General features: G+C 45.0%; 4 protein-coding genes across 9 annotated transcripts in view; 2 read left to right on the top strand and 2 right to left on the bottom strand.

Annotated features, from left to right (window-relative positions):
- LOC129327160 (zinc finger protein OZF-like) overlaps positions 1 to 9745 on the top strand; it is a 9809-nt gene extending 64 nt beyond the window's left edge. Inside the window, exons 1-3 of one of the 4 annotated variants that reach the window (XM_054975637.1) lie at positions 1 to 55; positions 1597 to 1726; positions 4744 to 9745. The exon at positions 1 to 55 is cut by the window's left edge and continues 64 nt beyond it. In XM_054975637.1, coding sequence (XP_054831612.1) covers positions 53 to 55; positions 1597 to 1726; positions 4744 to 6062 — 1452 coding nt within the window. In that variant the 5' untranslated portion in view covers positions 1 to 52 and the 3' untranslated portion in view covers positions 6063 to 9745. Of the gene's footprint in view, positions 56 to 1596; positions 1727 to 3751; positions 3870 to 4740 lie in introns of those variants that run through there. The other 3 variants (XM_054975636.1, XM_054975638.1, XM_054975639.1) reach the window with 3 other exon arrangements.
- A 6487-nt stretch (positions 9746 to 16232) lies between these two features.
- LOC129327150 (zinc finger protein with KRAB and SCAN domains 7-like) lies at positions 16233 to 24657 on the top strand. 2 transcript variants are annotated; one of them, XM_054975622.1, is made up of 6 exons: positions 16233 to 16296; positions 18212 to 19087; positions 20217 to 20355; positions 21799 to 21966; positions 22283 to 22393; positions 23587 to 24657. In XM_054975622.1, the coding sequence occupies exons 2-6, from the start codon at positions 18332 to 18334 to the stop codon at positions 24135 to 24137; spliced, it is 1725 nt and encodes a 574-aa protein (XP_054831597.1). In that variant the 5' UTR covers positions 16233 to 16296; positions 18212 to 18331; the 3' UTR covers positions 24138 to 24657. The 2 variants fall into 2 exon arrangements, with proteins under 2 accessions (XP_054831597.1, XP_054831596.1); XM_054975621.1 differs by having other exon boundaries at positions 22283 to 22447.
- Positions 24658 to 29688: 5031 nt separating this feature from the next.
- LOC129327152 (zinc finger protein 397-like) lies at positions 29689 to 36483 on the bottom strand. The gene is made up of 4 exons (XM_054975624.1): positions 36396 to 36483; positions 33240 to 34067; positions 32859 to 32988; positions 29689 to 31124 (listed from the first exon to the last, which is right to left on the bottom strand). The coding sequence occupies exons 2-4, from the start codon at positions 33810 to 33812 to the stop codon at positions 30058 to 30060; spliced, it is 1770 nt and encodes a 589-aa protein (XP_054831599.1). The 5' UTR covers positions 33813 to 34067; positions 36396 to 36483; the 3' UTR covers positions 29689 to 30057.
- Positions 36484 to 48060: 11577 nt separating this feature from the next.
- Positions 48061 to 64594, bottom strand: LOC129327145 (zinc finger and SCAN domain-containing protein 31-like). Of its 2 annotated transcripts, none has more exons than XM_054975615.1 (4): positions 64508 to 64594; positions 58122 to 59176; positions 55304 to 55430; positions 48061 to 54425 (listed from the first exon to the last, which is right to left on the bottom strand). In XM_054975615.1, exons 2-4 carry the CDS (start codon positions 58938 to 58940, stop codon positions 53467 to 53469), a joined length of 1905 nt encoding a protein of 634 aa, XP_054831590.1. In that variant the 5' UTR covers positions 58941 to 59176; positions 64508 to 64594; the 3' UTR covers positions 48061 to 53466. The 2 variants fall into 2 exon arrangements, with proteins under 2 accessions (XP_054831590.1, XP_054831591.1); XM_054975616.1 differs by lacking the exon at positions 64508 to 64594 and adding an exon at positions 59712 to 59800.
- Positions 64595 to 69743: the final 5149 nt, after the last annotated feature.

Below are 69743 nucleotides of genomic sequence, written 5' to 3'. Positions count from 1 at the left end.
CTCTCCTTTTCACTGTTTGGGAGACGACTTTAGCATTTGCACGTCTGTAGGAATGGTGAGTTTAACAGTTCCTAAAGAGATCTGGGGCAAGAATGGGCGGAGGGATGAGAGAAGAAAAAAATAACATACGATGTGTCGGGCTTCATGCTTTACCAATGGCGCAGAGAGATTTGTCAGCATTTGGGGACCTGGTAAGAAAAATACACAAAAACTTAATGCAGACCCTCAAATCCCAGAACCCTAGCCTATAAATGAAATGCATTCGAGTTTTGCATATTGTTATGCAAATTGTAATTAACAAATGTGAATGTGATGCTTTGCTTCTAGTGAATATATAACGGAACGATTTAGTATTTTATCCTTGTCTTTACAACTATTATATCTTTGATATAATATTTAACCGAGTAATCGTGGTTCACAATCGTTATTTTTGTTGGTGTGCCAAGTTTCTCTTGTGGGGGAGAGTGTAAACTCAATGGGTTTGGTCCTTTGTTTGAGTTTGGGGGAAAGATTATTTTGCCCTGAGATGTTTCTGAAGGGAAAGAACTTTTGGAAGAGAAAAGGGAGATGAAACCCCCAAAACACCACCACTGACAGCCCACCCAGCTGCAACAAAGAGGGAGTGGGAGAGACAAGCAGGAGGCCTCAGAGAGACAGCTTTGGATCTCACTTGAAGTTGTGTGGTGCAGGTTGGAGTTGTGTAAATGTGCGACTGAAACACTAACTCTTTCCTTCCCTGTTTCTGATGAGATCTGACTGACAGGATTAAACAGGGACTCTTCTTTTCAGTGGGTAGACAGAGAGTTTGGCTTTTTTATGTCTGTGGGAAAGATTTCCTAAAGAGATCTTGGGTGAGAACAGGTGGAGAGATGAGAGAGAGAAAAAATGCCTGTAATGAATTAAGGAAAAGTTTTCTGGGTTGCTTGTTCCTTAAACATCCTTGAATTAGTTTCATACAGGCAGTTTGAGTTTATTCCTGTTACTAAATAATAAGAATAATTCCCCCTTTAGTCCTTTAAACTCGAAATCCAGCATCCCTCATAATATAGTTTGTCACTCTTAAGATCCTAATTATTGTTTTCCATTTCAAGAGTTCACTTTGTAAATCCTAAAACTTTTGAGATTCTGAAGCTTCCTTGTGGTTCATGCACAAATGTCTAAAACATCCAAATATAAGCTTGTTTGCACTTGGTATTTCACATACAGCATCACTCACCCCACTCACTCCCCTATGGGATCAAGATCTGGTCCAAAGAGGCCTTCGGTTTGTCAGGAAAAAATAAGAACAAAAGAATGGAGTTAACCTAACTAATATTTGCTGGAAAGGAAGCATGCTTCAGAGTAGCGCAGAACTCGCCTTTAGGCAAAGACATTTAAATCAGGAGCTTTGCATGAAAGTGTCGCCTCCCTGTATTTAAAAAGTGAAGCATAAAAGACAATATTTGCAGGGTGTGAAAAAAAATACATTTAATTTTTAGTGCTCTTCGTTGGTCCATTCTGTTTTCTTCAAACTACTAGCCTGTGGAATTTGTGTCTTCTGTAAATGCTCAGGGATAGAAAAGTCACAATCAATTGAGAAATGTTTTCCTCTTTCAGGGGCCATCGATATCCTTTGAGGAGGTGGCCGTGTTCTTCACAGAGGAGGAATGGGCTCTGCTGGATCCAGGCCAAAGAGCTCTCTACTGGGAAGTCATGCAGGAAAATTACGAGACTGTGGCCTCTCTGGGTAATAATCTTTGCTCTTTTATCATGAATAAGGAAGAGAAGGGAGGAGGGAACATCTTCCCAGGCCCCTCTTTGATTTCTGGTCAGGCTTTCATCTATCACAGAGGAAGTAACGTAACTTCTCCATCTCCAGATATTTCCATGACTCAAAATGAACACACTAAAAAAGCTAAATAAACTTATGCTCTAAGGAGAAATCTGTCAATGGAGAAGAGATGGGCCACAGCCTAAGTGAACGTGTACTATTAGATTCTTTTTAAGGTGTTACGTTAGGTGAAGTACAATTAACATCTGAAAATTATTTGCATGATCTTAGTTGTGAACTCTTTATATACAAATATCCCACAAAATGAAGTCTTAGAGCTTTTACAGGACATTATTGACAACAGAGAGCATTCTTCAAACCAACCTACTTCTTTGTTATGTCGAATTGCTGAATTTTGCCTGAAAAAAACTTTGTTTTCAATTTCAGAATCATTTTTTCTGGCATATCTCTCACCCAGCAGAGATTTGTAAATTTGCTCCTGAATTGGCCAACCTATTTATGGACAGATTTAAAAAATAATTATATTTTGGGCAATAGTGATAACATCTATAAAATATAAGAGATTCCTAGATGACTTCTTTAAGATTTGAGACAGATCAGAAGAACTAATTCAGTTTGGTCAGTTCATTAATATCATATACACAACTATCAAGTTTGATATGTCTTGTGTTGTGTCTAAGGCTACTTTTCTAGATGTAGTTATTAAAAAGGAGAGCAATAAAATTAATACTGATATTTACAGGAAACCTACAGATGCTAATTCTTTTTTGTTTGGAGACAGCTTTTACTCTTACTATCTTAAATAGAATTTGCCATACTCCCAAATGTTGTTTAGAAGAAATTTCACATCTAACTTTCACAGGCAGGCATATTAATGTAAAATTTGTAAGAGAGGCATTATTCCTTCAGAATTTTAAAATAGGCCTTTTTAAAGCAAAAAATACACCAACGGCATCCCTATTAACTCCTCGCAACAGGGATAAGAATGGTGATCTCTGTAAAATATGACCACACATATGCCAGTATCAGAGGAATAATTGAAAACCATTGGCATGTTCTGTCTGGTATTCCTAGGTGTAAACCACACCCCAAAACACCAAGAACTTCAAAGATTTGCTGGTTAGAAGTAAATTGAAAAAATCAACAACAGGTAAAGTTCCAACAATCAGTAAGGAGAGTCCAAAAGGAAATTTTCCACACGGAAGGTGTTCACTTTGTTGCCTATGTTTGAAAACTAAATGCATTGGTGGGTTAATGTATATAGAATGTACCACAAGATCTGTAAAAAAAACCTGATCTGTGAACACACAAATTGTATTAGATTACAGAGAATGCAGACTCTGCTGGCCAGGGACTTTGTGGCCTTGAAACAGTCTGATAAGCAGCTGAAGTTTTGGATTATTGAGGGTATGCAAGCATTTGATCTTCAGCTACATTGACTTCTGAAGAAGACAGAGGCATTCTGGAACTATACATTGAATACTCTGGCACCCCAGGGGTTAAATGAAGAACTGGACTGACTGTGTCCTGTTTGAAAGGACAACTTAGCTATTAGAATAGGCTGTATGTATTCTGAGGACTCTTTCTTGCCAATTGGAGGTTCGGGATGATGCAACTTCTGTGCAGTTCTGGCTGTCATCTTCTGACACATTGCATCATCTCCCCCCTCCCCACTACATACAGTGCAAAGCAGAGTTACACCTATCTAAGCCCATTGATTTCAATGGGCTTAGACTGGAGTAACTCTGTTGAGGATTGCACTGTTTATGTATGTATGTATAGAACAGAAATGGATCTGATGCATTTTGATTTCTGTGTGCGGCTCTACCCACTAGTTGGACAATATTTTTCATGACCTGACACATAAAGGTAAAATTTTCAGTTTTGGTTTATAATTTTTTTCACATTTTGTTTACAAATTTTAAATTGACTGTTTATTTCATTGGCAGTAATTGACAGTATATATTTATTAATTTTCAGAAATGTGGACCATCAGCAACTATTATTTGAAAATTTATTTCTCATGGTACCTGTTAATTAGAGCAACAAAGTGGGATTCCCTCATTCCATGAATACATTTCTCTTGTACTGTGTTGGTGTGAGTAACTTAAACATACTACACTATTTTAAAGTTATGTCTTAGTTTTATAAGTGACTCACACAATAACTAATCTAAAAAAATTCTCTTTTACAGGTTATATCTTGATCAGGCATGTTGTAATTTCAATTAATATATGGTATGGTGTGTAATATAAAAAACGTTTTAACCACTGAGGAAGGTCTTGCGACCAAAACACTTTTGGTTTGGGTATACATGTATTTTAATCCATAAACAATTGTACCTATTCATACAAAAGATTCCTGTAAAATGTTACATCCCCATTTGAATAGGAGCCAGTTTGGTGTAGTAAAGAGTGGTGGGACTCTAATCTGGAGAACTGGGTTTGATTCCCCACTCCTCTGCTTGACCTTGGGTCAGTCACAGCTGGGTGACCTTGGGTCAGTCACAGCTTCCTGGAGCTCTCTCAGATCCACCCACCTCACAGGCTGATTGTTGTGGGGATAATAATGACATACATTGTAAACCGCTCTGAGTATATAAATTGAATGTTATTATTATTATTTTAAAGAAAATTTTATACTAGGGGATATATGCATCCAAAATTGTTGTATTTTTGATACATAGTTTTAAAAGTTTTATATCAATTAAAGAATCTGGGATTTAATTTTTGTTTTTAGATTTTTTTGGCTATGTATTTTGTTATTTCCCCACAATAGTTTTTTCTTGCTTTAACATTTATGGTTTCCAGAGTATCATATGAGTTGGATACAAGCCCTGTCTACCCTCCAACACACACATTGGCCTAGTTCTCCTCACAGAAAGTGCCGTTTGCTAATGACTCTCTCTGCTCCATAGTACTTGTTCTCTGTGTGGGGCTCTTACTTGATTTCTATCTATTTTTTTCCAGCAGGAGATGAGTGGATGATGGAGAATGAGAGGGATCCAGAAGTGGTGTCTGCAGAAAGGGATGAGGATCTAGAGGCAGAAGAGGAAGCTAAGAAACTAGAAGGAGCCAAGAGGCAGTGGAGAAGGATATCAGAAGCCGAGCAGCAGAAAAGGATGGAATTGGTTGCTTGTCAGGACAGGAACCTGCATGAGATCCCAATACAAGACAAAACACAGAAGGGAAGGAGCAGGAATAAGAGTCTTGTGAACGGGAAAGATTTCTGCTGTAGAGCCAGTGATAAGAAAAATCAAAAAATCCAAAGAGGCGAGAAACCGTATGTATGTATGGAGTGTGGAAAAACCTTCAGTCATAGTAAAAGCCTTACCAAACATAAAAGAATTCACACAGGGGAAAAACCCTATCAGTGCTTAGAATGTGGGAAGAGCTTCTGTTGGAGAGACAGTCTTAATTCACATCGACACATTCACACTGGGGCTAAGCCATTTAAATGCTTTCATTGCAGCAAGAGCTTTTCTGATAAATCAAGACTTAATACACATAATAGGATTCATACTGGGGAAAAGCCGTACAAATGCACCGTTTGTAACAAGAACTTTATTGCAAGTAGCAGCCTTATTTCACATCAAAGAATTCACACAGGGGAAAAACCATATGCATGCTCTGATTGTAACAAGAGGTTTTCTGATAAAACAAGTCTTACTCATCATAATAGGGTTCACACTGGGGAGAAGCCATACCAATGCTTGGAGTGTGAAAAGAGCTTTAGTCGGAGAAGCAACCTTACTTCACATCAACGAGTTCACACTGGGGAGAAGCCATTTAAATGCTTGGAGTGTGGAAAGAGCTTCTCTTGGAGTGGCCAACTAACTGTACATCAGTGGATTCACACAGGGGAGAAGCCATATAAATGTTCGGAATGTGGAAAGAGCTTTTCTTGGAATGACCAGCTAACTGCGCATCAAAGGATTCACACAGGGGAGAAGCCATATAAATGCTTAGAGTGTGGAAAGAGCTTCTCTTGGAATGGCCAACTCACTGTGCATCAAAGGATTCACACGGGGGAGAAGCCATATAAATGTATGGAGTGTGGAAAGAGCTTCATTCGGCGAGATCACCTTAGTTCACATGAACGAATTCACACTGGGGAAAAGCCATTTAAATGCCCTGAATGTACCAAGAGCTTTTCTGCCAAATCAAGCCTTAATAAACATATGGGGATTCACACAAGTAAGAAGATATATAAATTCTTAGAGTGTGGAAAGAGCTTTCCTAGTCAGTCAAGCCTTATTAAACATCAGAGGCTTCACACAGGAGAGAAGTGATAAAGACACTTAGAGTGTAGAAAAAGCTTTCTTGGTCAGTCAAGACTTTTTAAACATTGAGAATCACAGAGGGGAGAAACCATATATATGTTTGGAGTGTGGAAAGATCTGTAGTAGAGATTGGCTTACTTCACAACAAAGAATTCACAGAGTGGAGAAGCCATTTAAAAGCTCAGATTGTAGCAAGAGCTTTATGATAAAACAAGCCTTATTAAACATAAGAGTCACACTGGGGGAAGACATATAAATGCACAGTAGGGGTATGCAAAAACTAAACAAATGAGCTGGGAAAACACCTGGAAATTACTGTTTCATTTTGTTAAAATAGCTTCCAGAAGAATGAACCAAATCCAGGAAACCAAGTTATAATGGCACACTTCCACCCAAAAGTTTGAGTGGTTCAGTTCATTCCTTGCAGCAGCAGCACCACCACAAGACACTGGGCACGCATGGCAGTATCGTTTTCTTTAACAGCATTCACCGATCCGATTCCAAGGGGAGAGAGACCTTACATTATTAATTATTAATTAACTCTGTGGGCGGGAAAGAGGAATGAGCACAATGCACACAAGTGCATCTTTTCCTCCTGTTGCTACCCAGGCAATGGCACTGTCTCCCTGCGAATTGGTTCCTTGCAAGGGGAGATCCCTCTCTGACTATCAGCTTTGGAAACTTTTGGAAGGAGGAATGTACAGACTTCAATCGTGAGCTGCCATCTGGGAGTAAGCACTATTAAATAACATGGGACCCACATCTGAGTAGACCTGCAAGAATGTACCTTGGGTTGTTTCACAGCACTCCCTAGGCACTGATCTGTCTCCCCTTCCCCCTCAAAATCAAGGCACTTGGATTGTCACTGTGAGGAAAAGTGCTGTGGGGTGTGTGAGCGTGCAAATGGTCTGTTCAATCAATCCAACTTGATAAAAGCCCTGGAAGACTTCAATCATAGGCTGCAATTCTAAAGACACTTCATTGGGAGTAAGCACAAGGAAACATGGTACCAAAGGTAATCATTTATTGACACTATAGAAAAAGTGTGAACATAAAGCAGGATTCTTTTTAATGCCACTACCTTCACCCAACTATCACTTAGCCAGCCAGTTTCTCATCATGGTGAGCGCTGGCCAACACTCACCTTCAGGGTGCGTTGTGTGCGTAGTGTAACGGGAAAAACTAGGTGGGTTGATGGTTTAGAGGGAGGATTGTGTTCTGTACGATTTTGGTGCCATTAAGTGCAAAAACAGCTGCCCCAAAGAGCCTTGAATCCTGCATTGCAAAGAATGGGGCCAAAACTCACAATAACAAAAAAAAAAACCCCAAATGGATTAGATCCAAGTTGGCAATGACCCAGCTGGGGAAAAAAAAAAACAGTAACAGTGCTTAGTTTGGATCCCCCAGATCCGCAACTGAAACAGTTTTTTTCAGTGCACGCCTCTAATGCACAGTTTGTAGAGACAACTTCAGTGGAAGTAACAGCATCAAAGAATTCACATGGTAGAGAAAACATACAGGCTCTGAGTGTAACAACAGGTTTTCTGATAAAATATAGGAGTGTTCACACACGGGAGAAACCATACAAATACTTGGTGTGGATCAGAACCAGACACCTTAACTCCCATCTCTTGCTTCACAGAAGTGAGAAAGCACACCAGTGTTTAGAATGTGGGAAGAGCTTCATTCAGAGAGAGAGTGTTAGGTCATATTGACATTGGTGAGAAGACATATAAATGCTCGACTGTGTAGCAAGAGGTTTTCTAATTAACCAAGCCTTAATAAACACACGGATCCATGCAAGTAAAAAAGGCCTAGTGAGTGAAAAGGGCTTTTTTCAGAATACCCACCAAATTACACATCGAAGTGTTCACCTAGGGGAGAAGCCACATAAATACTTGCAATGCAAGAAGACCTTTATCCGGAGGGACTGTTTCTTTACACAAAAGCATTCACACAAGAAAAGCTATAGGGAAGCTAAAATTGTAGTAAGCGTTTTCTCAGAAATTGACACTACATCTGAGGGTTCTCCCAGAGAAACTATATACATGTCTTCAATGTGGAAAAGGCACCTGTTGGAATGCAAGCCTCAGTCAACATAAAGAAAAGCAAGCAAAAACACTTCCCATTGTCCAATCTAAGTTTTGCATTCTGATTAAATCACTAAATTTTCTATCCTCAAAATCTTGTAAACCGTGTGGAATAGGGCTGGGAAGTAAGATGTAGTACCACACTCTTACCGTTTTTTATTTGAATAATAAACAGTGCAATCCTAAGGGGAGTTACCCCTGTCTAAGCCCATTGAAGTCAATGGGCTCACACTAGAGTAACTCTCTTTAGGATTGCACTGAAGATCTGTTTTCTTTCGGTGTATTGGAATTGGCAGGTTTCTAATTCTTGTAATAACACTAGTATCAGGAAAGCCGTATATCTGCTGAATTGGAATTCTGGGTTGGCTTTTCTTTTCTGCATTGATAAATTGTAATGTAAAGTTGGGGAGAGTTTCTTCTGGCTTTTGCAGATCTTAAGGAGGTGTTTTTATTCTTGTGGCAAGCTGCTTTGTGAGATGTTTCAACTAAGAAAATGGGCCATGCATATTTCTGAAATTTATTTTCTTTAAGTAAAGAGTCCCATTATTCCAGCGATGTCATGTTATATTTATTTTTCTTGTACAATTGCATGCTTTTCCTGTATAATAGCTGATTGCTATTCAGAAACAGAAGATTACTCTGAGCCCAACCAGAAACTGCACAGATCTACATATGGCAGATTCTGTTGGTAACATGAGTTTATTAAATAATAGGTTTTGGAATCAACTCTCACACCCTTCCCTGTTCCTTCTTCCTCTGGGAAGTCAGAAAAAAATCTATGGCTATCCCAATCCTCTGTCTGGCAACAACAACCCTTCCACTTGTTCCCGGGGGTACCAAAAACTAACTAAATAACTGCCGGCTGCCACCAATTGCTCTGAAAATATTTCCTGCTAAACGGAGTCCTACATCTCACGTTCTGCAGCTGTGTTGCTATTCAGGGGCCGACTATGCCCCAGCAGCACCGGAGACCACTCTGCCAGAGCCTGCAAGCAATTCCTTGCTGTCTGCCTCAGCGATCACCACTAGGCCCCTGCCAGGCAGGACGCAAACCTGGGCCCATACCCCTTAGGATCACCTCCCACGCTGCAGGAACGGTGGTGGTGAAATGCCCAGGCAGAAGTGGCACAAAGCAGGCAAAGTGTGAGTCTGGTTGGCATACCTCTTCCCTGCAGACTCCCAACACAGCACTGAGTGTGATACTTCCGCACAGGATCCTGGTCAGACCACAGTGTAGCCTCCTAGCTCCACAGATCAGCAAATGCAGCTGAGCCGGTTCACTCCTCAGCCTATTTAGGCTGAGGCTTGAGAGCAGTGTGTTGGTGGCTCAATTGTTCCACTAGCTGCAAGCGTTGTACGCCAGGCACCAGCGAGTCTGTGCCTCTGAGGCCAGCCAAGTGAATGAATGGCTCTTGAGGAGTTCAGCTGATCAGGCACAGGACAGACAGCGTCTTCTTTACACGGGCACCCATTTGAGTCTCCCAGTGGGGAGGGGAGATCAGATGCTCAACATTGGTAAATTCCCAGTAGGCTAGCAATGTTTCCATTTCATTTATTTTATTAATCTACACCCTTGTCCTGTAATCTGTATTTTATCTAGAATGTTGCCAGTAGAATAAAAGTGTATTAGTTAAAAGAAAATGGTTGCCTTGATTCCTTCCTATGTGCCTTGCTGTGGCTTATATAATGAAATCAGCTCCCTTTGGATGCACCTCCTAGCAACCAAATTGATGCAGGGGGGGCAGCGATCAGGAGGTGGTGGAAGGAACGGCTCTGAAACTCTCTTAAGAGGGGGTTGAAGAGCACTGAGGGATTCCTGCTGGCCCAAGTGGGTTCCCTCTCCCAAATGGCTTCCACCCTAGCTTCTGGGCTGGGCCTTGACTGCTTGGCTATTTGCCAGAGCATGGCACAAGAGTGGCATGTTGGGCACTGGAGCAGAAGTGTCACAGGGGTTTCTTGACATTGTCCCTTCTGCTGTGGACAAGTTGGGGCTCCTAGGTAAAAGCTTAGTCCATACATAAAGGTTGGTTTCTTAAATGATGTTGAAACAGAGGTAGTGTGATGTAAAGCTCCACTGGGGTGCTCTCTACCCCAGCCATCCACCTGACAGACTTAACCCAACAGGCTTCTGAATGAAACAAGAACAACAGAAGCTTTTATTTACTCCCAGGGATTACAGGAATAAGGGGTTCTGAAAAGAAGACAGAAATTATTTATAGGTGTAACACAGTTTTACTTGGGCCATTCATTAATAAAGCTACAGTTAATAAGTTAGGAGCACAGAGAGCAGTTAGCACCCAAGTTTTCCCCAGAGATTAGTTGCCAAGACACCAAAGACTGCTAGCAAAGGATTTCTTTCAGCTCCCTCTTCTGGAGAGACAGTTCTCACCACACCTTTACAGTTGTTACCTGTTCTCACTCAGGATTTATATTCATAAAAAGGGCTGGAAGCGATTATGTCCTGAGTTTAAATAACCTCTGTCTTTCCTACTTTCCCTTCCCTTCCAGAGTTCTCCTGCAGTGGTGTGACCGAAAATCCTAATATGGCACAAGTGCGCCACCCAGAGTATCTTGGGCCATTGGGGCTTACACTAGGTGGCTATTTTCTTGCTCTCTGTTTCTTGATCTTTGACACCACTAGCACCAATACATTCTGGTATCTTAAGTGATGATATTTTGCTCACCTGTTCATTCCATTCCCTTCCCTTCAGAGTTGTCATCTTCCCTGTTGCCTCTTCCAGAGACTCCTGAATTTATTAAAAATGTACAGGTCTTGAAGGAGTTTCCTCCTCCCCCTACAGCCAGATCTCAGTAACAAGGTGTACCTAGGTAGACTTTTAAAGAAATGCACTAAACACAGTCCCTTCATTAGAAGGTCCAGACAGGCATCATACGTAGTACCTTGGGTTTTTTTTAAAGAAAATTTGCACCCAACGGTCTCTGACATCTGCAACATTTCCCTAACTCCTTTGTACAATTGCTGCAGTCTACACGCTACTGGCTTTCGTATCCTGCCTTAGTTTCTCATACATATCATTTGGCTCTCAACAAATACACCCCCATCTTTGAACTATATCTTCACTTCTCTGTAGTTGGACATTCTTGCCATTCTTTGATGCTTTTGCACCTGGGCCTCAACACATAATATCTATTGATACAGGTTAGACTAGGAGTGTTGAACTCATTTGTTATGCATGCCAGATCTGACATAATTGTCACTTTGTCCAACAAGATCATACATGCCATAAAATTTAATGCCAGGTACCAGCAATATAAACTTTATAAAGGACACAGGCAAACCCAATTAATGATATTATTCTTTACTCGAAATACAAACATGCTTAAAACAAGCATGTTTGTACTTTATACAATAATGCAAACATGCTTATAGTATTTCCTTTATTTAACGTCTTTGATGACTGACACCTCTTGCTCTGAACTATCAAAATCTGGCGTTAAAGTCTGTGCTGTAGCAATTTTGAGTTCTTACATTGTTCAGGTATGTCTTTGTAAGCATGTACTTTTTATTTATAGACATTCATTACAGAAAAGAGCTGTTCAAACACATACATTGTCCCAAACATAAACAGATTTTTAGGGGAAAAAAGCTGTAGGTTAGGGGTAATTTGGACCTCCAAATTGATAAAATTTGCTAATGCCAACGTCAGAAAGCTTATCCTCGAGCACAGGATCACACTGCAGATCAATTACTTCCATCTGGAGCTCCTCTGGAATCTCAGGGACGTCCACAGAAAATGGATTACAGAAAATTCCAAAAATCTGTATAGGTTTCTGAAGGCAGAAAATCTTTCTTGGAATTCAGTTTTGACTTGTACTTTACTGTGGATGTATGATCACTAGACAGACATTTCATCCTGGGAAAGCACTCCAAGAAAGGCAGCCTTCCCTTTCTTATCCATATATACCTGTATATCACTTTGTAGTTCATAGAAGCATTTCATGACAGCTCCACAACTTAACCACAGAAAGCTGAGGGAGGGGGCTTGTGGCTTCTACAAGTAAGAACGAATAGCTTGGGGCACCAAGGAGACTCAGATACCTGCTGGATTGTGTCTGAATTGTGTGGGTCATTGCAGGTGTGGGGTAGCTGAGGCAGCAGCAGGGAGGAGGCTGCTTATGCCACACTGGGTGTGTGAGTCTGTGATGTGGTTCCCATCACTGAAAAGAGTGCATTGCTCAATGGCTCTAGCCTCTTGAAGCAGCAACCTTCATGAGCAAGAGCAGGTCGGGAAGACAGTTTGCAGCTGCCACAGATGTTCTTCTGGAGACAGTGAAGGAGGCCTGGGGATTATGGGTCTGCCTGCTTGTGAGCTCAGCATGACTGCCTGCTCCCTCAAGATGCACAGAGAGGATCGGTGCTTGCTATCCTCTGCAGGCACGACACAGGCGTTGGGGGGCATCCTTGCTCCCTCAGAGTTCAGCAATGGAACAGGCTGCTTCATCTTAGTGGGGTCTTTTCAACAAGGCTGAAAAAGTTGCCCTGCAAAGATGCTGTGGGGGCAGCCTGGGGTCTACCCTCACCATTCTGCTGCCTCTCAGGGCCAAGCTACACATGACGAATGACACTTGAATGGCAAGTGTATTTCTCCCTGTTCACTTGCCCTCCACTCAATCCACTTGCCATTCAAGTGTCATTCGTCATGTGTAGCTTGGCCCTCAGGCAGTTCTCAGTGCCTGTGGGTTTCCTGTGAGTTACCTCAAGCAGGCTTTGGGGTGTGTGTGTGTGGGGGGGGGAGGTTCCAAACAAAATGATGTGGGCAGGGGTGAGTGACATTTTTAATGCATACGGGACCTGAAGGCAAGCCCAGCCACACTACAACTTCATGAGGAAGGGTGTCTTCAGGACCTTGCCCCAGAATTTGTTGCTTTGCCCTGCAAATAACCCTGTGGAGGCAAGCAGGGGGAACATGGACAGAAAAGGGTTTATGATCCAGCCTCTGCAGAGAACCCTTGCCCTTGGGGCCATCCCCATCATTTTTACCCAAGGATGCCCAGATAAGCCCCTGCCCCTCCCGACCTCTGGCGCCAGCTCCTAGAATTCTGCCTAGGGCAGCCGCTGATAGGAAGGGGACCCATGAGAGACACCAGTGACCTTCAGTAGTATCCAATATCTGCCAAATGGATAGCTGCTGGCGGGAGAAATGCACGTGGCTCTTTGCAGCAGTTTTACCCTTTCAACCTTCACAACTCCCTTCCCGCAATGCAGCCAGCTGCCCCTTTCCCAACAAGCATTGGGTGGCAAGCGGTCTGTAGCGAATTCTCTGCCCAAAGCAGGCCTGGGTGCTTTCTGGGGAGCAGGCCTCGAGTCTCTGCCACAGATCTATTGCAGGGCCTTGGGGCAGAAGCCCCTCCAAGCTCTTGCGGGGTTCAAAAAGCAAACCAGAGAAGGGCAAAGCGCATTTTCTCTTGGCCTCTCTCCACCAAATGGTTGAGAATCACAGGAGAGAAACTCTGGCTTTCCCAGGCAAGCAGCTCTCTAAGAAAAAGTGCGGTCTAAGCTAGAGTTCCCAGTTGCCTGGAGTGGCAGGTAATCTCCCTGGGATTTCCCCATTGCCTGCCAAATGGAAGTGATCAGCAGAAGATGGCATAAGCTGGTTTCTTCCACACAGCGCATAGTGCTGGTTGGGGAGACCATGTGCTGCGCCGGCTCAGAGGCCCCCATCTTTGTCCCGATCACTGGCTCACCTGTTCCTGCCTTTCAAAATCTGCACGCTGGGGGCAGGGAAAAGATTCAGCCACTCCATAGACTCTTCTCCCTCCAGTGCCCAGAACTAAACTGCCCCCCACTGCTAGTTCCCCTGCTCAGATGGGATGGTCCTCCCTGCAGAAGGGGTGGAGTTTTCAGCACTCAAGCACAGCAGTATTTTTAGAAGCCACCAGTCTTAGTTAAGGTCTCCAGGCAACGTGACTAATTACCCACGCAGCCGCTCCCTGCATCGTCTGGAGACCCAGAAAGTTTCTGCCCCCTCCCCACATTTGCCTGAAGGTTCACCCTTCTGTTTGTGAATGTGCTGAGGATAAAAAGCACAAAATTCTGGACAAGACAGAAAAGTTCCTCTGTAAAATTCAGAAAGTAAACTGTGACAGGATCTTGTTTTCTGCCCTCCTCTCCTCAGAAGGCTAATGTTTTCTCAGACCCAAAGGTAGTTCCTAAGGAAAATTGCTGGGCAGGTTGTGGGATTAAAGGTTTCACACCTGAAGGTCAGAGTGGCCGGGACCAGATAAAATGTCCGATTTTCTATTCACTTTCTGTTAGAGAAGGGTATTATGGCAGCAGAACCCAGATGAATTTCAAAACCTGGTTTCGGATGCCAGGCAAGATGCTCACTAGCTTTTGCTTCGGGATCAAATCCAGCCTGATTCCACATCCCTCGAAGTTGCAAAAAGCTTGAGTGCTGGAGGAAAATTGCTGGGTGTTTTTATCACACAGATAGAAGTTCAGATCAGATCTTTCCTGGAGCTGCTAGAGTTCCTGTCACTTTAGTAATAATATCAGTTTGATCTGCATCTCTTCAGTAGGTGATTCCCCTCTACATGCCTTGAAAAACTTTGCCCATTTGTATATATTTAGCCTCTGTTAAAGGGATAAAATATTTTTCTCCTGGCCAGTTGGCAACCCTACTCCTTCCTTGACCAGGTATTCGTTCTCTAGCAAGAAAATCTTTATTTTTCTGGCCAAACTAGACATGGCACCATCATTGTATCCACCATGGAGACATAACCATCTTTTAAAAATGATTTTAAAATTCCCCAAGTGCATTTTAACTGTTTTGAGGATAATTATGAGCTATCCTCATGTATATGTTCCCTTGAGGTCATGTCAGAGGGTAGCATTCAATATGCTAGATAATATATTCCAAAAAGTGAGAGTTGGTCCTGAAAAGGCTGTAGGGGGGATGTGGAAAAGATCATAGAAGATTGTGTCAGTTGGGGAAGTCCTGAGAGCTCTGAATGCCGTTCTCCAACGGCAGTTGGAGAAAAATGACAGTTGGAGAGACAGCTGAGTTTTTACTGAGGGTGGGCGAGGAAAACATTACCTAAACCTTTTGAAAATATTTCATTTACTATCACAATGCATGTGCCATTTTCCCTGTATCAGTGGCTCCTGCGTTGTGAAAAGGTCTACTGGAGGCTATTAGGAAGGTCCCCATGCACCCATCATTTCATAAAATGTGAAAAACAGAATTATGCAGGAAGGATTCTTATAGAGAGAGCAGAGCTGGTGAGAATGGGGGTAATGAATGCACTCAGGAGGTGATTTTTGTTAGGGATAAAGACTTTCCTACCCTCATTGTCTTGAAAAATATAACCGGTGCATCCATTTCTCCCACCTGGAGCAGTAATACTCAGTGGCTTAGGAGCCACAGGTGGCTCTTTGACATGTCACTCGTGGGTCCTCTGAGCACCATTTCTCAATGTGGCATCTGCCAAGTGTTTCAGAAAAATGAAGAAAGCCATTGCCTGGTGGGATTGTAGTTGGTAGACGGTTCCTAACCTAAAACAGCGGTTGATGCTTCTGCAGTGGGAAGCCTGAACACACACCTTGGCTTTCTTGTTCTCTTCCACTGCAGATTCACAAGGACTAGCTAAGGTTTGGTATTGGTGGGAAAAGAAAAACAATCCTACATGCGTAGAGGTACTCTCAATGGTTCATAATTACATTTAATGTATGTCAAGATGGATGGCCGTGTTAGTCTGTTTGTAACAGTAGAAAAGCGCAAGAATCCAGTAGCACCTAGAAGACTAACAAAATCTGTGGTAGGGTGTGAGCTTCCGTGAGTCACAGCGCAGCCCTTGTTTGGGGTGTGTGATCTAATAACATTTCGTTCTCCTCTTTCATGGATGAAATTCCTCTCGCTGCTCTGGATGATCAGCCAGCCATCTGCCGAACGAAGGGGAGCAATAGGTCAAGCCATTAATGCTCCTCCCCGCTGGGCGCGCTAAACTCTCTTCCGCCTCCTCTTTGCTTTTCCAGGCACAGACCTCGGCGCGACAAGGGTTAATCTGAGCGAGTCCCGCCGTCGCTGCCTAGAGCGGCTGCCTGGAAAAGAGCCACTTCCTGCCTCGCCTTTGATGGGAAAGTTGCCTTTGAATCGCACAAGCGCCAGAGCAAGGCCGGGTGGCTCCTGTGGGTAAGTGGGGAGCAGGAGGGGTGCGGGGCAGGGAGGGCCCAGGGAGCTTAGAAAGCGAGGAAGAGAGAGGTGCTGATCCACACGTTACGTGACTCCAGACTCGGATCTACTACTGTACCTCTCCCGCAGCTATTATTAGGAGAGCCAGCAGCGGAATCTCTCATGTTCAAACGCAGGGGATGCTTAAATACCACGTTGCCGGAAGCTGTTACCTTCATGTGCTTCTTGTGGGAGATGGCTCGTTGATCACAGTTGGAAAGAGGTACCGGCCTATATGGACCGGAGGTAGCACGGATCTTGTTTCTAGTTAGTTTCGAAAGGGGCTATGGCTACCTTTCTTGTGACACTTTAAGCACAACCTCTTGACCTCCCATGTATCCCCACATATATGGCAACTTCCCTCCACGTTTTATTTACTTACTTACTTTTCAGTTCACCTTTTTAAACTGAGAATCAACATGGATTATAGGATATAAAACAGTACAATCAGACAGCATATTTACAATTTATTTAGTTTAACATGAGATTAGATGTGTAGGAAAATGAAACTGTGGGTTACTATCTTATTCCATTATAAATGCCCCTTCCTGAACTGTTTCATTTTCCTACACATCTAATCTCATGATAAACTAAACAGAACTTTCTGTTTCAGAGGCAGAATAACCTAAATAAATCAGTAGAGTAAACAACAGGGGAGGATGGTTGTCTCTGGCAACCTGCCTGCAAGCTTCTTGGAAGCATTTATTAGCAATGGAATTCTGGGCTTTATTAGCAATCACATTCTGAGCCCAGAATTCGATTGCTAATAAATGCTTGGTTCCACAAGACTCATCTTGTATTTTTTATCAAAACCCTGCTTGTTTTTTTCTTGTCCATATATTTTATTTCTTCTGATTCCTTCATCTTTCTGACTGCTCTTCCAACAATAAATACATAACGTTTCTAAAACATGGTGTGATTTTTTTAAAAAAAGTATAATATATGAAGACATATATGAGGACTGCAGTGTGACTGCATGTAAGAAATGAATTCTTTTTTCTCTAGGCTCCATATCAGAAACCCTGTTAATGTATTTCAAACATTATTTTGCTTTCTTACATTAACTGATTTCTAAGAAATCTTGTGATGAATAAACAAAATTTAAACAGCATCTATTATGTGACCACTTGGGAGACAAGTCATGAGACAGAGTTCAGCACTTTGAAATTTCACTGTGAGAGTTAGGAGCATGCTCAAATTTATTCCACTGAAATTAGTGGGCGTTGAAAAAGTATATAACATCGTCATGCGCAAAATGTGTAAATTAGCCCTGAGAGGTTCCACTCTTTCCTGATGAAGCCAGTGCAGCAAATATACATACATATACATGTATGTATAAAAGGGGGTCTGGAAACAGCTTATAAGTCCCTAGTTTGAATTTTGCTGAAGCTGTGAGGTCCCCAGGTGACTTTGGGGGAAAGCTGCACTCTCTCAGCCTCATCTCACCCATCTGCAGTGGGGGGAGGGGATATAGTAGTGGCCTGCCTTAGACCATTATAGTTCACAAGATATTGTGTGTGAAGTGCTTTGAATAGTCAAACATTCATAAATAGCATTAATTACATGAACTCAAGTGCTTAATCCACCTCTGATGAATATTCCCCCACCCCGGATCTCTCCTTGTTTCTTTGCTTGTAGTTATGCCACAAAGAAGGGTGAGGTTGTTGGAAAGTGAAACAATAGTTAGGGTAGATCTTTTTGGTTTGGGGTGTTTCAAGGAGGATTAAGGGAAGTTTGAGGGCAGGGCAGGCTACAGTAGAGTCTCAGACTTGTGGTAGTCGAGTCTCCAAATATTTCAGAAGCCCGCTCTTCCTCCTTGGATCCTTCAGCTATATCTGGCTCATTAATCTTCTCAATTTCTGGACAATGGTTTCAGGCAGGGAGAAGCGTGTTTTGCTAGGAAGAAGCCCCAGCAAAACTCGTCCTGAGCTGCATCACAGTGAAGCGGGTACCGGCATTGAAAGTGTGTTCAGTAGTGCCAGGCGAGCTGAGGAAAATGGCAACGGGGCATGGAGATGCATCTGCACAGCGTGTCAGCTTGGACTGTGTACAAGAGCAGCGTGCAAAGAGGCCCAGAGTGGACCCAGATGGAACAGGTCATCTTGTTGCCCAAGCTGAGAGCATGAGGGGATTCAGGGAAGGGATTGTCCCAGAACATGTGAAACAAGAACCAGAAGAAGGGCTGCAGCAGCAGTGGGAAGCCCAGTGGCAGCCGTTCCTGAAGGTAGGGGAGACCATCAGCTCAGGAGAGGGACACCTGGAACTGCAGGAACAAGCAGGCTGTTCTCAGTCCTCCCTTAATGCAAGTCAACAGCTTAAGGGACGTGAAGGCCCCCAGCTCCTTTTGGGCTCCACCAAGACACTTCAACAGCAGGGAGACACCACGTTAGTCATGGACAAGATGGGCCGCAAGACGGTGAAGGATGAGTTCCCAGATGAGGTGGTACATGAGGAAGTGATCCGAGGCGAGGATGCTGCTGGCTGGGATGCAGAGCGCCAAAGATTCCGGCAGTTCTGCTACTATGAGGCCATGGGACCCAGGTTGGTCTCCCACAGGCTCTGGACTCTTTGCCGTCAGTGGCTGCAGCCTGAGAGACGCACCAAGGAGCAGATCCTGGAGCTGGTGATCCTGGAGCAGTTTCTGGCTATCCTTCCCCAAGAAATGCAGAGCTGGGTGAAGCAGCATCAGCCAGACAGCTGTCCGCGGGCGGTGGCCCTAGCAGAGGGTTTTCTGCTGATCCAGAAGCAAGAGGTGAGACCGTGTGGTGGTTAATTGTATATGGAATAGTGTTTTTATGTTTATTTATAATGTTTTTATTGTTTTTAAACTGTATGTTATTAACTGTAGGTCGTCACACCGCCCTGAGCCCGACTGACGGGGAGGGCGGTCTAGAAATGCAATAAATAAATAAATAATGGTGTGAAAGAGCAAGCAGATTTTGCCCCACTCGGTACAGAGAAAGAAGATAGCTGCAGCCTATCAGGAAAGGTTGCTTACTGAGTCACTTCCTGCCTACGATCAATCCTTCCTTCCGTGTACCCCCTCCCACAAACCTGAGGAATAGCCGTGGCTTAGAAGCAGAGCACCAGCATTGCATGTTGAAGGTCCAGTCCCTGGCAGTGCCAAATAACAGAGGTTATGATGGCCCCAAATCCTGTCTGGCTACCAATACGAGCCACTGTTTGTTGTAGGAATTAGCTCGATGCAAGTATTAGGAGGGTACAGAAGGCAAGGCTGGATCAGGCCCTTGCCTGTGGCATCTGGGGCAGAGCGACCCCTGTCCTTGGCCAATATGTATCTCCCAAATAGTGTTGGGGTGGGTGGGTGCAATGGTAAAAGGAAGGATTTGGGGTGAAGCAATTAGCTGGGGATGATTCATGTGTGTTAGCCCCACCCTTCCAAACTCTCCTCAGAAGCCATTTCTCCCTGTTGGGTTTATTTCTGGGCTTGGAGCTTGGCTGTTTAAGATAATGGGAGAAAAATAGCAGGGAGATGTTAGGGGAGGAATGGGAGAGTTGGGGTAGGGTTAGGAACAAGAACATTGAACATCCCTCCGAGATCAGACCAGTGCAGCAATCTATATTTTTGCTGACCAGCCAGAAGTCCCACAACAAAGGCTCAGGGAACACCCCTGCTTGTTGTTGCCTCTGCAAGTAACTGATACCCTGTCAAAGGTGAATTGCCTCCAAACTTGGGGTTTCCTTTTTGAGATGGGGACAACCAGAACTGGGGAGGAGGAGGAGGAATTAAGTCCCCTCTCCTCTCTCCCTTGCCAGCGTTCTATGGGTGTGCAGCCCTCACGTTTGCTCCTTTGCACCTAATTCCAGTCTTGTTTGTTATTCTTCTGTCCTAAATGGAGATCTCTTGTTGTTTGCTTCAGGTTCCAGGGCTGTTCCAGGAGAAGGCAGCCAATTTCCCCAAGGCAGAAAAGCCTCTGTTAGACTCCTGCCAGTGGCTGGGGCTCAAGAAAGAGATCAAGCAGGAGGACGACAGCAATCCCGTCATGCCAGTGTTGTGTGGTAAGGCCAGTGTTGTGTTTGCATGTGTCCCGATGCGGACTGGGACCGGCGTATCTGCGGGACTGCCTCTCCCCATATGAACCCCAGGGGACTCTTTGCTCTAATGGTACACATTTGTTAAAGGTCCCTGGTCCCAGGGAGGCCCATCAGGCATGGAACAGGGCCAGGGCTTTCTCGGTCCCGGCCCCCACCTGGTGGAACGCTCTGCCTAGTGAGACCAGGGCCCGGCAGGACTTGTTATCTTTCTGCTGGGCCTGTAAGACCGAGCTGTTCTGCCAGGTGTATGGTTGGTGTTAGGCGGAGCCCCCCTGTCCAGTTGAGCATGAGTTGTGCCCTCCCCACTAGCGACATCCTCCATCTGTTGAATATTCCCTGTTAATGCTCTGGGGATGGCTAAAGGGTGGTGCCCCTGTGTATGTGTATAGTGTATTTTATTGTGCCGCTCTGCATATACATATGTATTTTTAATCTTTGAAACCATAGATGTTTTATAATTTTAAATTGTATGAATTGTCAAATGTACTTTAAACTGTGTGTAAATTGTAATCCGCCCTGAGCCTGCTGGTGTGGGGAGGGTGGAATATAAATCTAATAAATTAAATTAAATTACTCATGCCATGGAGGTGGCAGAGCAGACAGTACCTTTGCAGGCTGCCAGTGGGAGGGTCACATCCTAAGACATAAAAGGCAAACTATGTTGCCAATGACTCACTTCTTATCCACATGCAGGCGCAGTACGCAGGGATAAGAAGCGAGTTGGGGGCAAAATCGTTTGCCTTTCCTCCACCTTCTCAGAGCCTCCAGAGGCCTGCAAAGCTCTGGCCCAGTGACAGGAAGGCCTAGTGCTGGGCCTTCCCACTGCCTCAGGGCTTTTGGAGGCCTGGGAAGCCCCGGCCCAGTGACGAGAAGATCTGGTGCTGCAGTTCCAAGCCTTTCTGCTGCCTTGGGGCTTCCAAGGAGCCCATTGCTGTGGAGGAACCCATTGTCCTGGCGGCCTGAGGAGCTCCAGTGTTGTGGAGCAGCCCTCTGCCGTGGAGCTGCGGGAAGGCTCAGCACGGCGGCGATGCCCTCCCAAGGTCCCACAGCAGCCGGAGGACGGGGCTCCCTGCTGTCTCTACAGGACCCTCCGAAGGCCTCACTGCTAGAGCACAATCCGAGCGGCAGCCGAGGGGCCAGATGAGGAGGAAGCCCCCCCCAATCGCTTCTCCAATCCCCCCCCTCAATTGCTGCTGTGGGGAGATGCGCAGAATGAGGAAGCCCTGCTAGGGCCCATTGTATTTTCCCAAACAATGGACCTTATTGCTAGTTTTTTAAGAAGCCCCAAACCGGCGCAGCAGGAAAAAGAAACATTCTGGTCCTACTTTCTTTTTCAAGTGAAATTCTTGTGAGACTAATACAAATAGTTTTTTCCCTCTTGCATTCTCTTTTTGTCCACCCCAAAAGGTGGTCCGACCGTGAGTGAGATCAAAGAGGAGACTTTAAGCCCAGAAGACTCTCCTATGAAAGCACCTGCGAGAGCAGCAGAAAGAGGTCAGCAAAATATTGGCTTTCCAGGCAAGTCCGCATTCGTTGTACTTCCAAAAGAAGAATCAGGAACAATCTCTAAACCAGGTAGGCAGAATATGGAAAATGTAGGTTATAGTTTATATGATGTCTTACAGAGAATCAACCATAACAATTTTCAAGAGAAACTGTGAGCCCCCGTGTCACCCTCTTCCGTGCAAAGGGAGGCTGCAACCCCTCCCTGTCACAGGCAGAGAAGAGGGCCATGTTTCGGAATGCTACCCTGAGCAGAAACCCCCCCCCCTCAAACTGGCCCAATGGGAGAAAGCTTGAGCCCATTCTGATGTTACTTTTTTTTAAAAAATAAGAGGTGCTTCTGGGACCAGCACAGGCATTTTTCCTCTTGGGTTTTCTTCCTCCAAAGGTGGCGGGACCATGAGTAAGATCAAAGAGGAGAATCTAAGCCCAGGAAACTCCCTCATGGAAGCGCCTGAGACAGCTGAAGGACCATCCCAGCAGACTATTTCCTCTTCAAGTGAGTTTGTGTTAGTCAGACTTCCTGAAGAACTAGGAAAAATCTCTAAACCAGGTAGGTAATCCATCTCCTCTCTAGGGTTTATTTTATTCATTATTTATTTTATTTAGAACATCTAGGGCTTCCTCCTATCTCCTGCTCTGTTTCCAGGCATCATCACCAGCACTGCCTTCTTGCCTGGTCTGGCTCCTGAGCACAGGCTCAATAACAAGCACCAACCTGTTATGGGATGTGCCACAGGAGGGTGGGTCTGTTGCCAGAGTCACTCCTGACTCCTCCTCCCATTCCGTCATTCTGTAGTGCTGGCTATAGGAAGCTGCAGCTTGGGGTTTAAGGGTCCTGGCCCTGTTGCTGCCTAGACAACTGATCAGTGGCTTGGCAGAGCTCAGCCTGACGGTGGCTGGACTCAGTCATTTCCTTATCCTGGGGCTCCATGCCATCCCTGGATCAGCCTGCCATCTGGCAGATAAGTCTGAGACAGGTTTAGGGACCAGACAAAAATGAAATAGCTTTATGTAGCAATCTGGGTCAAACCAAAATGGTCCTGTCTCCCCGCTCAATGTCATCGCTGTACAGAGATTGGGACAGACTGGGAAGCCAACCCAGCCGTCCCTATCCCCCACTATGCTCCTTCATGAAGGAAGGAATCCCTGGACCCAGTGGTGGCCGTCATGCAGCATGCTGAGATATGGTCACCATGCAGCTGGCTCAGCAGCAACCACCACACAAATAGCTTAAGCTGGGCCCTAGAGCAGCTTGCCTGATGGCCTCCTGCTGGACTTTGGGCCTTAGCACATGCCAGATTGTGAGGGTCCTTGACACTGGCCCCAGAAGAGACAATTAGGGAGCAAATGGGAGCACATGCATTTGTCTGTTCTTAGACTTCATTCTTTTCCTTTAAAGAGCTCTGCCCCTTCCCCCTTCTGCCCTGAACTGCCTTCCCTAACCCCTGCATGCTGCTCCCTCTCTTCATTCCATTTGTTTGCATACTTTGGTTCAGTTGGGGATTAGGCTTGATGGTTAAGCCAAAGGGGATCCTCCGAAGAAGAGGGATTTGGAGACAGGTGGCACCAACAAGCTGTTTTGCAGAGGTGTAAAAAGCAGGGGGTGAATACAGCCAAGTCCTTCAAAGGAGGACTTTCGTGGACAGAAATATCTTTGTAGAATTTATCATGTGACTCTCCTACCTGCAGGGACTGATTTCTGTTCAGATTCTCTCTCCTCTGCAATTGACAAGAGGGCAGCTGAGAGGGTGGAAGAGAAACAGGGAAGATCAGGAGGACTGAAAGTGAGTGGGCTGGTGCCGGGAAGAGAGGAAGAGACCAGAGGGGCCTCTAGACAAGTGCTCACAGAGGAAAGAGAAGAGGTCTGGACTGGCTATGGGAAAACCTTCCGCTGTAAATCTTTCCTTACGCCAAATGTAGAAACTCCTGCCACCAGCAAGATCTACCAGGGCAAACACTGTGACTCGAGATCCATTCTTGATCATCAGAAGATACACACAGGAGAAAAGCTGTATGAATGCATATATTGCGGGAAAACCTTCAGTCAGCGCATTCACTTTGACAACCATGAGAAGATCCACACAGGAGTGAAGAAGATCCCCATAAGTGAGAATCTATACATATGCTCGACGTGTGGGAAGAGCTTTGCTCACTATTCAACCTTGGTGGCCCATAAAAGGAGCCATGGGATAGAAGAGCCCGATCCTGCAAGTGCTAGAGAAGCTTCAATGACGGATTGAGCAGGATTTACCTTCCCAAGCGTTGGTCGAGCCTGAGGAAACATAAAACAACCCATACAGGAGAGGGGCCGATTGGCAGGGAACTCATTGCACAGCCATTGGGGCAAGTCCTTGGAGGACTCTCTGCAGCCTGTAGATGTTTGAGCCCAAAGACAACAGAGATCATAAACTTACTTCCAAATTACATATTCTTGAACTGAAATTTCCATGCTAGCCATTTAGTCTGTAACTAGACACGATCCCTTCACTCTGTTTTTCTACATAATGTTTTTGCCAACCTGTTTGCATTCCAGTGTTCCCCCCCCCATCGTTTTTTTAGGCCTGGCTTTTGGCAAGTTTTTGAAACTTAAACCACAGTTGCAGTACCAGCCAGTGTGTATCAATCAAGCACTGCTGGAATTTCCTGGAGTTACTGTCCCTTTTATGGTTTCCTCTATATTTGGTCAGACATACTGTGTATGTTGTATATAGTTTTGTGTGTGTGTGTGTGTGTGCCTGTGTGTAGTTTTGTTTTGGTTTCTTTTGCACAGTAGTAATTGACTAAAATAAGACTACTTCAGAAAATTGAGTGTGATACATCAAGTGGTTTTGTGTTCAGTGCCCACTCTTAGGAGCGTGATTCCCAGTGGATTAATGATACTTCTGTAACGTCCGGTCCTAAAAAGGTGCTTTGTGAGGAGGGTTGGCCACTGGCCACAGTTACCTGTGTGAGAGCTTACATTCATGTGTTTGTGCTTAGATCTACCACACTCCAGACTGTTGCTGTGACTAGTCCTCATGATCTTTCTGCCTCTCAGCCCACCACTGTTGTACTACATCCCTTCCTTTGGGGTGCTGTCAGGGAGCTGCAATGGCAAGCAAAAGGAACGGGCATGTTGCTTTTCAGCATGTGTGCCAAGAGTCGCCGACCACAGCTTCACAGTATTGTGATTTGAACCCATCTCCCTGGTCCAGCTGACACACGCATAGTCTGCAGAGGGGAATACTTGAAACACCGATCACCTGCCTTGTTGACTCTGTCCATGCTTTTGAAATGTTGAGAACAGATGGTGGCAGGCAGGCAGCTGCCACAAGACAGCGGCTATGGGGCTGGTGGTCAGTCACAAGGTGGAGGCCGGGACCAGTTGCAAAAATATGGGACCTGGGGCCAATTGCAAAACATTTGGGAAGCTGTAAGCCAAGCTATGTGTGGGCTGACTGATTCCAAAGGGATACTCCCTGCCTCAAAGGTGATCCCTCCTGGGCTCATTTAAAGCACCCCCACCCCACCCCCAGTGAGATGGAGGAAAGCCAGGGCTGGCACTTTGCTTTGGGGGAAAAGCAAGCAGGGCTGAGAAACAGAGGGGCAAGCATCACAGTGCCCTCGAGCATCACATTGGGGATCTCTGTTACTGGAACTGCTCTTTTATTTGGATGGGGAACTAGCTTAGCAGTCCAGAACTAAATTTAGCGCGGATCTAACCAATGTATACCAAGGTCCTGTTTTTCGGAAATTCACGTGATAAAGAGGCAGACTACAATTATTCAATCAATAAGGTGTATTTTCTAATAGTGTGGCGTATGCCTGAACTTACACACACATGCAAGATTACGTACAAGAGCTGGGAAATAGAGTAGGAAAATTAGAGACGGCTGCATGAGCGGGAGACCCACGATGACAAGGGCATACTTACAATCCTGAAGCAGAGCAGAGATCTTAGCAGCGAAGGGGTCTAGTGCCAGCACTAGTACCACGGGTAGAAAGGCAGCAGGGAAGTTAGGATAGGAATGGCGCACGCCCTCAGGTTCGAGGGGCTAGCTTATATACCTTCAAGGTACCCAGGGACTGGCGCCCCATTCAGTGGTTCTCATGACTTAAAGGATTTGGGGCCATCAGAACAGCCTTGATTGGACAATGTTTGAAGTCTGATTGATATATCATGACACCTTTTTGGGAGAGGGGATGGGGGAAGGAAGGGGATCCGGGCAGTTTGCACTTTCCCAGCGCTCTTCCTGGTGCCATCAAGTCCAGCTTACGGGGGCTGATTTGATGTGTGCTTGTTGATTGCTCTGGCTGACTGGCACTCAATCTTCATTCTGGGGAGGTGTTAAGATATGTAAAGGAGAGCGGAATTCTCTCGCTGTGTACGTGGTCAGCTCGCTTCTTCAAAATGGCTTCCCAAAGCAGACAGTTCCCCTCGGTTTCCTGGCTGCCTGAGAACATGGCTTTCGTCTGGGCACAGCTAGAGCTTACCAGCAGACTGCCTGGCAGTGAGGGCACGCTTGGTAACCAGCCCGCGGGAGGCTCCCAGCAGGAGCTGGCCAGGGGTCGCCTGGTCAGCTCGCTGAAGGTCTCCCTGGCTGGTATCTGTCTGCTGGCAGCGTGGCTGGGGCCCAGGGTGAGGCAAGCTCTCATGGCAGGCGATGGAGCAGCGTTTAAGACACAGTCCATGGTTGGTAACAGGGCAACATCCCACAGGGGAGTCCAGGTATAAGCTTGAGCAGGGCAGTGCCACGCAAGGGTCCTGAAAGCAATTGTCCAGGAAACTGACAGTCTGTTGCAGCATCAGATATGAAACTGACATGTGTATTAGCGGCACACGCGCAGGGCAATCTTTTAGTGTAAAACTCAGGCACAGTTCCTGACTGGCCTCCAGCAGGAGGGGGGGGCTGCTCGGTAACATCTCTGCATTCCAGCCTTGCCTTGTCCCTCGTGGACTACATGCCACACTTGAGAAGAAATCCCCCCCCGCCCTCATTTACTCACTTGCAGCTGTGGCACAGCCATGCTTTTGACAGAGTGCCTCCCTCTCCTTCCCGAGGGTCTTCAACTGCATCCCGGGAACTACATTTCTCTGGGAGTCAGGAATGAGGCTGACTGGTGTTCAAAACACCGAGATTGAGAGACCAATGCAGATGCCTCCATCTTTCCTGTTACCCTGGGAGCTGCAGCATTCACGGCTGCAGTCTGTGCTGCAGCCCCCCAAAAGTATGCTTTGAGGGGATTGCAGTCCACAAGGGAGGTTTGGGTTTTTTAAAAAACCAAATGGGGAAAATCTTGGTGATCCTGGAGAGGTGCAGTTGGGGACATTCCCTCTTAGTCTTCCCACAGTGTCAACCAAGTATATCCTCCTCTCGCCCAATTCATACTGAATTCTGCTTTGAACAACAGATTGCCAGTGAACTCAAAAAGACCCAAAAGCTGCATTGTTCCTTTTATTAGGACCAACCAGGGTGACACAAAACAGTGTGGCCTTCAGAACTCTTCCATCAGGCTAAATGTACTAAAAGAACCCACAAGACATGGGGCGCAAGTGGCAGGTTGCGCCTTTGGCCTTCTGTGAAGAAGTAGGAAAAAAGGAGCCCTTCCATTCACAACAGAAAGCTTTGCAATAGGCTCAGCGTTTCTCTGACAGCAGGCGAGAGAGATCCCTGGAAGGGTGGAAAGCAAAGGTCCTTGCAGTCACAGTGCTGGAGCTGAACTTTAATTGGGGCAGCAGGTAAAAAGGTTAATGGGGCACTAAACCAAGTTGCGCTGGTGGTGTGGGGGGAAACCCAGAAGCGCATCCTCTTCCCAGGTTCATCCTCTCCAGTTGACAAACCCGTTCCTATCTTCTGGCTTCCCTTTACACCTTGAGGGGGCCTATTAGCTAACTTCAAGAAGTGCCTTAATAAAGGTCTCCCAGCTCTGCTCCCCCTGTCCCAATGGCCATGGTGGTTGAGAGAAAACTCCCGAGGAGCTGCCCACCCTCTCTTGTGATGCTTAATTGCAGAGGCCAGTGTTGGAAGGAGACCAAACATCCTGTGCCAGGACTGAAACCCTCCATAATAGATGAGCATTTCCCCTTCTGGGCTTCCTGAGCTGCTCTATTGCTTTCATTTATTCTCTTTGATACTCCTTTTTCTTTCTAACTGTGACAGTAATTTTGGAGTAGATCAAGAGGAGTCTGGAGTCAAACTTCCATGAAGCCCACTGGGTGACCTTGGGCTGTCATGCTGTCCTTTTTTGAGGGAGTAGATGTTGCTGGGTTGGCCAGTTTGAGAAGAGAATTATACTGGAACTAAACAGTTTGTGAAGATTTTGTGATTTTGTTTAACTGCAAACATTGGATAACACACTGTCAAATCCACTTGAGCAACTGCTTGCAACTGGATTTCCCTGTTGTGATCCAGTTACAAATGATCGCAAATGTGCATTGACAGTGCATTATCCAATGTGTGTGAAAGCAATCTCTGCTGACATTTGTAGAAAGAACCGGTTCTCCTTCCTACGCCCCATGGGCTGGTGCAGGGGAAGGCCTTGGCATCTAGGCCATGCTTGTAAGCCTTTTAGAGACAGAAATATTTAAGAACAGCCTTGCAGGATCAGACCAGTATCCATCTAGTCAGGCATCCTGGTTCACACAGTGGCCAACTAGTTACTGTGGAGAGCCAACAACGGGACGTCGAAGCCCAGGCCTTTCCATGTTGTTACCTCTTGACACTGGTATTCAGAGGTTTGACTACCTCTGAATGTGGGGGTTCCTTTTAGTCACCATGGCTAGTAGCCACTGATGGACCTTGCCTCCATGAATCTGTCTGATACCCTTCTAAAGCCATCTATCCCTGTGGCCATCACTACATCTTCTGACAGCAAGTTCGCCTGTGTGAGAAACAGAATGCTGAACTAGAGGAGACCACTTTGATTGAGAATGACTGGTCTTATGCCAGTGGTGTTAAATTTCCAAAATCTTGTTTTGCATGGGTATATTCCCCCTTTAGGCAACTTGGACCTGTCCTCCATTAACTTGCTTTGTAAAGCCATCGAGATGAGTGGCTGCCATGATGTGTCGTAACGGAGAGTTTTGCCTTGTCATCCATTTCATTTGGTGATCCCCAAGCTTTAGTGTTCTGTGGGGAGGAAGAAAATAGCTTTCTTTATTCACACCATGCAACTGAAACTAAAAGTGCGGACCCAGCTTTGTGTTCTCTCTTAAGCGTCCAATCAGGCAAGGAGGTATGTTACATAGTTGCCATGGAATGAAGCCCTGCCTTGTTTCAGAAGAACCCCAATGTCTCCCTCCAAGTAACTTCTTACAAAGCAGTCTTTCCTCCTAGGAGTGCAAGATACGAATCCAGTAACACCTTACAGAGCTGTTGTAGCACAGTGGTGGGCTCTGAGCCAGCACTCTGCTGGTTTAATTCTCACTAGTGCCATGAGCTCTACAGGTGGCCTTGGGTAAGCCACTCCTCTCAGCCCCAGCTCCCCAGCAGTATAAGCGCTCACTGTTGTTATTATTAATAAACGAGCTTTCCAGGGTATGCACTTTCGACAGTCAAAGCTCCCTTTGTTAGATGCTTTGTATATTTAAGGGACTACTGGACTTGAATCTTACTGCAGACGAACACTTCCAGGGACACTAGTCAGGGAATAACTGTGCTCTCAGCTATCGAATGTTAGAGGAAATCTGTGTGTGATGCATAGCATACTATGACTGAAACATCTATCTATTTATATTTTCTTTATTAAAAGCTTCTGCATGGAATCCACCAGGCAGTAGAGAAAATGCTAAAATCCCATTAAAAGGAAGAAGAACCACAGCGGTAAAAGCCAAAACAAGTCAGCAGAAATCCCATAAAAGTCCAGCAATGGTAGCTAACTAATTAGATTTACCTTCCATACACTGCAAAAAAGCTCTACCTGTCACCCAAACGCCGGTAGTGAGGGAGCAAAATGCACTTCCCAAGAAAAGCAGGTCTGCAGTTATGTTATGGGGCCACTAACAGAAAGGCCCTGTCTGCATCAGGCCCACCATATCTTCTCAGGTGGAAGCATGTGGAACATCAGGATTTGTGCTCCAGCTTTCTCTCTTCACAGGGTCAAGCACTGATATGATTCTCATCTGGTAAGGCTGGGTTACTTGTGCAAACTCCAGTAGAATCCTCTGCTCAGTCTGACTGTTCATATGCTTTGCCTCCTGTGAGAATGTTTTTGATGCCGAATTAAATACTGGCTCTGACTGAATCGTTTCCCACAGTCTGAGCATTCATAGAGTTTCTCTGCTGTGTGTCTCCTCTGATGCCTGGTGAGATATTGGCACACACTGAAGCTTTTCCCACAGTCTAAACATTCATAGGGCTTCTCCCCAGAGTGGATTCTCTGATGGCTAAGGAGATTGGATTTATTGGAAAAGGCTTTGGTACAGTCTGAACAGGTATATGGTTTCTGGCCGGTGTGGATTCTCAGGTGGCTAAGAAGGTTGGACCTATCAGAAAAGGTTTTGGAACAATCTGAGCATTTATATGGTTTCTGTCCAGTGTGAATTCTTTTGTGAGTGTTCAGATGTGAGCTTCGACGAAAGCATTTCTCACAGTCTGGGCATTCGTACGGTTTCTCTCCAGTGTGGGTTCTTTTGTGGCTGATAAGGTTTGAACTCAGACGGAAGCTTTTCCCGCAATCTGAGCACTCATACGGTTTCTCTCCAGTGTGCGTCCGCTTATGGCTAATCAGGCTAGAGCTGCAACGAAAACTTTTCCCACAGTCAGCACACTCATAGGATTTCTCTCCAGTGTGGGTTCGCTGATGCCTATGAAGGTTTGAACTCCGACGAAAGCTTTTTCCACAGTCCATGCATTTATATGGTTTTTCTCCAGTGTGGGTTCTGTAATGCCGGTGAAGGTCTGAGCTCCAACGGAAGCTCTTTCCGCAGTCCATGCACTCATATGGTTTCTCTCCCGTGTGGGTTCTTTGATGCTTATGAAGGTAAGTTTCATCTCGGAAGACTTTCCCACACACAGTACACTTATTCCTTCGTTTCCTGTTGTGCAATCTTGGATGCGCTGTGATTTTGGGTAAATCATCATCTTGATAAGCACTGGATTTTTTCTTTCTTTCCTTGGTGACATTTCCCTCCTTCCGTTTTTGCCCACTTTGATTCACTCCATCATTTTCTTCTACCCCATGTTGCTTGGCACCTTCTGATAACGATACACATGGCTGTTTTTCACTTTCACCCTGCCGCTCACTGCCTGTTGGAATCGAGACAGAAGTCTATGTTAATTGTAGGGAAAGGACCGATCAGAACTGAAGATGGACCCTGTCAGTCCTATGTACTGCTGTGGAGATGGACAGGGTAGAAACACAATGGACTGAATTTAGCAGAGGATTTTCATGGACATGGGGGGGGGGTGATTCCCCCCATCCTGTGGCAGCTCTCCAATCCCCCCCCTTATGTTGTTTGGGGGGAATGTCCCTCAGGAGCAGCATTTCATGGGGAATTTCATTCTGCAGTGGAAAGGAGGAGGCGCTCTGTAGACATAACCCTTTTAATCTGTGAATGTAAAGAACATAAGAGCTCTGCCGGACCATACCAGTGTTCCATCTAGTCCAGCATACAGTTTCACACAGCGGCCAATCAAATGCCCTGCAGGGCCCAAAAGAACAGGGTATAGAAGATGCAGCTTACCCCTAATGTTGCCTCCTAGCTCTGTAGATGGAAGCTCCTTTCAGTCACAATGGCTAGAAGCCATTGATGAACCTCCTCTGTAGGATTAAAACCACTGTCTACATATTTCATTGAAGATTTTAGCAATTTGGCATAGTGGTTAAGAGCAGTGGGACTCTTAAGCTGGAGAACCAGGTTTGATTCCCCACTCTTCCACTTGAAGCCAGCTGGGTGACCTTGGGGTCAGTCACAGCTCTCTGGAGCTCTCTCAGCCCCACCCACCTCACAGGGTGTTTTGTTGTGGTGATAATAACAACATACTTTGTAAACCACTCTGAGTGGGTGTTAAGTTGTCCTGAAGGACGGTATATAAATCAAATGTTATTATTATAATAATCAGGAAGATCTCCTTGTTATAGCCAGAACTGATTTAATTGTCTATGAAAATTCTTAAATTGTCATGTTTGGGAAGAGGCATACACCAAAAAGAAATGAGAGCACCTTCCCCCTTTAAAGAAACACCAAGAAGTGGGGCTTTTCAGAAAAGATGCCTAAGGGGGATGTGACAAATGTTGATACACCATGCATAATTTTAGACAGAAAGGAGAAAGATTTCTTTCCCAATACTGGAACCCCAAGTCACCCTACTGGATTGGCTGGCAGATTCAGGACAGACAAAAAATTTTTTCACACAATGCTTAATTAGTTTATAGAACTCTCTCCCATGATTTATGGTGATAGCCAAAGTGGCTTTGATAATATGTTGGATAAATTTATGGAGGAATAATGGCCCAACAATGGCTATCAGCCCTGACGACTAAACAGAACCTCCAATTTCAAGGCAGTATACCTCTGAATAGAAATTGCTAGACTGAGGGAGAGCTGATGCCTTGGTGGGCTTCCAAGAAACATCTGATTGCCAATTGCTGGAAAACAGAATGCTGGATACCTCCTTTAGCCTGACCCAGCAGGGCTATTCTTGCATTAAGCTCCTTTATTTTGGTGATTAATACCCTACTTTTCTACTAAATTCACATTCAAAACAGGATACAGATAAAAATTTTAAAACTTGGAAGATGCTGCCAAGCATTAAAAAAAACCCTCCAAAACAACAAAAACAAACAAAACAACCATCAGCAGTAACAGTCAGAAAGATGGACAGAAGAAACGTATCATAATTTATTCTGACTCCTCCTCTGGAATCGGATACAATGCACTTGAACCTCTAGCTCCTGCAGACAGAAAGTATACAAGTTGGAATCCCGCCCCCTTTAGCCACCCAACCTGTAAATAAGTTATGGGTACAGCCAATCCTTACCTAATAAGGTGACATCCCCTTGACTCTCTTGTTTGACTTCCCCACACAGATCTCTCTGTGGGATTTCCAGCCAATGCCCCTCTTCTACTGGGAGACTGACAACCACCTCTTGGAATAGCCCTGCTTGCTCCTAGAAATGGGAAATCAAACATTCTCATCAAGGAAAGATGAAACACTCAGTGGGTGGCAACAGATTTTGTCCCATTCATTGTGCCCCATTACCATGGGAAAGGAATGTAAGGTTTTTTGTCTTCCTCTGGGCATAGAGCAGCGGTCACCGGGGGAGGGAGCTGTGAATTCCCTGCATTGTGCAGGAGGTTAGATTAGATGACCTTTGGAGTCCCTTCCAGCTCTATGATTCTGTGAAAATGTTCTCATCACCTTTTCCAGGCTCTCTCCTTTCTGCTGTCTTAGGAGGAAATCCTCTGCCAGGGCCACTGCCTGGGAGCAGCTCTCACATCCACGTTCCTTCACCCAGCTCTGCATTTCTGGGGGCAGGACGGTCAGGAACTGCTCCAGGATCACCATATCCAGGATCTGCTCCTTGGCGTGTCTCTCTGGCTTCAGCCACTGATGGCAAAGCTCCCGTAGGCAGCTGTAAACCTCCCGTGGACCTGCGGCTTCCGGATAGCAGAACTTCCTGAAGTTTTGACGCTGTTCCTCTGAGCTGATTGTACCACTGGTGGGGTCCAGAGAAGTCTTTGTATCGTTCCGTGGCACATCTAGAATATGAGGGTTCTGCCATCCAGGTGGAGGGAACTGAACTGTCTTGAGGAAGTCCTGCCACTGGGCTTCCCACCGCTGAGACGACAGTCCATCTTGCGGCTCCTTTTTGACATGCTGCAGTCCTGTCCCTCTGAAACAGGGCCTGATGGTCACCATTTGACCTTCTCTTGCTCGCCCTGATTCTATCTCTAGTCTGAGGCCGGTCGACTCTGCTTTCTCCATTTTCATACCTGAATTCACACCTTGGAGTAGCCCATAAATGGGGAAGAGGGAGAGGAATTCAGCTTCTTCTTTGCAGGTAACGATTTCCGCTCAGGCCCACTTTTTGTGGAAACGAGAGAAATTTTCTACCTTTTGTTCATAGTTACCTCGCCTCAAAAGGACTACTGGGGCGTCTTAAACCCTTTTCTTACAATTAGGGTCTCTGGAGAAATGGTTCATCCATGCAGAGACTTTATCTAACAAATCTGTGAATGTTCAGCACTGTGGAAAGAGATAAGTCAATAATTAAACTTACAGCTTTTGTGCAGGGAAGTCTGAACTTGCTCTTTTCCCATTTCATTTGATTTTCATTGTTGGCCACGAACCTTTTTGATTCACCCATTTTTCTGCCACTGGTGTCCCTGATTTCTCTCTTTCTTTTATGGCACTTCATGCTGTATTTTTGCCATTTATATGTAACTCCTTTAAAAGGGCCAGGTTAGTGGTCACAGTGTTGTGGATGCCCTACTCAAAACGACACGTGCTTAAGCAGTCTTTATTGAAAGGCGGGGAAAACAAAGATGAATAGAACAGGGAGTTTTCAACAAAGCAACATGAATAATAAAATACCTCTCTCTCAGAAGCCCTGGGTGGAAGACCTTTCCTTGCCTACAGACAGCCCCCCAACGTTAAACGACTTCTCACTTACAATCATGAATCGGCCAGCAGAGTCACCAGCACAGGTACCAGGCCCTGCAACAGACCCAGATGCCAGCTCTGCCCCTATATCTACCCAGGGAATACAATTACAGGACCCAATGGCATCAACTACACTGTCTCTGGCTCTTACAGCTGCTCATCCTCCAATCTGATATATGCCCTCATATGCCAACAATGTCCTTCTGCTCTGTACATCGGACAAACCAGCCAACCTCTATGCAAAAGAATAAATGGACACAAATCTGACATTAGAAATGGAAACGTCCAGAAACCAGTGGGAGAACACTTCAATCTACCAGGACATTCCATCAAAGACTTAAAGGTCGCTGCAGTTCAACAGAAACCTTTCAAAAACAAAATCCAATGGGAGGCTGCTGAACTGGAATTCATATGCAAATTTGACTCTGTCAAGCTGGGACTGAATAGGGACTATGAATGGTTATCACATTATCACAGGTAACATATTTCCTTTACAGAGGAGGGGGTCTGGGGGAGCCCAGTGGCACCTGGCGTGGGCTTTCGGGAACCACAGATCTCTTTGTCAGATGCATCTGGCAGGGAGAGCTGTGGTTATCGAAGGCTCATACTGCATTGGAATTGGATGGTCTAGCTGTTTGGCTGCTACAAACTAGCAGGGCAAACTCCTTTGAAGCCAACTGATACACACACTAAAAGGAGATGTTTACATATACTAGCAAAGGAATGTTTTGATTGCTCCCTCCCCCCCTAATTGCCTCTTCCCTCTCCTCCCCTTCTCTCCCTCCTCTTCTGTATTTGACCAGTCTCTGTATCATGCATCTGACGAAGAGAACTTGATTCTCGAAAGCTTATGCTACAATAAAATTGGTTAGTCTTAAAGGTGCTACTGGACTCTTTTTGATTTTGCTACCACAGACTAACACGGCTAACTCCTCTGCATCTATGACCTTAAAGACTAACTCACTTTATTGTAGCATAAGCTTTCGAGAGCCACAGCTCTCTTTGTCAGATGCTGTGGCTCTAGAAAGCTTATGCTCCAATAAAGTGGGTTAGTTTTTAAGGTGCTACTTGGACTCTTACTATTTTGCTACTACAGACTAACTTGGCTAACTCCTCTGGATCTCTTCCTCAGATGGAATCCAGCTTTGGGCATTCCTTTCATATATACAGGAAAAACTGGCACAGCAGAAATAAAAATAGATCCTCTTTCCCCCTTTGCTTGCTGAACTAGATTTCTACATGCTGGGAGTTTTAGCATAAGAGGGCATTTCAAAACAACGATTTCCCAAGCACCACGCATTCTAAAGTGGTGGTGCCCATTCTACAGGGCATACCATTTACTCCCTGCCCGTTAAGAAAAACTCCCTACATGTTAAATACAAAAACACAGCGCATCAGGAATACAATCCCAGCCAGTCCCCCTTCTGTGCTTAGTTTTCTATTTGCAATAAGCCTTTTTTTAAATGCCGAAAATCATTACCAAAAAAACCTCCCTCCTGCAGTTTGAAATGGTACTACCTCAGGACTCTAACCCCCTTCATCGGCGGCAGGTTTAGACCAACCGTAGAGCGGGGGAGGGGGGAGCGGAGGACGTCAGTTCTTACCATTTCAGAGACCGAACGAACGCTCTGATGTAAAAGAACGCAAAATGAATTCTTTCTCTCCTTCCCGTCAACCTCGACCTGAGAAAACGTGGGCAGGATCTGATCTCTAAGGATGCCGCTGACCTCGAAGGTTTTATTTGGGGAGGGGCGCTTCTGTTTTTCCCCAGTGCATCCCCTTCGTTTCTCGCCTAAGCCTCCCCCTCGCAGAATCTTGCACCAACCTAACGGGGCAGTGACTGGCTGGCGTGCTTCCCACACAATTCTACCTTCGAGCCCCCGTGCACACAAAGAAGCCCTTTTAACTCACCTCCGCTTGAAAGCTGCAAAAGCAAAGCCTTCTGAAAGTCTGTAGCAAAATCTCTGGAGGACATAAACCGGAACAGTTCCGAAGGCAGCTGTTTCCAGGCTTGGGGGGGGGGCAGGTTTAGAGCCAGAGACTTTACAAAAATTTACATTGCCTCCCCCTTTTGCAAACGCATTTGATCCTCTCTGGGAATCAGAGTTCTTTTGGTTTTAACTCTTGCAGGGCTTGTGCAAAATAATAATAATAATCCCAGACGTAACACGGATCCCAATCAGTCTTGCGTCTCCTGAAAGACAGTCAGAAGCTGTGAAGCTTCTAATCGTGAACTGGGCCGTCATCTTCCCAGTTCTTTACAATGCCACAGGACTCCTCGTAATCTTTTTTCATTTTTTATAACCTGAGAAATCGGTCAGCATTGTCTACTCTTCTTGACTAGCAGTGGCTCTCCAGGGTCTCACGTGGAAGTCTGAAACTTTTAAAACTGGAGACACTGACAGTAATTGAAACAGGGACCTTGTGTGTGTAAGCGATTGCTCTACCACTGTACCATGGTTCCTTAGATGAGCAGGCCTTGGAAGAAAGGTGGAATTAAAATGCCAGTGTGGTGTAGTGGTTAGAGACTAGGATCTGGGAGACCCAGGTTTGAATCCCCACTCCGCTGTGGAAACATGTTGGGGGGACTAGACTTGTTATCCCCCAGGTGGGGGCTGGAGGTCTTCTGGAACAGATCTCCAGACTACAGAGATAAGATCCTCTGAAGAAAATGGATCCTTTAGAATGTGGAATCTATGGCATTATGCCCCATTGAGCTTCCTACCTCCCCCAAATTTCACCCTCCCCAGTCTCCACCCCCCCCCCCCCAATCTCTAGGAATTTCTCAACCGAGAGTTGGCAGCCCTATGAGGGACTTTGGGTCAGTCACACCCTCTCAGCCTAAGCCATCTCACAAGATTATTGTTGTAAGGATAAAACAGAATGAGAGAACGTTGCAGGCTGCTTTGGATCCCCATTGGCGAAGAAAGTGGGGTATTTATTAATAGATAGACTGACAGATAACTATTGCCTTCTTGGAGTTAAGGATTTCCTAGAAAAAAACACGTTATTAAATAGCAGGAAGGGGGAATTAAAAAAGCATTCTCTTGACACTTTCCTGGAATGAAATAAAATAGAAATCTTTTGACAGGGAAAATTGTTCAGCATGAAAACCGGTCTCACTTCCTGCAAAGAATGAGAAGGGGTTTCATCTTATTTTCTCTTTAAGTGCCAATAAATTCTAGCCCTCCCCTTCTTCCCCCAAAGATTCTCAATGGGCTTTTTCAGTAATTAATGCAATTATAGCTGCTCCTAATTGATTTTGCCTGTTGCATCATCCCTGCCCACTGTACTGGTCCCTCTTTAATTTCTTTCTTGTTTCCTGCCAGTCTCTGTTAGAAACTATATAATAGGCTAGATGGACCTTTGGTCTGATCCAACACGGCTCTTCTTATATTCTTCCTTTTCCCCTTGTTGGAAATTGTGGCACTAGGAGTCAGGCTCCTAGTTGCCAGTCCTCGCGCTATATATTTAATGTTAGCATTTTTAGCAGAGTCTCAGTATAAAAGCTGGCTCCGTGACCAAATTCTTTTAACGCACAGTCATTTATGATTATTAGAAACCCCTTTTCTATGGCATGATTCAAGCACAAATTTGCCCAGGCAACCTGAGGGTGGTTGAAGTCACACAGTACTGCAGCATTTTTTGCTTTAGTCACCTCCTTTATTTCCTTCTCCATGACAAGTTCAGCCTCAAGGGTCTGATCAGTTACAGCCAGGTTCAATTCAAAGTATTGGCTATCACATACAAAGCCCTTCCAGCTTGGAAGGCCTTGGCCCCTTATATCCCCCTTTGTTCCACCATCTGAGCAGAGCCTCTTGCAGATGCCAACCTGCAAACCGACAAGATTCACAGTGCTCTAGCCCTCCGCTACTAATTTCTGCATTGTTTAACACATTGCATTGTTAATGCTTATGCTGTGCTTGAGTTCTGTTTCAGTTTTCTGCTTTTTCAGGTTTCTGCAATCCAAATCCTATTGCACCATTTATCTGATGTTCCATCCTATTCATTGTATTGATTTTATAGTGTGTTATCTGCATTGAGTCTCAATGAGAAAGGTGGACTATAATTAAGGCAAATAAAAATACTTCCACTTTTAAGTAACTTTTAGGGTATCTGCACCGATAGTGGTTCCATGGAGATGTTCTGATGTTTTCTAACTTGTTTGACTCTATGCTTGATACACATAACAACTCTGCCCCCAGCTCATCCCTTCCTCTTGTCTATAGAGTTCCTGGGATAAGTGTCCCATTGATTTCCCCAAGAATTTATCACATCATCCCTTTGGGATGAGTTGTTCCAAACAACAACTGACATAAACTTCACTTCTGACGAAGAGAACTGTGATTCTCTAAAGCTTATGCTACAATAAAGTTGGTTAGTCTTAAAGGTGCTACTGGACTCTTTTTGATTTTGCTACTACAGACTAACACGGCTAACTCCTCTGCATCTAATCTTCACTTCAGAAGTGACCATAACAACCACTCTGGGCCTTGGTCCAGTCACACACACACAGGCTAACCTACCTCACAGGGTTGTCCTGAAGGTAAAATGGAGAACAGGAAAACAATGGAAGCTATTTTGGGTCCCTGTTGGGGAAAAATAGGATATAAATGAAGTAACTAAGTAAATAAATAAATGTGGCTGTCTAGGTGGTAAAAGACATAGGAAGCTTTCTTCTGTTCTACTAATCTACTTAAAAACATCTTATTTATTTATTTAATTCAATTTGTATTCTGCCCTTCCCACAGCCTGCAGGCTCAGGGCGGATCACGTACATTTAAAACACACAATAATAATTTACATTAGATACATTTAAAATCACTTAAAACAATAACTCAATATTTAAGTATTTTAAAAATCTATATAAGGCAGCACCAAAACAATCAATCGCTGTTACCCATCAATCAATAGTTTACATTCAGCAGAGCAGCCGTTAGGTGGTGGATGGTTCAATACAGGTTGGGCCTCAATGTCCTTTATTCGGCCGATGGGGGCCTGACTCAGCCCCGACCATACGCCTGGTGGAACAGCTCCATCTTACAGGCCCAGCGGAAGGATAGCAGATCCTGCCGGGCCCTGGTCTCATTTGACAGAGCATTCCACCAGGTTGGAGCCAGGACCGAAAAGGCCCTTATGTAGTAAAATTTTTTTCAAAGAATTGCTGTTGGTGACCAGCTATCTTCAGTGAATCATAGAATTATAGAGTTGAGAGGGGTCTTACAAACCACCTAGTCCAACCTCCTGCCCAATGCAGGAACAGCCTAAAGCATCCCTGATAAATATTCATCCAGTTGCTCCTTGAAGACTGCCAATGAGGGGGAACCCACCACATCCCTAGGCAGTGTAGGAATTAACTTGCAGGGTACCACAATGCACAATCTCATCTCCCATGTTATTCAACCTCTATGTAAAGTCTTTAGGATAAATCATTCATAGGTATGGAATTGGTTGTCATCAATATGTACCCAGCTCTGAATTTCACTATCCAAGTTTCCTGGTGATGCAGTAGAAGTCCTGAGTCATTGTTTGACAGCTGTGGTCAAATGACTGAAAGCAAACAGACTGAAATGGAACTCAAACAAGACAGAAGTGATGCTGGTTGAAAAGGCAGAAATCTTGAAGGACACTGTGCTTCCCACTTCCTTTGGGGTTCAGTTGACCCTTGCTGACTTGATCAAGACCCTACGGGTTATACTGGATCCAGCACTACCACCAGAGAAGCAAGTCACTTCTGGCAAAGTGAAAAAGGCTTTTTCCCAACTAAGGCTAGTCTGGAATATGGCCCCCTACCTTGACATGGCTGATCTGGTCACCTGAATTCATGCCATAGTGACATCCAGACTGGACTACTGCAACACACTAGACGTGGATTTCCCTTTGATATCAGCTTGGAAACTCCAGTTGGTGCAGAACGCTTCAGTTCTGTTATTATCAGGAACTAGGCATATTGCTCCTATTCTGCAATCCCTCCACTGGCTACTGTCCTGGAAAATCTGGCAAAGGTAAGTTGATGTAAGTTGAATGTGGCATCATAAGTGCAAAGTGAGCAGGTCATGTACGCCAGGCCCAAGGGTGTATTGGCAACATTGAGGCAACTGTTAATCTATATATAAAGACAAGTGTTCTGACTGACTCATCAATGCCCAGGCCAAACCCCTGGACCTAGAAACATGAAATTTGAGAACATTCCTTTCATGATGTGAACACCCACTAAGAGGGGATGTTGCACAGTGATTAAGCAGTTCAGCTGCAAATCAGCACTCTGCTGGTTCAAATCCCACCACTGCCGTGAGCTCAGTAGGTAGCCTTGGGTAAGCCACTCCTCTCAGCTCCAGCTCCCCAGCTGTATCATGGGGATAATAACACTAATTTGTTCACCGCTCTGGGTGATGCACTAATCTGTCTAGAAGAGCAGTATAATAAGCACAGTTGTTGTTGTTGAAGAAATCTGCCCCCTAAGGAGGTAAAAAGGGGTAAAATGTGTTTCCCAAAGGGATACAGCTTCCATGTGTGGCTGGCAGACTGCTGCCTGCTTGTACCCTCGCCCACTGCCAGCTTGGCCACTCTGCCCTGATTGGACAAGCCTTTCAAGGTCATTTGCATATGTGGGCTGATCGGGGCTCACAACATTCCACGCCTCAAATGCACCTCCCAGTCTTCCCCTCAAAGTTCACTAGGGTTGCCAATCTCTCTATGGGTCCTGGCTTTCCAGAGCCAAGCTACAAGTGACGCCTTACACAGGTTGAAGATCCAGAGGAGTTAGCCATGTTAGTCTGTAGTAGCAAAATCAGAAAGAGTCCAGTAGCACCTTTAAGACTAACCAATTTTATTGTAGCATAAGCTTTCGAGAATCAAGTTCTCTTCATCAGATGCATGATACAAACTGGTCAAATACAGAAGAGGAGGGTGGAGAGGGGAGAGAAGGGGACATATATCAGAAGGGGACAGGATGCAATTAGCGGGGAGGCAACCAAAACATTCCTTTGCTAGTAAATGTAAACATCTCCTTTCGGTGTGGAGTCAGTTGGTTATCAAAGGCTTATACTACATAGGAATTGGACGCTTTTACTGCTGCAAACTAACACGGCAAACTGACTCCACGCCAAAAGGAGATGTTTATGTTTACTAGCAAAGGAATGTTTTGGTTGCCTCCCCGCTAATTGCATCCTGTCCCCTTCTGATATATGTCCCCTTCTCTCCCCTCTCCACCCTCCTCTTCTGTATTTGACCAGTTTGTATCATGCATCTGACGAAGAGAACTTGATTCTCGAAAGCTTATGCTACAATAAAATTGGTTAGTCTTACACAGGTTGGACACTTGTCAGCTTCCCTCAAGTTTTGATGGGAAATGTTAGCGTTCTGGTTTTACAGCTTGGCTCACCATTACAGCTGCAAGACCAGGATGCCTACATTTCCCATCAAAACTTGAGGGAAGCTGACAAGTGTCCAGCCTGTGTCAGGCGTCACTTGTAGCTTGGCTCTACGTGTGTCTGGCAGGCTCCTGCCTGCTTGCAACCCTCTCTCTCTGATTGGTCCGCTGTGGAACTCTTGTGTTCTGAGGTAAAAATCAGGTAACAGAAACTTCAGACAGTTAAATTAAAAGCAGTTAAATACTGTAGCAAAGCACGGGTATCAAGCTAGTTCTCCAATATAAGGAGATAGTTGTGTTGTAACGTTTCTATTGGTTCCTTGTTCCTGCTCTTTTTGTTATAAAAGGTATAAAAGGTTTTGAGGTGATTTGTTCTGTGGTAGGAGACTCCCAGGGCCCATGCAAGTTAAAAATAAAGATTTCTGGCTATAAGGAACAGTGCTTTTTTTTTTCCTGTTTCAGTCTACTAGGGATAGCCTGGCTTGCCTCAAAGAACAAGTTGTCAGAACACTACCCATCAGTTACTGGGCTTAATTCAAGGTTCTGGGTATCACATACATAGTCCTTCATGGCCTTGGTCCTTAATATTTGTGGGACCGCCTCTTTCTCAGCGCTCCACCACAGCAACTTTGCTCATCTGAACAGGGTCTTCTGCTTGTTCCACCTTGCAAATGGGCAATCAACAGCTGCCTGGACATGTGTTTTTTCTGTGGTGGCCCCTCCCTCGTGGAACATCTTGTCTAAGGAAGACAGGAAAACTCTCTCTCTCCTGGCTTCCTGCAAACTATGCACTACTGAATTATTCAGAAGAGTTTTTATTACACAGGTTGCTCTGTGAGGAAATAGCCCAGAGAGATGCCTGTGATAAAGGGACTGTAAAGTATACTACATGATTTGTTGAGGTACGTACACGCCTACTGGTTAGTTTCCATGTCATTTAATATGCCATGCCAAATGGCTTATGTTTTGGTTCAGCACTGTTTCAGCTCTGTACTTGGATCCATGCATGTATTCAGACTTCTGCTATCCATGTCCTATCATGTTTATTGGGTGTCCTGGCCATTGATTGTATTAATCCTACACTGTAATTTTTAAAATTTATTTATATTCTGCTTTTCTCACTGAAACTCAAGATGGATTACACAGTGTAAGTCAATATGATCAGTAGCTGGGAGCCTTGAACTGAGCCCAGTGACTGATGGATGGATGGAGTGGCTGCAGAACGGGAGTAACATGGATGTTCCTGCCAATAATTGATCTGTGGTGTTATGTACCAGGCGGAGTATCCAAGTTGACTTTGAAGGGAGACCTATGTAGATCCAATTGGTTTCCAGGCGGCTCTGCGGGATCCGATGCCCCCTGGCAGTACGTTAGATGAGCTGGTGGATGATTGGCATGGCCGTCTTTCCGAAGCCATCGACGCTATTGCCCCCTGCCGTCCTCTCCGAGCCCGCAAACGGGTAGCTCCTTGGTTTACCGAGGAGCTTCGCCAGATGAAGCGGTCTCTGAGACGACTAGAGCGAGTGTGGAGGCGGGGGCGCGACGAAGAGGCAAGAACATCTTATAGGACGTTTATGAAAGCCTATGAGGTGGCAGTGAAAGCAGCAAAGAGGGATTTCTTTGCTGCTTCCATTGCATCCGCTAGCTCACGCCCGGCTCAATTATTTCAAACAGTTCGGTCCTTGGTCTCCCTCTCTCAGGGAGACCACCAAATTCTTAATTCAACTATTGGCTGCGAGGCTTTTGCGAGCTATTTTGCGGGTAAAATCTTGTCCCTTCGCCGTGGCCTGCCACCCACTGTTGATACAGTAAGGGAACTGGAGACCCCTTGGCCGTCTTCTGGGTCCGTATTAGACCATTTCAGCCTGCTCTCTCAGGACGATGTGGACAGGATCCTGCAGGGGATGAGGCCAACCACCTGTCCTCTGGACCCCTGCCCATCCTGGCTGGTGAAGGCCAGCTCGGAGGGGCTACGGGACCATCTGGAGGCCATTGTTAACATCTCCCTGAGCTCTGGGGTTTTTCCAGGAGTGTTAAAGGAGGCGGTAGTGCGGCCCCTCCTGAAAAAACCATCTTTGGACCCCACTGACCCGTCCAGTTACCGCCCAGTGTCGAACCTCCCGTTCCTGGGCAAGGTGATTGAGCGGGCGGTGGCGGTACAACTGCAGGAATTCCTGAATGATGCTCTAGTCCTGGACCCATTCCAGTCTGGCTTCCGTCCTGGCCATGGGACGGAGACAGCCTTGGTTGCCCTCACAGACGACCTTCGCAGGCATCTGGATCGAGGCGGGTCAGCGCTGCTTGTGTTACTTGATCTCACAGCAGCGTTTGACACGGTTGACTATGATTTGTTGGCCAGCCGCCTTGCCGACGTGGGGATTAGGGGGACAGTCTTACAGTGGCTGGTCTCCTTTCTCCAGGGTCGGGGACAGAGGGTGGCGCTTGGGGGAGATCTATCGGCCCGTCACCCTTTGGTGTGCGGGGTTCCCCAAGGGGCGATACTCTCCCCAATGTTATTTAACATCTATATGCGCCCCCTCGCCCAGTTGGTGCGGAGGTTTGGGCTGGGTTGTCATCAATACGCGGATGACACCCAACTTTTTCTGTTGATGGACGGCCGGCCAGACACGGCCCCAGACAATCTGGCCAGAGCTTTGGAGGCTGTGACGGCATGGTTGAAACAGAGCAGGCTGAAATTGAACCCAGTGAAGACGGAGGTCCTGCAGCTGGGACGGGGGCTGCCAGATGTTGGGATCCAGCTCCCTGCCCTCGATGGGACACCACTGGCAACTTTGCCAGTGGTAAAGAGTCTGGGTGTGCTCCTGGATGCCTCCCTATCGATGGAGGCCCAGGTCACGGCGGTTGCCAAGTCTGCATTTTTCCATCTTCGTCAGATCAGGCAACTTGCCCCCTACCTGACGCCCCAGGACCTGGCTACAGTGATCCATGCAACGGTCACCTCCAGGTTAGATTACTGTAACTCACTCTACGCTGGGCTACCCCTGGGCCTGATCCGGAAACTACAACTGGTCCAGAATGCGGCGGCACGGGTCCTGACTGGTATACCTTACCAGTCACACATCACACCTGTCCTGCGCCAGCTGCACTGGCTTCCAGTTGAATTCCGAATCAGGTTCAAAGTGTTGGTTCTTACCTTTAAAGCCCTGAGTGGGTTGGGACCGGCATATCTTCGGGACCGCCTCTCCCTGTACGTTCCCCGGAGATCGCTCCGATCAGCGAATAAATATTTACTTGTGGTCCCCGGCCCTAAGGAAGTCCGCCTCGCTTCAACCAGGGCCAGGGCTTTTTCAGTCCTGGCCCCAGCCTGGTGGAACGCTCTGTCAATGGAAACCCGGGCCCAGCGGGACATATTATCGTTCCGCCGGGCCTGTAAGACAGAGCTGTTCCGCCAGGCGTTCGGTGATTGAAGGGGGCGGTGCCATGTCGGCCTCCCACCTTTGGGGTGGGGAAGGTTCTCCCCACCACTGCACCTTGTTAATTTGTTTTATTATTTGTATATTGATTTTAGTTTTGTTTTTATCAATTTTAACTGTTCACCGCCCAGAGCCCCTGGGATGGGCGGTATATAAATTGAATGAATAAATAAATAAATAAATAAATAAATAGAGTGCGTTACAGAGGTCTATTCTTCATGCAACCTTGGAGTGAATCCAGGTAGCCAGATCAGCCAGGTTAAGGTAGGAGCTATACTCCAGGTTAGTATGCATTGGGAGAAAGCTTTTTTTTGCAGCTGCATTTACTTGCATAATCTGCTTTTGAGTCTCAGTGACAAAAGGCAATACTATGAATGAATGAATGAAAATGCTGGATCAGACCAGTGGTCCCTCTAGTACACCACTGTATTCCACAGCATGATCAAATTGTTCCCTCAGGCTTACAAAGATGGTATGAAGTTGCCTTGAGTCAAAGGGGATACGGTTGGATATCAACATTCTAATTAAATAAAATGAATGCATCATCCTTAAATACAGCATCAGGTATTGAGAGACTGACTGAACAAAGAGGCAGCCCTGAACAATCAGAAGCCAAAAAGAAGTGTGTGTGTGTGGGGGGGGGGGAATCCCCAGCAGGAGATTTTTATTACAATAAAGTAATAGTCAATCACAATAAATATCATGAAACTATTTATACAAGTATTTTATATATAAATGTTCAAATATAGTAAAGTGCTAATGCTCAAGGTGACAAGTAAGTATATAAATATAAGTTAATGTTATTCCACAGTACTTCAGAACCATTAACAATATCAAATTGATGGCCGAATAAAATCATTTAAAGGTACCATTCCACTGAATTAGCAATAGTCCATATTCCATTGTAGATATAGCCAATCCGATGAGGTGAGATAAATCTTCGCAAGACTGTACACGTGTGGATACATCCACACAGAAAATATTGCACATCAATATGATAATAATATTCTGTTGTTGCTTCTAGGCACAACGGAGAAGCGCCAAATGCCCACCATGGCCCCACTCGACGAATCTGACAAAGACATGGCCGTTCTTGGGAAAAGTCCATAGATGTACTCGATGATGGAAATGGAATGAAAACTTATTAATAATATTGCTAGCCCTTGATAAAGCAGTGCACAAAACGATAGCCTTTGCCAGCATCGGATTCGTCAGGCAAAGCATATGATGAATTGGTTCTGAAGTATTGATTGAGGAATTAACATTAACTTTTATACTAACTTGTCACCTTGAGCACTTAACACTTTACTATATTTATAAATTTTGAAAATGTATATATAAAAAATATTTTATTGAAAGATTGACTGCCTGTGGACATGGAGGTTTCCTTTACTAACCATAGCTAGTAGCCATTGATGGACCTCTCCTCCATGAACCTGTCTAACTTTCTTTGAAAGCCATCTATGCCCATGTTCATCTACCTTCATGGGCAGTGAATTCCATAATTTAATCATTCATTCAATCAAGAGGTATCCGCCCTGAGCCTGCAGGCTGTGGGAAGGGTGGAGTACAAATTGAATTAAATAAATATATAAATAAATTTGTCTGTCCTGTACCTACTGCATATCCACTTCATTGGTTGTCCTTGAGTTCTAATATTATGGAAGAGGAAGAAAAAGTTCTGTGTCCACTTTCTCCACTCAGTGCACAATTTTATAAACCTCTCATATCCTCCCTCAGTCACCTTTTTCCTAAACTGAAAAGTCCTAAGACTCTTAGGCCTTTCCTTATAGAAAAAGTGCTCCAAACCCCTAACCATCTTGGTTGTCCTGTTTTGTACTTTTTCCAGGTCTGGAATCTTTTTGAGATATGGTGACAGGAAGTGCCTGTAATATTCCTCCTTCCAAGAGCAGGCATTCTGTTACACTTGGTCTTGGTACCCTCCGATCTCTGTTTGTTCCCAGCCACAGTCAGCAGTGAGCATAGTTGACAACTTTTACTTCCTGGACCCCCCCCCCTCCAGTTGTGGATGGCCAGATCCACAGAAGCTTGGTTTGCTTTCTACTGGTAACTGCATCAGATGTGGTATGCATACCTTATGTCTGTTTCCTCCTAGACCTGCACCACTTGTTCATGTTCCAGTAAACATCTTGCCTACAGGTGCATACACCTATTTGTACACGTAAAAGCCCATGCATGTTCAGTTTACAAATGAAACCAAGGACCAGTACCTGGATAAACACAGGGGTTAAATTGCACATTCAACTGTATATGCATTGGATGTAACATGAAAATTATTCAACAAACATATAAAGAAAAAACAAGTGTACACTGTATAGATTATACATGTTCACCATAACTTGGGAACTGAACTACTGTGGTGGTGGGGTTCCCCCCCCTCCCCCGAGTAAACTTCCTATTTCCAAAACTGTAAATGCCACTGTACTATGATGTCTCAAATTATGTTTGCTGTTTTCAGCAACCTTGGCCCTCCCCCAAGTATCCTTTTCTAGCTAGCCATCTTGTTTCTCTTAGCCAACAGCATATACTTTCTTCTCTCCCTGGACCCCATTTACCCTACAAATAATTCCTTATTGGACTGGGCTTTCTCAAATTCAATCTTCTCCTCAGGTTTCTGCTTCTTTCCTCCATTAGGTCGGCCAAAGTAAGTTTTTTCCCAGCGACCCCTTTTAATATGTTATTGGCACAAGATGGCTGATCACTGACATTCTGCACAATCCTTGCCTTTAAAACACTGAGAGCTTGCCTCTGGGGCGCTTAATCAAAGGAACGTTTATTTCAAGAAAATGGCATAAACAGGCACACAAAACTGGCGCACAAGACAATCATAAACATTAAAACCACTAGTTAGCACTGCCCCCAAAGCTGTGACCAGCCAGAGACGGCAGGGTATCAGATCTTGAGAGTATTTTCCATTCAAGTTGGAAAGCAAAAGACAGGCTGTCCATTAGGCATGCATCTTTCACAGACAGTTCTGCCGCAGAACCAAAATAAAGGCTTTCCCCGCAAAACACTGTTTTGTAAGGTCAACAAGCTCCAGATGGTACCTGCCTGTGACATCAAAACTCATGTGGCCGATCTCAGGCACATCCCCCCTCCAGTTCAATGGCTTAGTTAAACATGCAAATTTGAGTCACATCAAAACTAATTTATCAGGCAAAAAACAGGAAAGCAGAGAAGGGAATGAAGGAGACCTGGGAGGGCCACCACTTCACGACTTCTGATACAACCACTACTGTAAAGGTGACTTCGTAGTTGTAAGTTCCAATCCATCAACACAAAGAACATAGTTGCACTTGCAATGCCAGCGTTTGTATTGAAGAGATAACGAGTCCATTTTCTCCACATCTCCTTTCCCAGAATCCATTGGGATTTTGTTCCTCCACAAGGATATTAATAAAAGAAGGTGCAGCAAATTATTTTACATGCACCTGTTGCTAAAACAAAAACACTACAGGCCAGAAGACAGACACAGAAAGCTACCACGCACTGCACACAAACGTCTTTGGGATGCCAAGAAACTATTCCAGGTGGAGTATCTGCAGCATCCCCTACAAGCTGGAGAGAGTTCACACACTGCTATACGTTCAAGTACTTGTGAAGTAAGGCAGACGTCTAAGTTTAGTTATTTGCTTGGTCACCTACGGCAAGTTTAAACTCTTCAAGGTGAGCCAGCAGGGATGTTTGTGAAAAAACGGAAAAGAGTTGTTCCTTTCAGTATTTCCTCCTGTACCCCTGATGTGTCACAAACAATGCAGGTTACATATGGGAAAGGATTTGTTTTTTGAGGACTAGTAACTTTTGCAGACATATTTAAAAGGTTGGAATAAGGCAGAGTGTTCTTTGGTAAAATCAGGCTTTGAGTCCAAGGGGGGTGGGTGGGGAAGAAGGACAGACATGAGGTTGGGAAGCAGTCAATATCACAAGCCAAAAAATGTCCAGGGTTGCATAGCTGCATGTTCAAAAGTCATGGCTACCTGAATGGCATTGTTGACCACATACATACTCAGTCCATCAAGGCATAGAAATGTGCAAGGTTATATACATAATAAAACACAGCATAAACATAGAATCTTCAACACAGAGACAGTGATTAAAATTTACCCATGCATTTTTTCCCTCCTCAAAGCACATACATGTAGTGTTCTGAAATCTTCCATCAACTCAGGCTCACATGCAGGAAAAAGAGCTGGTTGAGCCCTGAGGGTATAGAAAAGATGGGGACCACTTCAGTCTATTGGTGACAGATGACAGTTTGGAATGTTCTGCTAGGTTAACAATCCCCCTACAAGCAGAAAACCAATATGGAAACTAAATAACCTTTTCTCCTTGTGATGCTAGTTTTCTAATTGCAAGGAAGGATTTGCTTCTTTTTAAATTAATGCTGAGGAACTTTCATTGTTGGAATCCATCAAAGCAATGCAGTCTTTTTGACTGCCTCAGGGCACTACCATCTCATTTTCTGACATGAGAATCAGGCCAAAAAGGCATTTAGAAAGACGAAAATTAGTTTTCATCACAATACTACAAGAAATTTGCACCATTGGGAGTGCCAACTGGAGGATTTGCTCTGGTCTCCAGGGTTTGTCTTACTTCTTCTCCCTCCTCCTCAGTTTGTTAATTCCAAGGTTTTTTTTTATACCACCCCTCAGAGGCTTTTCCCTCACAAGACACAACAGGCGTCCTTGAAGCCTCTTCTCCTCAGATTTTGCAAGCCAAGATGGAGGGAAATGGCAAAGAACAGGTGAGGGAGTGAAAGTGGGAGGCTTTGGCCAAAGCCACCATTGCTGTTAACACTGGGGAGAAGAAGATTCAAGAGCCCTTAGCCAAAGTGTGTGTTCATAAATAGAAACAAGTCTCCTGGCAGCAGCCATTTTAGAGGCCCACCAGTTTGTTCAATTTTTAGAATATAATCTACGTTATGCCCACATATATATTTATTCAGTCTCTGCTTTCCCCACAAGGGCTGAATTCCCATATGTGGGAACATGCCTTTACCGTAAGCCATAAGAGATTTCAGTCACAAACAGCTTTTCACCAGCCGTTTTCCTCATGGAGTCCATCTGGAAGCAGTAGTTTACTTGAGGCGAGAGTCTCAGTTCACCATGATCGTGTTAAACAACAAAACTGTTAACCATTCTGAGATTTCAGTTTTAAAAATTCAAAAGCTCAATAATTTTAGCACTCTGGAGCTGGTTCCCACTGTCCACAATGCAGTAACGTCAAGTAACTATAATGAAATGGGTGCACGCACAGGCCCCCCTCCCCATCTCAGGTATGAAGCCAGGCTGCCCATATCTGCATGCTCATAAAACAGTTCTTGCTAATATTTCACTGCTTTTTTTCTCCTGAAGTGGAAAAACACACGCACACACTCCACACCAATCTCTTGGCTTATCCAATTTAGAAAAGCAGGCCTAGCAAAATGAGAGCGAGCATCAGCCCAAAGTCCTGAGCATGAAATATATCTTGTTGTGATCAAGAGGAGTGTCACCCACTTCAAGAAACCTTAGGTCAATTCAACGGAGGAGTGTTTGTTGATTTAATCCACCAATTCAATTCGCATAAGTCTGTACACATGTAAAAACCGATTTTTGAGGGACAAGGATGCGATTTCTGGTTCAAGCTACTCAGATGTAAGTCTTGCGGATTTCAAAGTCTGATATATTGTCTTGGAGGTGGGATGAGTTTTGTTTTGCACTGAAGCAGACAAGGCCCAGCAGGTGCACCACCATACAAGTGTTCTGAGACGTTCTGTGCCTGTTCACCTCCTTCTCCCCAATCCTATCACCCCAAGCTGGAAGGGGGGAGGCAGAAAGTAACAGGCATCAATTTAGAAGTAGAAAAAAAAGGAAGAATGCCTCTTTTTAAAATGGCCCCTGCTTAGTCAGGGGACAAGTTTAATAAGCTTTTGGAAGTTTCTGAACTGATTTATCAACGAAACACTGCAACCCTAATCACTATTAAGTCGGTCGGGTTTCCTACTTACTGGGTTCTTTCAAAAACTGCCTTACAGGACCACTGCCTTTCTTCTATGCTCTTCCGGGCAACTGGTTAGCTACTGTATGGAACAGGATGCTGGACTAGATGGACCATTGGTCTGACCCAGTATAGCTGCTGTTCTGCTATGTTTCAGCACCAGAGGTTTCAAAGAAACCCACAAGCAAGGCTTCTTTTGTCTGTTCCCAGAACCTGATATTCAAAGATACACTGCCTCTGAATATGGAGGTTCCTTAAGTTATCACGACAAACAGCCATTGGCAGAGCTAACTTCCATGAATTGTCTGAGTTTGATGCTATGAACACTTCTTAAACGGACACCCTGAAATTAATGCATGTTTACCTGGAAGTAAGTCTCACCAAGTTCAGCCACTTATACAAAGCTGTGCTCCATGGAGGGAAGGCATGATTAAAATCTAATCCACAGATTAGGGGCTTACTTCCAAGTAAGTGCTTGGAACTTTAATTGTGCAAGGTGTAAAGAAAACACTTCCTTTCGACATCTACTACTGCCAGTAAGTTTCCTTCCCAATAAAGCTTTTACCATACAGTTTTCATTTCTCCCTCTGGTTCCAAGTTGTTTTTTAATTTGGTCAGTGTTACATATACTGTATCTTAAGCCTGTGTGGGTTAGCCTGGCTTTCTTGTACGTTTTGTACAGTGTACATGTTTTTAAGCACTCAATAAATAAAATACATTTCATTGTTAAGCACAAGCTCATGAGGAATCATGAGTAGTGGGGTGGGGGGACAATTTGGAAACCCAGGCCCATTTCCCCCCCATCTCCCATAAATGACCCTCAACATTCAAGTGCCTCCTCAGTCAGGATACTGAGGGCCAAGCTACACATGACGAATGACACTTGAACAGCAAGTGTATTTCTCCCTGTTCACTTGCCCTCCACTCAATCCACTTGCCATTCAAGTGTCATTCGTCATGTGTAGCTTGGCCCTGAGTCTTCACAGGGCTGTTTGGTTTCCTTTGTCGTCATCTTTTGGTTAATTTACAAAGCCACATTTTGCTGCTCGCCTAGGGAGTCCCCACCCAAGTAGGTAGAGAGACATGGTGGTGTGTTCTCCCACTTTCATCTCCCACAGTGATTCACTGGGTAACTCTCAGATTCTGTATTAGTGGAGACTGAGAAATGTTTGCTTCTGTTCACTTTCTCTACGCCTGATCACTTTATAAATTTAACTAGCTCAGTGACGTATGAACAGATGTAACATTAGGCTGCAAAACCAAAGGTTCTGGGTTCAACTCTTCCCCTCTGCTATGAACACACTAGGTGGCCTTAAGCCACCCATTCTCTCTCGTAGCCACTGCCCCCCTAATATTTATTTACTTCATTTATATCCTGCCCATTTTACTCAACGGGGACTCAAAGAGGCTTACATCATTATCCTTGCCTCCATTTATCCTCACAACAACCCTGTGAGGTAGGTTAGGCTGAGCGTATGTGACTGGCCCAAAGTCATCGAGTGAGCTTCCATGGCAGAGCAGAGATTTGAACCCAGATCTCCCAGCTCCTAGACTGGAACGCTAACCACTACACCACCCTGTGTCTCCAGCAGTATGCAATATTGAGATGCAAAATGCAATACTAGGATAATAATGCTGGCCTACCATACTGGGTGGTTGTACAATTTTGGGGAAAGGTTTTGGGATGCTCAAAAGTGCTCTCTAGTTGCTAAGGATTCCTGTAATTAGAGCATTTGAAGTAGCCTTTATTAATATGAATAAGATGATCTACAAGCAATGACAGGGATTCCCCCCACCATGCAATATATTTTTTCTTCTCTAGTAATTGCAAAATGTAAGAGCCAATTTTGACAGCCAGCAGACCTTTTTTCATTGAAGTTATCACTGCTGCTGGGCGGTACCACTTCAAACCTGCAGGTTAAGAAACATTTGAACATTTTCCCACCAACCATATAAAAATATCCTCATTTACAAGGACCTGGCCTGTCAGGAAAAAGGATAGGTTACTACCCGTCTCCCTGACATGCTAGTTTTGCATGTGCAAGGAGATTTTTAGACAGCAGAGGCAACATTCAAAGATTCAGTTCTCTTCCTCCAGACTGAAGTGGAACAGTCCGGCAACAAAAGTTTCTGCTGATTGCATGTTTCTGCTTTACCACAGTGGGCTTTCCTCAATTCAGTGCATCGGTAACGGTTCTTGTCCCAGATGCATCCTTTGGTGTTTGACAAAGTATGAACTGGTGGTGAAGCTTTTCCCACAGAAATTGCATTTGTAAGGCTTCTCCCCTGTGTGGGTCCGTTTGTGAAGCACCAGATGTGCTTTGCAACTGAAGCCCTTTCCGCAAGCTGAACATGTGTATGGTTTCTCTCCTGTGTGAGTCCTCTCATGATACAGAAGCGCTGAGCGCTGCCGGAAGCATTTCTCACAGGTTGAACACTTGTATGGCCTCTCCCCTGTGTGGATCCACTTGTGCTTGACGAGATCCGAGCTCCGGTGGAAGCTCCCCCCACAATCGGAGCACTTGTACGGCTTCTCCCCTGTGTGGATACGCTCGTGTTTCACGAGATCCGACCGCTGATGGAAGCTCCGCCCACAGTAAGAGCATGTATGAGGCTTGTCACCCGTATGGAATCTCTCGTGAACTATCAGCTTCGATCTCTGGCTGAAACATTTCTGGCAGGTCGTGCATTGGAACGGCTTCTCCCCTGTGTGGATTCGCTCATGGCGGGAGACATCCGAGCTGCGATTGAAGCTTTTCCCGCAGAAAGAGCACTTGTACGGCCAATCACCTGTGTGGAGCCTTTCGTGCGCAATGAGTTTGGCCACGTGACAGAAGGTTTTGTCACACACAGAGCATTTGAATGGCTCTGGCCCAAGCATCCCTGTGCTGGGATCGAAAGCTCCCCCACAGTTGGAACACAGTGTTGGTTTCTCTCCAGTAGCACTCCCTTCTGTAGCCTGCGGGGTGTTTCCCTGGGGCCCTTGTGGTCTGTTCAGAGTCTCAGAAACACCTTCCCCTTCCTGAAACCTGCCAATATCTCCAGCTCTCCCCAGCAGTGACCCTTGTGGCTCCATTTGCCCCGTGCTTTTCCACGCAGCAGCCTGCTCACTCTCACCCACGTGCCCGTCCTCAGCTGGAATAAAGAGAGAACCCAAACACTAGTCATTCTCCGTCTCTAGAAAAGACAACTAATTCACAAGCAGAACAATAGTTTTCAAAAAAAAAGTGAGGAGGGGCTGTAGTATGGTAACAGAGCAAGAGCTTTGTATGCAGACACTCCTAGGTTCAATTCCCAGCATCTCTGCTTTAAAAGATAAGATGATGAGACCTCTGGAGAGCTGCTGCCAGTCCAAGTCTGACAGACCAAACGTCTGACTCAGTATGAGGCAGCTTCATGTATATACATTAATTGAGGAGTGGAAGAACACTTTGGCATTATATGCAGAAGGTCCCAGGTTTAATCTCAAACATTCCCATTAAAGGATCTCAAGGAAGACGTTTTTCGGCCTGAGACACTGCCTGAGACACTGCCAGTAAGAACAGACAACAGTGACCTTGAAGGATCAACAACCTCCATGGCAGCCATTTTGTGCTTACACCCTCTCTCAAAATTCCAGGAAGAGCCGACTGGCTCAACAAGGAAATGGACCCTCTTAGGTTTGCCAGCCTCCAGCTGGGGCTTGGAGACCTCCTGGAATTAATTTATAACTGATCTCCAGACAAAAGTGATCATCTCCCCTGGATAAAATGGAAGCTTTGGAGGGAGAACTCTATGGCATTATCCCCTGCTGATGACATTCCCCTCACCCTTTCTAGGCTCCATCCCCAAATCTTTAGAATTTTTCAACCTGGAGTTGGCAACCCTAACACACCTGCTTTAAGTACTGGCTCTACTCTTAATAGAGTCTAACTGCATCTCTACTTTTCCAAGTCTCCAGTACAGAAAGAAGAGTTACTCATTCTCCTGCCCCACAGATCCCCAGAGGTCTAGTGGTCCGCAGCGGCACTTACCCATTGAGTGGCCGTCCCCTCCAACCTCTTCCTTGATTTGCCTGCCAAGCTGCCTCTGTGCATTTTCCAAGGAGGCTCGGTCAGAGTCGGGGAAATTCACGGTCACCACATGGAACATCCCTGCCCCCTGAAAAATCAGCAGCAACTCCATTAGCTATGACGAGGTGCAATGGCAAGAGGAAACGAACACGCAAAGAAAAGCTGGATGTGACAGTTTTAAATTTCCCTTTAAAATAAAACTATTTACTCAAAACACAGATAACATAAACATAAAATGTACCTAAAAACAAGCAATGCAACGAAATCTAATCCTTCTGCAGGCCTACATCCATCCCAGTAACTGATTCACAAATAATCACACATTTGGCCTGGTTTCTTTTATTGTTTGTAACAAGCACATCTCCATGGTTGTTGTGGGTTTTCCGGGCTGTATTGCCGTGGTCTTGGCATTGTAGTTCCTGACGTTTCGCCAGCAGCTGTGGCTGGCATCTTCAGAGGTGTAGCAGTCTTTTGGTGCTACACCTCTGAAGATGCCAGCCACAGCTGCTGGCGAAACGTCAGGAACTACAATGCCAAGACCACGGCAATACAGCCCGGAAAACCCACAACAACCATCGTTCTCCGGCCGTGAAAGCCTTCGACAATACATCGAAGCACATCTCCACTTAAAGGAACTGGAAAATATTTTTCTCTGCCTGAGACTGTGGAGACCCAGGGACAGTCAGAAACAGAGGAGTCCAAGGACCTATCTTACAACCTTATGTTGTTCCACTGGTGAAGTGGAATAGCTTCTTCGTATGTTCTTTCTCTGTCCTTTCCATCAGGTTTATAGGGACAAGTTTATTTCCCCACTCTTAGCCTGACCAATTGTAGAGGCAGATAAGGCCTGCCTGGAGAAACTCCTAATTGATGAAAATCCGACTATCTCCAGGCAAATAGACATAGAGCAGAACCACAAGTGACAAAAGGCACAGATTGGACACTTGTCAGCTTCCCTCAAGTTCTGATGGGAAATGTAGGCGTCCTGGTCGTGCAGCTTGGCTCTCTGACTGCTGTCTAATGGACTGTTCAACTGTCACTTGTCCAACATTCCGCGAAGCTGCCTACATTTCCCATCAAAACTTGAGGGAAGCTGACAAGTGTCCAATCTGTGCCTTTTGTCACTTGTGGTTCTGCTCAAATTCTGTCTCCATTTGGCTAAATTCCACTAGAAGAAGCATGGCCATACCTAGCTTGTTTTGCTCCTTTTACAATTTTTAACTATTTTAATATTAATAGATTAAACGTTAGGATCGCTTCTGTTCCCAGGGAACTATATTTATTCTAATGTGCTTTAAATACCTGAAAGGTTAAATGTATTCTTTATGTCTTTTTACACTTTTATGCTGGAATTAATTATTTCATTGACTGTTAAGGATGTATTGCTATAGTAATGGTCTTTGACTGCAAATAAAATATCCATTTATTCATCATAACCTTATGTTTATTTTAAAATAAAAATGGGGAGAGTGTGGCTCAGTGGTACAGTATTAGGTCCCATACAATTCTCAGATTATGCAGTTCACAGATCTCAAGCAGGTAAATTTGGGAAAAACCTTTCTCTGCCAAAGGCTGAATATAGACTTAGACCAGGTCCCCCTGTCCTCCCGACGTGAGGTGGGGAACCCAGCAGTTACCTTCCTCCTCTTCAGTCATGTGCGTGCTCCTGCCCCTGCACGATGACATCCCTTCTCGGAAGGGACATCATCGTGCGGGCTACAGCCGCCCCAGGAGTGCTCGATACGGCACAAATCAGGCAGGACTGGAGCTGAATCAGGCCGGGTTTGGCCTGAATTGGGCCAGATCAGGCCACTGCAGAGTCCAGGAGTGCTGCTGCGCTCCGCAGTGGCACAGTTTGGCTTGATGCAGGCCAATTTGGGCCTGGATCGGGCCGCTGCAGAGCGCAACAGTGCTCCCATGCTGCAGTGGCACAATCCAGCCCAATTCAGGCCTATTCTGGCCTGTCCGTGCCCCCCGGGGACGCACTGCGCTGCTGGCACATTCCTCCTCTGCCAGCCAGAGGGGCAGGGGGTGGAGGGTGGGAGCAGGAGGATCCCTTGCTCCCAGCAGGGGACTGGCAACCCTAACCTGGACACTGAATGAGACCATCTGTTCATCAGGGTCAATATTGTCTACTCAGACTGGCAGCAGCTCTCTGGGGTCTCTTTCACATCCCTACTACTTGATTCTTTTAACTGGAGATGCTGGGGATTGAACCTGAGACCTTCTGCATGCCAAGCAGAGGCTCTATCACTGAGCCACTGTCCCTCCCAAGCTTGATGGACCAACGGGATATGGCAGCTTACTACGTTTCTATAAGCCACTTGGATGTCCTTTGCTTCTTTTAAAATCCCACATTCCCTGCTGCAATGATTATATAAGAAATCCGTCTTTTATACTGTATTGGGATGGAAGGTTGAACGTGTTCCAGTTAGTTTCAGGTGGGCAGCTGTGTTGGTCTGTAGCAGTAGAACAACATATGAGTCCAGTAGCCCCTTGGTCTTCAAGGGGCTACTGGGCTTGAATTAGGTACCAAAAAGAATCATAAAAAGGATTCTAATTTCTCCTGAAAACAATCAATCCAATTTCTGTCCAGTAATTGGGCACCTAAGTACACAACTACCGCAAATGGGAAAAGGGAACCTAATTCTTTTGCACATCTCCAACAACGGTTCCAATTAACAACAACAACAACAAACCCTCAGAAAGCAAGCCAAGGGACTCACAGGTCACTGACTCTCAGTGCCTCCAGAGACTGCTCATAAAGAAACACTCTCACCTTCTGTTCCTGTCTCCCATCATCTCGTTGCCTCAAAAGGAATTCTTCTGCCAGGACCACTGCCTGACTACAGGTCTCTGGCCTACCTTCCCGGACCCAGTTCTCCATTTCCAGAGGCAGAACAGTCAGGAACTGCTCCAGGATCAGCAGCTCCAAGATCCGCTCCTTGGTGTGTTGCTCTGGCTTCAGCCACTGGTGGCAAAGGTCCCAGAGACGGCTGCAAACCTCTCGGGGCCCCTCGGCCTCCTGGTAAAGGAACTGCCTGAAGTGCTGGCGTTGCATCTCCGTACTTGTGCTGTCCTCGCTTCCCATCTCCTCCTTCACTTTCTTTAATTCTCTGCCACTTCTCGAATCAGGTCTGGGGCTTGCTTGCCGAGGCATTCCGTCAAAACTCGGCAGCGGACGGATAAATGGTCCTTCTGCAGGCTGCTGGGCAGTGGATGTGGATGCCTCAAAATGGACCATAGGGGCCTTCATGTCTCCCCACAGTGCAGCCCCTGGTAGCTCTCTGGATCCCCATCCTACTTGAGGAGATGGGACGCCCCCTAGGAATTCCTGCCAATGTGTTTCCCAGTGCTGAGTGGAAAGCCCATCCTCGGGTTCCTGTTTAATATGCAGTGGTGTTCTCCATCTTGGGCACTGCCCTGCTGCCCCCACACGGGCACTATGTTGGTCTTCTCTTGCCTCCTCCAATCTCATCTCTGGCTTCGATTCTTCAGGCTCCTCATCCTCCATTTTCATGGTGGTATTCACCCCCTGGTCGACCACAGATGGGAACTGGAGACCCAGAGCTGATGCATCCCCCCGTTCTGCAGCCATTTCTTCCCGCAATTGATGTTTTTTGTTTGGTGTGATGTTTGCTGTCACTGAAGAACAAACTGTCTGGTCACTGGTTTTTTTTTTTTCAACTGGGGCTGTGGTTACATCACTATGAAGCAGTTCTGCTGGATCAATGAGCCTCTCTCGGTGATTTTTTTTTAATTCCTTAGGGGGTCTCTAAGGGGACCCACGTAGCACAAGTACAGATGCCTTAATCAGTAAAGAGGCATTTCTTTCTGAGGAAAAGGAGAAACAAAAAATAAGTGTGAGAAAACAAGTTTCTGTGGAGGTATGCCTAGGAAAGGTGCCCCAACCCCTTCATTATCTTGGTTGGCCCTTCGGTTCTTTTTTCTGCTCACCAATATCCTTTTTGAGATACAGTGATCAGAACCGTACACAGTACAAATATATTGCTGTAGAAAGTGGGCCATTATAATCCGATGACAGAACAGCAAAAATCAGTAACAACAGGAATCTAGAAATCCTGAATTTAGGGATTGGGAGCTGGAGTCACATTATATTGGAAGACTGCCCCAAGTAGAACAGAGCTGTTATTAAACATGTTATGAACACAGACGTCGTTAAACAGTTTATGACCTTTGGATCAAAAGATGGTTGCTAAATATTTTATGACTGAACGCGGTATGACTTGAAAAACATGATTTTATGATTCTCATGTATAGGTCTGTAAGAAAAAAATGGCTGGTGTTTGTTTCATTTCCTGATCTCCGAATAAAATGGAACATTTTGAATCACCGGTTCTATGTTTACCTGAGTGTTTGCTCTTCCATGACAAAGGAATCCAGGGTCACATTGGACAGCTTTATACTCTAAGCAGATAATCCCCCCTCTCATTTTAGGGGCTTGTCCCTCTGTTCAGGAGTGAAGAAAACAGACAGCTTAACTATAATGTTTTAAACTGGGTTGGGTTTTGAAAACAATTTTTATTTGATTGCAAACAAGCTTTTTGCATTCAAGAAACAGGTCTAGAGTTAAAAGCATCGGTGACTAAGTTTTGAAATTGTTACTTTATTAGTCGATGTTCTAGGTGGAGATTTCTACGCAAAGGCGCTTAATAATAAACAGCTTCCAACGTTTGTTTTAAAGTATTTTAAACCACTCCACCCAGAGGGAAACAATCCTTCAGCAGTGTAGCTCTCTATTTATTCATTTTAATCACTTCTGTTTGTCTCAAACACACATCCACCATGGCTTATAAAACAATGAAAGTACAAAAACAGAAATAAAGAATAATAAAAGCACCACAGAGGCAGTCAAATTTAATTTGGGTTGTGCTCAGTTCAGACTGCAAAAGAGCGTTCACTTGACTCAATGCACTACAATATAAAAGAATAATACCCCTGCACACAGAAAACTAGCATTTCAGGGAGAAGGCTAAGCTAGATTTCTTCTCTTTGACAAACCCAGAAAGAGATTTGAACACATGAAGCTGTCTTATACTGAATCAGACCCTTGGTCCATCAAGGTCAGTATTGCCTAGACTAGCTGGCCATGCCTCACCAGAGTCTTAGAGTCAAACAAGATGTGCCGGCATCCTTGTGGCCACCATGGGGATACTACAGCCATTTCAGTTTATATTTATCCAAATTCTCAAGATGGCTCTCTTAATATAGTGATTGTTAAAGTCTACGTTAACCTTTACTTTATCATATTACAAATAAGCATGCCATCCAAATCTCAGGTAATGACCTTTCAAAGTCAAGAGCCTCTCACTTCTCAGAAGTATCCATTCCTTCATCCACATTAGACATGAGGCAGCGAAATACAACTTCAAGTCCAGTAGACCTAAGCCACCTCTTTCCTTTGCATTTTGTAAAATTTTGTATTTAACTCTTGTTTTTTTCCCTTGCCATATAAATGCTGATATATCCTTTTGCTACTGTTTAAATGGTACTTCTGAAGTCAAAACAGGTATTGTCTGGAACAAAAATAGCATTCTAGGTAAAACATTCATCTTGATAACTGATATTATCCCCAACAAGGACAGCTGTACTTTATCCCATCTTAACATATCCTTTTTAATTTCTTTCCATGTCTTAACATAGTTATTGAAATAGCATACAACTCATCCCCGTCAGCATGATACCTAAACATTTTACCTTTTTTCCAACCTTGAAAGTTCTTCCAGGCTTTTAGTATCCATATTTTTCATTAATATTTCTGTTTTCAGTTCATTTATTTTGAAACCTGCCAGAGTACCAAATTCTGTCAACTTCTCCATCAATGTTTCAATTCCCTCAGCCATTTCAAAGTGATTTTTAAAAAATCCATGAGGGCCCAGTCCTGGACTGCTTCAGCCGGCTGCACTGCGGCCTGACCTTTGCACTATTTTAAAGTAACTTTAAAATAGTGTCATCCCTCTGGCAGACACAAGGATGTTGCCACTTCTAGTTTGGCCCTCGGGTTGAGGTTTTTCACATCACCTATTACTGGATCATTTTAATTGGGAATGCCAGAGGATTGAACCTGCAACCTTCTGCATGCCAAGCAGATGCTCTACCGATGAACCACAGCCCCTCCCCCAGCAAAAAGCAGATGAAAAATACAGGGAAATTAGGATATGTGACGATAGCCTGCGATTTTGTGCTCCTACTCCCAATGGCACAACACAATCTTTCAATCAATTCTTACTTTGAAAAGGGAGGATGCTGATGTCTTATGAAAACAATCCTAAGCATGGTGAATCAGAATTTCAGACCCTAGTAAGTAGATTTAGGATTGCAGATGTAACCATTTGTGAGTAAAGATTTAGGGGAGGACTGCATTGAGAACAGTTAAATTAATCTGAAGCAAAATACTGCCCTCTTTCACAGACTTTGGGTGGCATACCTACCATGCAGAAGGATGTCTGGCACACAAAGGGCTGCCAACCTTCAGGTGAGGCATGCAGTTCTTCTAGAATTACAGCTCTACAGACTACAGAAATCAGTTCCCCTGGAAGAAACAGCAGCATTGGAAGTGGGGGGGGGCGGGAAAGGGGGACTGTGTGGTATCACATTGCCATTGAGATCCTGCCCCTGCCTGAACTCTGCCCTACACAGGCTTCACTCCCAAATTTCCAGGAATTTTCCAAGCCAGAGTTGGCAACCTTAGATACATAGCAGAAAAACTAAGAAAGTGAACTGTAATCCAGTTACCTCCACTACAACTCACTGAGGCAAGCAGCTCTCTTAGTCTTAATTCTCACAAATGCAATATTTGTATAATACTGATTTTTTTCTTTAAAAAGAAACTTGCCTTTACAAATAAAAAAACTACAAATGTTTATAAGCCACAGATAAGATTATCCCAGATACTGGGGGGGGGGGATCTACAAAAGGACAGATCTAATATTAAAAGTTTATTGTTTCTATGCACATTATCAAGTTCTCAACAAATCATTGTGAATTTTTGTCTCTCTCAAGATTTCTAGGAAAAAGTTCCAATTTTGTCAAATAAAGCAATTGCCGAAACACAATTTAACTAGACTGCAACGACATGGGGATCAGCCTGTCTTCAAAGGGTTACGTACAATACTCATTCTAGGTGCCGTCCAGAGTTTTAGAAGAAATTCAGTATCTACACCATATCATTCAGGCAGCGTAACATAATTGCTTTTGGAACTAAAGGGATAGGATTTCCTGTCATTTAAAATAATGAAACCCAGAATTTGCTACAAAATCTCTTGAACTGGAGTTCCAGATCAAAATATATGAAGTGTCGGGGGTGGGGCCTTAATACCTGGCCTACTTTACAGGGGGCTGTTCGGAATTTAAGAAGATAATGTACATGAACCACCACAGAAACAGTAAATATTACCATTAGTTTTTTGGGTTTTTTCAAGCAGTCTGTCACTTGCAGAAAGATGACTGGCCAATTTCTGACAGCAAAAATTGCAATGAGGGAAAAGGAACCCAATCCAAGATGCATTTTTTTAAAACTTAAGGGCACTCTCTGAAAACCACAACATCGTGAACCTTCTGAGCAGATGCTCTTCCTCAGCACACTTTGCTTAAACAAAACAGCTACAGCGCTATTCATAATAATTATCCTTTTAAAAAACGTTTAAAAAATGCTCAGGAAAGTACAATTACTGGGACGCCTGCCTGACAGTTACAACTTGAGAGATAAACTTCCTACTGCTGGTACTACAACCACAGTCTTGAACATGCAAAAAGGCTGCATTCTAAAAAGCCAACCCCTCAGTCTATCAAGGTTAGCATAGAGCAGAACCACAAGTGACAAAAGGCACAGATTGGACACTTGTCAGCGTCCCTCAAGTTTTGATGGGAAATGTAGGCATCCTGGTCTCGCAGCTTGGCTCTCCGACTGCTGCCCAATGGCCTTTTCAACTGTCACTTGTCCAACATTCCGCAAAGCTGCCTACATTTCCCATCAAAACTTGAGGGAAGCTGACAAGTGTCCAATCTGTGCCTTTTGTCACTTGTGGTTCTGCTCATAGTCTCCTGTGATTGACAGTGGCTGCCCAAGGTCTCAGATGGGGAGCTTTCATAAGATGCCAGGGATTTAACTGGGAACCTTCGGCATGCTTCACAATGGCTCGGCCATTAGGGTTTTGCAGAACATTTTTGTTTGCACAAAAGCCCCAGAGGGGAGGGCCTGAGTTTATGTGAAACATTTATACACGGGGATTTTAAAAGACGTTTACGAAATTACATATTTCCAGGGGAAGTTGTTCCCCCCTCCTTTAACTTTCAGCTAAGATCCAGCCCTATTTTTAATGCCAGTTTCTAGTAGACTCCCTGGCACCTGCTGACTGCAAAGGCTCATGCAAAATTAATACTCTAGGATCTAGAAAAAAAGATGTCCTGTCCCTTTAACAGAAGCTTAATGAGATATTATTTGCCAAGTGATGTTATTAATCTCTGAGCCAGAAAAAGCTCCAGCCGACAATTTCCACAGGTTAAAAGCGCAGGACATTTCCCCCCTCCAGATTGTTGGTCACTTTCTTTGTCTAACATTCCGTAGCCCCACGATTTGTGTGTGCGTTCTTACACATACATATAGGCTGACTGAAGGCTCGCTTCACTCATCGGATCAAGTGGGTTCTTGCTCTCGAAGCTTAGAAAACGAGGCATCTGTTATCTTGAACGATGCTGCCAACCCGTTGGGGTTTGCTGCCACAGCCTCTCGCAGCTGACTCTGCGGGAATTTGCGAAGTCCAGATGACCCTGGCCTGATCTTGCAAGATTTTGAGCACCGTCAATTAATTACTCAGTCTGCATTCTTCCTTTGCCAATTTCAGACTGTCCAAGCTTGCAGTGAAATTGCAGGACCGGGGCGGGTGGGATATATATAGCAGGAGTCAGCGCAACTCCGCAGCTTTTCAGGAAAAACACTTTTTTTTTTGCTCTCCCCAGGGCCTGAGTTTTAAAAAAAGACTTTTTCCCCAGCTGCAGAACCAGGCAAGGGGCCCTTCTCCTTATGGACTGGCTGTCAGGTCCGCTTCCTCCCCCTCCCTCCGCCTCCCTCCCTGGAGTCTCGCAGCCCAAAATAACAAAGCAGGCGAAGAGATTAAATAAATCACCCTCCAGCCTTTCACTCACCGCTCCTCCGAGAAGCCGCTGCAGCCCAAGCTTGGCTGGGTCGGAGGATGCCCCCAGAGCACAAATTCCTCAATGGACATTGAAATTTTAAAAGGTGGAAAACGGGGGGGGGGGGGGATCAGCAAGTCCTCCCAGGCTTCTGGGGCGAGGAGCAGGAAAGGGCCTCGGACTGTTTACTGCCTTCCTCTCCCATAAATTCCCCCTTAGCTCTCTCGCAGAGGCCGCGGCTCTATCGTTTTAACTCTTCCAAGGGCAGGCGCCAGGCGGCCGCATGGAAAGACTGCGCCTCTCGGAGGACCTTCGGTGGCTGCTCGGGGCACCCACAGCAAGGGCGGTTTAAATAAACAGACCCCACCTTCTTGAGTCTTTTGTTCGGGTAGCTGCGGAGAGACGGCGAGGAATGACCGGCCGCACCGGATACTTCTGGCCTGCTTGTGCTTTTCAGAGCGTGGACGGAAAGAAGTGCCAAAAATAAGTGCAGACTTCTGTTCAGGCTAGTCCATGGAAGCAGATCCCAGGGTAGCCAAGAGACGAAAAATTACCATCCCGTCTGCTCTTGTGCCTTTGCTTCAGTTCTAGCCTGCCTTTCTCACTGAGACTTGCAGTGCAATCCTAAGTAGAGTTACTCCAGTCTAACCCCATTGATCTCAACGGGGTTGGACTGGAGTAACTCTTCTTAGGATTGCGCTGTTAATCTATTTTATTTATTAGTGTCTGAAAGCTTATGCTACAATAAAATTGGTTAGTCTTAAAGGTGCTACTGGACTCTTTTTGATTTTGTCTGAAAAAAGGAGCTCTGGCTCCAGAAAGTTTACACAGTGAAAATCTTGTTGGCTCTTCTCGATCTACTCCTGTTAGTGTGTTTTAAATTTTGGCTGCTTTAAAAATGCTAATTTGTGTATTTTAATCTTTTAATGTTGCTAATTGGACAACTGATAGCTGCCTGGAGTGTGAGGAGATAAGGTGGGATAGAAATTTTTTACATGAATAAAATTTTAAATAAATAAAAACTGGGATCTTATTTCAATTCACCCAGGATATATTGATCTGCCCCACTCCTGTGGCTTAGAGTCATTTACTCCTGCCTGGATATGAGCCCTGAAAAGTACATTGTTCCTTACATGCTGGTTCAATCAGCCCAGATATATTGGTTCCTGTCCTGATAGACCATAGATTGTCTCTTTTTCTCTCTCCTCACATAGAAGACAGGACCTTGAGAGAAAAGGAAGGCCTTGTGTCAGAAAATGCTCTTGGGAGTTTACCAGAAGGATCTAGACAGAACATTTCCTTGGCATCTGTCCTGGATGAGACTGTGAATCTTTTTTGTGGTTCTATTAGGAAAACTAAGAAGGCATAGCATATGTGACTCCAAAGTTTGTTTCTAAGTGTCAAAAACTGATTATATCTGGTGAGGTAAGCATAGGCTCAAGGTCACCTCACTCAAAGGCCCAAAAGTCAAGGAGGCCTAGGAGTTCCCAAGCTGCATCTTTATTATCAAACTGCTGAGCTTATTTAGGTGTTTGACTGGATTAATAATAAACCAGACAATAAACATGGGTTATCTTTGAAGCAAGATATGCTTGGAAAATCATTTCTGTAGCCTTCTCAGCTACTTTAAAACACCTTGGGTCTCCTCTGGCTCTGAAGAATCCACTTACATATAACATACCAAGGGATCTGGGATGCCTGGAAGGCCAAACTGGCTTCAGGAATCTCCCCAATTTCACCCGTCCGCTGGAGTTTTAAAGGCTGGCAGGAGAAAAATATGGAGAAATGGGGGTGGTGTGTTGGCATTGTGCCAGTGTGTGATGTCACTTCTGATGAAAACTGAAGTGATGTCTTTATGTCAGGGGCCATGCTTTGGATTTGTCCCAAACTCTATGGTTTAACCATAGTGTTGGGTGAATCCTAAAGCTTCACCTCCTGACATGATGATGTCATGTCCTGTTTTTTGCAGGAAGTGACATAATGTGCCAGCACACGGTCAGTGTGCCCCCCCCCCCATTATTCTTGAGGGATTGCCAGCCATAGCTGATAACCCCAAGTCAACATTTTCTTTAAACACAGCTATAAGAGAAAACGCCTTTGAAGTCTTACCTACTTCAGAACAAACAAATCTTTAAGAAAGGCAGGAGGGGATGTGAAGCAGCCGGCAAACACATGTGGTGCTCCTGTATTGTCATTCAACGCTTTTGAAAACAAGTCCTAGGCAAAATATACCATGCCAAAGTTAGCGTTATACAACGGTCTATTTGTTTTAAATAATCGATTTATCAAAAACATTAATATTCAGCAGTATCTATTTTGTGCAGCTGTTCTGGATGTGCTCCTCTGAGTGAGTGAACAAGGATTTAATGAGGTGTACAAAGACTCTTTGCTTACCATTGTAGCTTTTTAACAAATGAAGGTGGTTCCTTCTTAGTAGTGTTCCTATTATGGTTAATGGATCCAGAGGCTTTCTTGACATGTCTTGGAGATTTTCAGGTCAGTAGGTTTGGTACTCCTGGTTTGTCTGTGGATTACAGAGATGACCTGGGCTGTAGAAACAATAGTGCCCTAACTCCTTCCATGGAGTCTGGAATGTCCCTTGGTTTACTGATGAGCTCTAGATGATGGAAACAGCTGGGCAAAACGTTAGAATGCAAATGGAGAAAAACTCAAAGTGAATGCAGTTGAACACAGGTGAGAGCACATTATTGTGCCTGCTCTGTGGTGCTGGTGGCAGCAACATGAGCCCCTTTTCTGCCACCGTTGTGCCCGTGCAATGCCACCTGGTAGAACTTTTACAGGTTGCAAAGGGGCTTTTATCTCAAGCTGCAGAGGGTGTTGACCTGGAAAACATACAAGCCCATTGTGATTCCTTTGCAATGCATTTGGGAGATAAAATTGCCCACATCTGCCACAACTTAGTCACCGTAGTTGGACAGGTTCAGTCTCAGGATGTTATTGGAGAGCAGCCTGGTCTTAGTTGTTTGGATGACTTTCAGTTGGTGAGGCCTGTGATGATGTAGACAAGGCAGTTCAAAGCGGGCAACCCACTATGTCTTGTCTTGCCCTTTGTGGCTAACTGTATCCTGGAAAGCTGGATTGGTTGACAGGTTCCCAGGAGGTAATAAAGGTCTCTCTTCAGGAGGGTGTAGTTCTGATTACTTCGAAAAAGGCAGCTGTGAGATTCCTCCTGCAGAAGGCACCCATGGACTCAAATGATCTAAGTGATTGCTTTCCAGTGGCTAATATTCCATTCTTGGGCAAGATGCTTGAGCAAGTGGATTTGGATGAGACAGATGATCTAGACCCGTTTCAATCTGGAGTCCGTACTAGTTTGGAGCAGGAGATGGCCTTGGTCGCCATGACTGACGACTTTCGCTAGGAGAGTGATGGGAAGTATGCTCCTGTTGATACTCCTGGACAGCATCTTTCAATACCATCAAATGCGACATGGAATGTGTGCAAGTCAGCATTCCTATCTTTGTTTACATTTTCTTTCTTGTATTTGTATTAATTTTTGCCCTGGTGAGCATTTATCTGATATTGTACGATATTTTGTCTAAGCCTTGTTTCAGATCCTGCATGCTGAAAGTGGCATTTGTATCTGCCTGGCCAATAGGAAACTGTACTGCAGACTGCTGTTGTTGTTCTGTGTTGTAGTATGGTTTTTTGGTTATTGCCTTCATTGGGTAGCCATTCAGGTAACATACACCAGACAGTGATCCTAAATATAAATTGTCCAAAAGTGCATGTAGTTGATCTGATACACAAAGGGGATGGCTCCAAAGCCCTTCACATGTACCCAGTTTGGGTAACATGGATAGTTTATTTGTTGGTAATGTCTAACGGCTTATATTTTTCATAGCTTATGTTTTATACTTTGTTTTTTAATTGTATGCTGCCTTGAGCAGGACTCAGAAGAGGCAGCATAGAAATGTTCTAAATAAATAAATATTATGATGGCTTTCCATGCTGCCTTATTTACAATAGATCAAAATGGGCAATCGTGTTTGTCTGTAGCAGACAATGGAAGGCACCACATTTAGCTGTACAGAATGGGAATGCATCAACTTTGTGAAGAAACTTGCACAGGCACAAAGACTTCTCACCAAATGCAGATATTTACGACGTTTGTGTTTCCCTGTTTTTTCCCTTTTTTGTAAAACAGAAGACCTTCTCAATAAAGTTCAAGCTTAAAATGAAAGCATTTCTGTCCCCCTCCCTACTGAATAAACACTGAACACAGTGATGCACATTAATCTTAAATTTTAGCCTATTAAGAGGAGACCTCCTCTCTGAAGTGTCAAGAGCAACCTTGGGCAACAGAAGTAATGAAGCTCCTCCCTCCTGCTCTGGTCACTGCCTTCTCCTTTTCCAGGATGTGACTTGCGGTTAGAGATTGCTGAGGTTTTTCCAGTCCCCCAGTTCTCACTGTAGGAAGTACCACTCACTACTGCACTGTCCCTACTAATTTGAGTTTGTTCCTTTTCATTTTTATTAGACTTCTCTCTTTTCCAGCTTTAGATGTGTGGGAGATGACAAGTAAGAAGGAACCAGGAAGGGTGATTGTAGGAAGAGATGAAGATCTGCAGGTGAAAGCAAAGCCTGAGGAACAAGTGGTACCAAAGAGAGGGTGCAAAAGGAAAGGGAAGCAAAACAGAAGCAGAGGAAGGAACTGGTTGCCTGTCAGAGCAGAAGTAAGCCTGAGACTCCAGCCCAAGATAAAATACAGGAGAAGGTCCTGTAAATGAGAAAAGGTTCAGCTGCAAATCGTGTTTAAAAATACCAGAACATTAGAATTAGTCAGAAAACATGTTTTGTCAGTCACTCAAGGCATTGGTTATGGTATGTCATGCCTCGAGCGAGCTCTCTGCCGCCTGGAGGTGCCATTTTCTCCAGGGGGAACTGATCTGTCATCTTGAGATCAATTTAATTCCTGGAGATCTCCAGCCTCTACCAGGAGGTGCTGATTCACAGCTCAGCCAGTTAACCCCTATGCTACAGCAGCTCCCATCCTGTATGTACATAAACACACCTGTTTGTAAGAAACAACCAATGCACCTTCGCCATACAAATGAAAGCAGGGACCAGTAAATGTTGAGTTTCAATCACGTTTAGTTGTACAAGCGTTGAACATGTGAGAATTGATGCATTCGAGTGCACAATGAATACAGACTGTACATGTGTTCACTGTAACTTGTGAGCAACTAACGCTAGTTGGAAAGGCTCCTGTTCTAGGACTGGATCC

Source organism: Eublepharis macularius, chromosome 4 (assembly GCF_028583425.1).
Source record: "Eublepharis macularius isolate TG4126 chromosome 4, MPM_Emac_v1.0, whole genome shotgun sequence".
Taxonomy (NCBI): Eukaryota; Metazoa; Chordata; class Lepidosauria; order Squamata; family Eublepharidae; genus Eublepharis; species Eublepharis macularius.
The sequence above is the reverse complement of the archived record's forward strand: the minus strand, read 5'-3'. Positions and strand labels throughout refer to the sequence as shown.

What these genes read in the sequence shown, in the direction of transcription:
- LOC129327150 (XM_054975621.1), top strand. Translation starts at nt 18,332, where the DNA reads ATGGCAACGGGGCATGGAGATGCATCTGCACAGCGTGTCAGCTTGGAC. An exon ending in TGCTGATCCAGAAGCAAGAG is followed by an intron (nt 19,088 to 20,216) that starts GTGAGACCGTGT and finishes TGTTTGCTTCAG; the next exon opens with GTTCCAGGGCTGTTCCAGGA. An exon ending in AGGAAAAATCTCTAAACCAG is followed by an intron (nt 22,448 to 23,586) that starts GTAGGTAATCCA and finishes TCCTACCTGCAG; the next exon opens with GGACTGATTTCTGTTCAGAT.
- LOC129327152 (XM_054975624.1), bottom strand. Translation starts at nt 33,812, where the DNA reads ATGAAAATGGAGAAAGCAGAGTCGACCGGCCTCAGACTAGAGATAGAA. An exon ending in AAGGAGAGAGCCTGGAAAAG is followed by an intron (nt 32,989 to 33,239) that starts GTGATGAGAACA and finishes TCCCATTTCTAG; the next exon opens with GAGCAAGCAGGGCTATTCCA. An exon ending in AGGGGATGTCACCTTATTAG is followed by an intron (nt 31,125 to 32,858) that starts GTAAGGATTGGC and finishes CGATTCCAACAG; the next exon opens with GCAGTGAGCGGCAGGGTGAA.
- LOC129327145 (XM_054975615.1), bottom strand. Translation starts at nt 58,940, where the DNA reads ATGGCTGCAGAACGGGGGGATGCATCAGCTCTGGGTCTCCAGTTCCCA. An exon ending in ATGGGAGACAGGAACAGAAG is followed by an intron (nt 55,431 to 58,121) that starts GTGAGAGTGTTT and finishes CTGATTTTTCAG; the next exon opens with GGGGCAGGGATGTTCCATGT. An exon ending in AGGGGACGGCCACTCAATGG is followed by an intron (nt 54,426 to 55,303) that starts GTAAGTGCCGCT and finishes TCTTTATTCCAG; the next exon opens with CTGAGGACGGGCACGTGGGT.